The sequence below is a fragment of the Hevea brasiliensis genome, chromosome 7, assembly GCF_030052815.1.
Source record: "Hevea brasiliensis isolate MT/VB/25A 57/8 chromosome 7, ASM3005281v1, whole genome shotgun sequence".
In the NCBI taxonomy this organism is placed as follows: Eukaryota; Viridiplantae; Streptophyta; class Magnoliopsida; order Malpighiales; family Euphorbiaceae; genus Hevea; species Hevea brasiliensis.
This window is the reverse complement of record NC_079499.1, coordinates 12347661-12419749: the sequence shown is the minus strand read 5'-3', so window position 1 is coordinate 12419749 and position 72089 is coordinate 12347661. Positions and strand designations below refer to the sequence as shown.

At 35.5% G+C, this 72089-nt stretch overlaps 3 protein-coding genes and 1 long non-coding RNA gene across 4 annotated transcripts in view; 3 read left to right on the top strand and 1 right to left on the bottom strand.

Moving 5' to 3' along the window:
• The window catches only part of LOC110664162 (RNA-directed DNA methylation 4), a 6435-nt gene extending 6119 nt beyond the window's left edge, over positions 1–316 (top strand). The window contains exon 10 of the mRNA XM_021823726.2: positions 1–316. This exon is cut by the window's left edge and continues 155 nt beyond it. Coding sequence (XP_021679418.2) covers positions 1–123 — 123 coding nt within the window. The 3' untranslated portion in view covers positions 124–316.
• Positions 317–1153: 837 nt separating this feature from the next.
• LOC110664160 (putative BPI/LBP family protein At1g04970) lies at positions 1154–5411 on the bottom strand. The gene is made up of 6 exons (XM_021823723.2): positions 4796–5411; positions 4148–4287; positions 3562–3913; positions 2624–2872; positions 1675–1800; positions 1154–1566 (listed from the first exon to the last, which is right to left on the bottom strand). Exons 1-6 carry the CDS (start codon positions 5210–5212, stop codon positions 1369–1371), a joined length of 1482 nt encoding a protein of 493 aa, XP_021679415.2. The 5' UTR covers positions 5213–5411; the 3' UTR covers positions 1154–1368.
• A 13373-nt stretch (positions 5412–18784) lies between these two features.
• On the top strand, positions 18785–32676 carry LOC110667860 (uncharacterized). The gene is made up of 11 exons (XM_021828825.2): positions 18785–19002; positions 19360–19493; positions 20914–20995; positions 21836–21906; positions 22013–22114; positions 22227–22316; positions 27870–27944; positions 28037–28069; positions 28187–28267; positions 32042–32101; positions 32177–32676. Exons 1-11 carry the CDS (start codon positions 18948–18950, stop codon positions 32357–32359), a joined length of 966 nt encoding a protein of 321 aa, XP_021684517.2. The 5' UTR covers positions 18785–18947; the 3' UTR covers positions 32360–32676.
• On the top strand, positions 23988–27863 carry LOC131181515 (uncharacterized). Its single transcript, XR_009150045.1, has 3 exons — positions 23988–26275; positions 26680–26765; positions 27510–27863. It is a non-coding gene; the product is annotated as an uncharacterized LOC131181515 (long non-coding RNA).
• Positions 32677–72089: the final 39413 nt, after the last annotated feature.

Sequence of the window (72089 nt, the reverse complement as noted above, 5' to 3'; positions counted from 1 at the left end):
TCTGAAGATGCAGGCCAATATGAAGATGGAATTTATGATGACGATGACACTTTTGATTATGAGGATGATGATAACTTTGATTATGATGATGATGATGATGATGATGGCGATGCTTGGAGATGAAAATAGTGGTGAAACAATTTTGCAGACTTACATTTCTTATTGCCTCTCGGTAGCTTGTAAACATCCCTTGAGACTTCTGTTGTCATCTTGAATTTCTAGTGTGAACTTGACGGATTCCTACTTGCATCTACTGTGAAGATTTTTGTCAGTCATTCTAGTCCTTTTCTATTAATGATAGAAGAATTTTACACCAGCGTTTTTTGGGTAACCATTAATGCAAATCGCTTTGGAAGATTACAATTGATGTGTAATTATCCTTGTTTTTGGTGTTTTCACGAACATATATTATACGTGAGAGTAACATTGTTCTTCCTCCTCTCTCCAGTGCTTTTTGCTCCAAAATAGAGAGCATATTTCCCTTGCAAATATATTGTTAACATATTGCATTTCTAGTGAGCGTGTATTTCAAACTCAAAAATGAACCGAATCAAAACTCAACCCAAAACCCACCCTAGCCCAGACTAGAAGCAAACCAGAATGGTTGGGAACTAAAACCCAGTGGTTCGGTTAAGGCCTAGTCAGTTACGACTAGAAATTGTAATTTTGAAGCAGAACAGGACTGAGTTCTTTCTTGAAGATAAAATTATTCATTCTAGGGCATTGAATTTAGCTTTATATTATTTAAAAAAACAACCTAAATAATCTAATACCAATACCAATGAATTTTGAGTTCTTTTTGTTGCTATAAGGCCAGTATTTCAACTCTAAGCACTCATGCATGAAGTTGAGTTCATCGTAGTAACTCTGAGGTTAAGGAGCTCAAATCCGTAGTCAAGAGGTTATGAGTTTGAAGCTGATGTGGATCATCAAAGCAGATGTGTTTAGCCAAATCTCAAGGCCTACAATAATTCACCCTATCTAAGCCTCCAGTCCTGTTGATAGTAGCTTTCGGTGCATAAAACATCAACAAACATCTTACTGTCATGTTGAATCAAGTCATCAAAACTATGGTCCATCTCAGATGTTATTCTTTATTACCCTTTATGTTCAAGAATGAATTTAGTGCTAAATATATTAGTAAGCATCAATGTAGGAAGCAGGAAATCACCATGGTATGCTATTTCACAATTTGTACATTCGTGTGGGGAATGGGTATGGTATGGCACTTCACAATTTGTACATTCGTGTGGGGAATGGGTTTAGCTGTCTGTGCCTTATACACATGAATCAACAAGAGACTCGGACATCTGCCTGCGCTTTCTGGATCTTGGTGTGCATCCCTATCAGACTTCAGACGGTAACATATTAGTTGAACATAATCTGATTCAGACCCTGAGACTCCGTGAATTCCACATCACTGCAAACTGTAATTTTTGATCTTGAACAAATTATTTCAGCATTCTTTAGGGTGAAACCATGAACAATCGGCAATGGGAAACCTTGTGCGAGGTGTACATTTGCATATGGCAAGAAAACAGTTTGGATAAGAGTCCATATCACTGGCTGCAGTAGAGGAAGGATATTGAACATTTTACTAAACATTATTACTTATAAACCTATTTCGCAGGAAAGGAAGGAGGTAAAAAAGAATTGCATTGTGACTCAACGTACCTGAATAAGATACAACCGAAGATTACCAATATGGCTCCATTTCAATGACATTGAAAAGTCCTTTAATTTCAAGCTGCCCCCAAGTGTATTCCCTGAGATCTTAACTGAACCTGAGCCATAAATATCCTGTGTAAACACATATCAATAGAACAAATTAACCATTGAAAGAAATTTAAAATAAATTAACAAAAGAGAACCAAGTTCTGAAGTGAAACAAAAGCAACACACCTGACTTCTTATCTTAATATATGAGTCTAAGCTAAAACTAACTGGAACTAATTTTTTTAGTATATGGACTAAGAAAACAAGCTGCAGTTGCATGCTGACAATTTTATCAACCAGTCGTTCCAAAATTATTTTTGATCATTATATATGATCAACTATTTAATACAAAAGAAAAATTAAGGAATTGATATTTGCAATTCTGATTATGTGTATTAATGCTAGTTGTTACCCAAATCCTACTAATATGTACTGTGATTGACTACTTAATACAATAAAAATGTTTTTCAAGGACAGAGAAGTTGGGGGGAAATGGACAATCTTTGAAGCTAATAACAATCCATATAAAATTTTGGGCGAAGATGAGAAATAGACCAAGGATGACAGAATAATGTGGATAACAAACATTTCTAGTAGTTTCTGAAAACATAGCCCTTAATTGAATAGAGTGGAGGAAATAGTGAATCCTAACTAGATAAGGTTTGAGCCTGGGATAAGTATCCATGGCAAATAAATATCATCCCCATGCCCACAACATCATAATCATGATTATCATCACAGGCCCGATTAATATTCTGCCAACCCTAAACACCATACCTGACAGAGTGCGGATATTAGGAATATCATAATCATATAGATGAATCATGATATTGGAGGAAAAACAATCATTACAACACAAATTATAAAGTAGGTAAGAATGCTTTTATATTTGCTTCAACAAACTTACCAGTGAAATGCATGCAACTGGTATTACAAGGTCTGCTTCCAAAACATCAATTATTAATTCCGCATAAACAGTTGCATCAATATCATTTTCTAAAATCTTTACAATTGGAGGAGAAGATAAAGACAGATTTAAATTCATGTCATCATTCGGATATTTCCTGTACAATTGAGGAATAATAAATCTCCATCCAGCAGTGTTCAAAAGATACTGATCTGGTATTTTATCCACAATCCATTGCATGAATTTTGCCTGATAAGAAAACAAACTGTTCTTCAACACAAAAGGAATCATATTCAAAAGAGCATATATTTGAAAGAAAATTTTAACTTCTGCAATTATAAGAAAGTCAAATAACATGCCCTTCAATCTACCACCAATTCTCCCAGATACTGAGACAAGTTGGGACCTTACTCCTTGGAGCTATAAAGTCAAAATGCCAATTGATTGGATGTGGTACATATGAAAGTATGGTCTAGTACAACCTGATGGGGTAGGTTTAAGCAATTGAACTACCTTTTCAGATCCAATGATTTATTGCTAAAATGCATTCAAATAACCCCTACGGCAAATAAAAACCAACTAGGTGTCCCCAGTGCACAGGACTTCCTACTTTGTTGGGGGTCCAGAGAGGGATGTCCGTTGCATGAAGCCATCCCCTTGGGTTACATACAGGCTGATTCCACCACCCAAATCCAAGGCCTTCTAATCACAGAGGTGCAACCTTAATGCTAGGATAACTTCAATAGTTCAAATTTATTTGAAAAAGGGAAAAAGAGGGGTAATAGCAAGGTTTGCCCTAGAGTAAAACTAACAAGCGGCCAAAGTAGAGAACATCTGACTGAGAATCGAATTGGTCACCGTCAATATGTATTTGACTCAAGAGAAATAACATAAAAGTTTCAGAAACTGCAGTTGAAATTATTGTATTCCAAACTTACATCATAATATAAGGCTGATGCAGAATTAAAAACTGCTTCATCTAGTGAAATTCCAAGCATTTTAGATGAATCTTTACAGAAAACTGAAGGTTGTGAACTCTGGTATTTATTTGCCGGGACTAGAATCTTTTTCCTTGATGTGAATAACCCACTGATGTCAAATCCAATGGAAGAATTACTCAATGAAGGATCCTTCACAAAAGTTACATTTAGAGATGCATTATCATCTACTGGAACTTCTTTGGGAAGAGCTTGCAGAAATGAATCAAGCTTTAAAATTCCTTCTCCAAGTTTCTTGGTAATAGCATTTTCCACTGCAGCCCCTATTTGCCCCTCAAATGCATCTATCATGCTGACACATAGCAAGAAAAATTATTAAGCTTCAGAGTCAAGTGCCAATGAGTTCAAGGAGGATTTCTCCCCACCTGTCCCCACTCAGCAAAAATTATGGTGTACTGTCCCACTACTGACTATAAGCAAAAGGCCCACCCAATAGCCAGCAGAATTTGAAGCAACAAGCAGAATGATGGGGATAGCACACTGCTACAACTCAATCAAATGGAGATTCATATAGAGAATTTCATACCCTTGATAAAGCCAAGATGCTCCTCCATCCAATTTGATGGAGATATCTTTAACATAACAACCACAGTCCATGAGGGACAGCTTCAAAGTCCCATTCTGGTTCTCCAAGCCTAACGTAAGCCCCACTTGCATGCCTTCAACCTTACCCAGAAGTAGCATTAATCAATTTCCCTTGGATAAAGGTACATAAAATATGAGCAGAAAAACATACAGATAAACAAAAAAGAATAAAGAAAAGCAAGTTAAGTTACAGCCATGAATTCAAACATGCAAAACATATGCTGCCAAAACCAATCTCATCTAGTACAAGAATAAGAATTATCCTAATTCATATGTGGATTGCATTCACCACCGCAAACAATATTATATCCCACCATAACCCATCACATAAAATCATATTGAATAATTCTCAATGACAAATCCCAGAATGACACTAATTCATATTCTAATTGCGTACGTTTCCTTAATCACCAGTAACACAACGACGCAACTCAAATCTGAGACCAAAAGACATTTCATAAGCAAAACCTAGTTTCATACACCCAAAAAAACAAGAGAGAGAGAGAGAGGTGGACGAGAAATCTACCCATCAACTACACAACAAAGACTTACCACAAGTCCAAGAAGACAAAAACAAGCATAATTATACCTGAACAGAAGCGTTTCCTCTATCAGCAATCTCGACAGGCAGAAGCCAAGTACTATACTGATAATACCAACTCATGCTTAAATTACAAGTGGCACCCGATGCAACAATTGCAACACCAGTATCTCCAGGCTTAACAAAAGAGGACAAGACATCAATTTCATATATGGTGATGTTAGATAGGCGCATATGAACATTACCAAGAAATGGAATTTTAACCGTCTTTTCAATCCTGGGCAAATTGAGAGGAATTATTGAAGAGATTGCTTTGGTTATGAGCAAATTCTTAAGAAAGTCGAGACCCTGTTGGGATATAACGATTGAAATGAAAGCTTCCTGGTCTGGGGATTGGATATCTTGGGTATAGGAGGGGATGAAGAGAGAAGTTATGAGGAGAAATACGAGTGCTGTTGCTGCCATTTTTTGGGCTTCTGACCTGCAACTTTGGAATGTAATTTGTTTTAGAGCATCGACATATATAAAAAGGGAGAGAGAGAGATTCGAAGCAGGAGCTTGACGGTGATTCGGAGCTGCAGACTGCTGCAAGAGGTAACGTGGTTTGGGATGAAAGATTTCTTAGCTAACTTCGCAATTGGATTGGTTTTCTTGCGCTAAGAATCGAATTATAATTCTCACTTCTATCTTTTTTTTTCTTTTTCTATTTTTATATTAAATATTATTATAAACTTCTTTTATTTTATTTTCTTTATTTTTATTTTTTTTTTACTCTTTTAAATTATATAAATAAATTACTTACCTCATTTTAATTTCAATTGCTTTTAAATTATTTAATTATTATTATTATTATTATTATTATTATTATTTAGTGAAAATTTTTCAAAGAATTTTAGTTTATAATAAGTGTAATTTACTATTTTAATTGCCCATTCCTTATTTTTGGCATTTTTATTTATAAAATTTTTCTTTTATTATTAAAAAATATATATATTTTATTAACTTTTACAAGATATATCTTGAAATCTCTAAACCATTTAAGTATTTTGTGAATTTAAATTATTTTGTTATTTTATTTTTTATTGTCATTTTAATTATCCATTTGATTATTAAATTTGTATTAATTATTTTTTATTAAATTAATTTTAAAATGACTATATTTTATGATTAAATGAATTTTACTTCATATACCAACATCGTGTTAATTAAATATAAAACTTTCATCTCTTTACAAGTGTAACAACAAATTATCCATCTATTTTTAATGATATTTCTTTTGTCTTTTTTAGTTTTTTTTTTTTACTATAAATACTATTTTAAAATAATAAAATTTTGGTTTACATTATTATTCTTTTATTATAATATTGTAATTATTATTATGATTTAAAAATATTAACAAATAATATCAATAGAATATATATATATATATATATATATATATATATATATATATATATAGAGAGAGAGAGAGAGAGAGAGAGAGAGAGAGAGAGAGAGAGAGAGATTAGTCTATTTAATGTTATTCTCCTTTCTGGCGGGTAATGGATGTCAAGTTTAATCTGCAGGAAAATAAGAAGAGCACTGGGTGAGTTAGATGACTACTGCTCCGATGCTTAAGTTAGTAATGAGAACTAGATAATAGGTGAATTAATAACTTGGTCCAACACACATACCTAAGGGCCTTTAGGCCTTTGACGTATTCTTCTGTTGGGATTAGGAGTTCTTGTGATTGAGTATTGATAGGAATCTGTTCGATCAGAATCCTTATATAGATAGGATTCTGATCGAGGCGTATATCTCAGGGTCTTTAGCTTTGAAAGTGGTTCGAGTATATTTGGACGAGTAACTTTCTTATCCGAGTGTCTTAGTTCCTTCTAGTCTGTATTACTCTTTACCCGTATACTCAATTACTCATTACTCGGTTTATAACATTATTTTGGTAATAGTAGTATCATTAGTCCCCCTGCGAGTGTTCGAGTCTTTAGGCTTGATTTGTTTCTTATGTGAATTATTTTCTCCTCTTAGGGCTTAGGTGTCATCATGTGAGAGGACGCTTTGAAAAGTTATGAAAGGATCTTGTCACTTGGAGAGTAGTGCATTAATCATGTCAATGCAGCTGTCCAAGTGCCTTAGTTGTCATTTTGAGGGGTTCTGTAATTTAATTTGTTGGCTATATATGGATGAAAATGATAATTTTTTCATTTTCGTATTATTTTGCTATTTTCTTATCTCTTTTCTTCCTGCTCTACTTCTTCGCTGTCGGAGTTCTGGTTTCTTATTGCCACTGACGGAGTTCTGCTTTTACTATTCTAAGGTAAACTTTTGATTCACCTCTTTCGATTCACCTTTTCCGTCTTATGTTTCCATTTAGTCAATGAATGCCGACATTCCTCGTTGGAACAAGAAACTAATGAAACTTCTTTTGACTTATCTATACCCCTACGGGACGCTTTGATGACTGGGGAAGAAAACTCCTAATAACAAATGGGTGAGGAAGTTATGGTTGACCAGGAGCAAAGGCCATTTGTTGGGGGGTTTGCTGGGGCAGTTGTGGATCCTGATCGCTCCGGTTCCTTCTACCCCTCAGTATAACCATAAGGGGAGGCAATCAGTAAAGGGGGCATCTGGTTTGGTATGTTGGCTAGCCAGCTTGTCGGCGATGAGATTGGTGACATCTTGCTGGAGCACCATGTGCCATCATACCTTCTTGCTTATCGACCGAAGGAGCATATACAAGCTAACGACTTCCTTTCTCATGTTAATGCCATAATGATATATGAGGAGTAACTAAAAGCCAGAGTGAGGTTTCTTTTGGATATTTTTTTTTATGGAGGTTTTACAGTTCTTCAATATTTCTATTTCACAGTTGCATCCCAATAGTCAGAGCACATTGGTTGCATTTATTGTGGTTTGCTGAGAGAACTTGGTTGCTACTGCTAAAGCTTTCCATCACTTTCACAAGTTTTTCGCTCGGGAGAATGCTGATTTCTGTCATTTTACTGTGAAAGCGAATTTCACTCTCTTTACTAGTCTTCCATCTTCTCTGAAATAGTGGAAGATGCACTTTTTTATGTTAGCAATAGAGAAGGGATAGAACTAGGAGGGCTTCTTATTGTATTGGATCCCCATGGTTAGAAAGCATGAGGGGAAGAAACCACTGTTAAATCATAATGACCACACCACCATAAAGGAATTAGAGAAGGCATGTAAAAAGGGAAGTATCGAGTTCCTGTGTTGGAGAGCCATTACATTGATTAGTTTGCCCTTGCTGACCGACACACTCGAGAGAGCCTCGAGTAGGGGAGGCTTCTTGCTTGCGTGTGGAAGATACAACTGTTGCTCCTACTGCCATTCGAGAGGAGGGTAAATTCGAAAAAACTTTTTCTTTTCTTCATTTTTTACTTATTAATTTCTTTATGTCTTTTTAGATATGGCTAGTGGTGGCTACAGCTCTCTTTAGGCTATTTTTGCCAAGAAAGGGAGAGTTAGGGGGCGAGGGCGAGTGCTGAACTGCTAAAAAAGAAATCAAAGAAGAAAAAGGGCTCCGACACTCCCATACTGGTTCTGACAGACCCTGTAGTGGTTGAAGAAGTGCCTCCTTCCGTTCCACCTATTGCGGATACTACCATGGGTCCGAGTGGTAGTGGCCTTGACTTAGTTTTATAAAGGCAAGGTTAGGTTACTATGAATTTGGGCCTAGCCAAGCTAACAGGGAAAAAAATGACTTTGCTTAGGGACCGAGCTAGGCTTAACTCAAAAAGCGACCTCATCCTTCAGTCCATGAGCCCAAACCTTGAGGTGGTAACAATCAATCATTTGGTGCTTGTGCGGCTCCAAGGGCTGCATGATAACTATGGCGAGCTTTAAATGAATTATAACGCCATAGAGTTCACTATGGAAAAGAGGGATGATCAGATAAAGCAGTTATAAACTGACCTAGGCGAGGCTCACAAGCAGGTTGACGAGGCTAACTATGAGTTATCTGCTACCAAGGATCATCTTAGGAAGGCAAAAGATTGAATCCAAGAGTTGGAGGTAGGAGTTAAGTCGTCAAATGAAAGGTTGGTAAACTTGTATATAAGTCTCCAATCGACCATTGTCTCTGAGTTATAAAAGCGATTGTAACGACCCAAACCAGGGGCCATTACTGATACTAGGGATTGGGTCAGCTTAAGGTTGTTAGAACCCATAGTAAGCCTAAAACCTGTAAAGCACACATACATTTCTTTATCTCGCCATTTAACACATACTCCAAACCATTACACTTTAGTCTTTTCATGCATATTTAGACATTTATAACATAAATTTGGTTCAGGATTTAAACCTTAACGTACACAACTCTAAAGTGTAATGGTTTAACATGCTTACTCCCATAAAGGGTTAACATAATGTATATATCATCATCATCACAGTCAAAATAGTTACAGGACTCTAATTTTCTTTAATCACCAGCACAATGCTATCCATTCATATTTACATGTCCATTTATCCAAACATTATACATAAGGAAAAAGCTAAAGCTACCCCTGAAGCTCTCTATTCAAGGAACTCTTCTAGTCCTACAACCCTGCATATGCGGGTTAGGAAAAGGGGGTAAGCTTACTCAAACTCAGTGAGTAAACTAATCATCATTAAAATTATATTATTTAATTCATACACATACATTGCATCATTCACATGGGTTTTCACAACACAAACATTTCATGTAGGATGGACTTGTCACCAATAACTCTCCAAAATTTCCTTTAAAACATGACCTATGTCATGCACACTAGGGCAACTTATAGATCTCCCCTGATGGGATAACTTAAAGATCTCTCCATGGGATTTACTTAGGATCCATAACATATGTAATGTTACATCATCATAAACATGGGGGGAGTCAATGGGTCATCCAATATCCATTAATGCACTATTAGCAAATTATATAATTATGCAACATCTTTGTGTTTTAGATGCATACATCCTAAATAAATATGACATGATGCATTAGGATGATCATTAATTACCTGTAAATAGTTTTCATTTTATTAAGGTTAGAGTTACTCACTTCTTGAAGCCTATCGACCACCTTACTCGAATGGAAGCTATCCTTGGAACCTTAACTTTTTGAGTCCCTCAAGCCCAATCCTATAAAATTGGACCCTATAGTGTTATACAATGTTCCAAAACTCTATACATATCAATAACATCTTATTCTAGATACTTGTGAACTATGAAACCATGTTTTGGAACATTAGAAAAAAAGGGAGAAAAAGTCAGGCAGAACCTACTTCGGCTACTGAAGTCTTAGGCTTCGGACAACCCTTTTATGTAGTGTTGACTTTGACTACCAGAGTCCTGGACTTTGACTGTTGAATCTGAAAATTTTTCAGATTTTTCGAGAAACTACATGCTTCAGTTGTCGAACCTTTGGCATTCGGTAGCCAAACCTGGGAATTTTCAGAATTCCCAATCCAAAAACTTGCAAATTCGTTCTCCCAAAAGCCTTAAAACTCATTTCAAAGTTCCAAACACACAATCCCATCACAAATACACTTCTTTATGGCCTAAAATAACTTGGAATCATGCTTAAAGCCTACATAACATTAATTAAAACTCAAATCCTAGGTTTTTTCCAAACCCAACATAGCATATACATGGATTTCTTTAAATCCATCATGGAAAATTAGCCATTTAAGACCCATAACACTTAAACATAACTATTCTAATAATAAAACATGAGATTTCCTCATAAATCACAAAATCCTAATCTTAACATGCATAAATTCACCCAAAACTCAACTTTTCATGAAATTGAAGTTATAAAAACCTCATCCCTCATTAACTTTCTTATATCTACCCCCTAGATCAAGGAAGAAAGAAAGTTATCTCTTTTCTTAGAGCTTAGAGGTGAGAGAACCAAACTTCCAAGCTTAAATATACTCTTCCACGCTTCTAAATGGAAGAATCCACCTCCAAATCTTTAAAAACTTAAGGAAATCTCTTCCAATAGCTCCTTATATGACCCAAAGTTAAAAGATAGAGAGAGAGAGAGAGAAAGAGAGAAGAAAACCCTAAGTGTTTTGCCAGTAAAATAAACTTTGAATCCCTTTTTATACCCTCTCTGTCGAGAGACTTTTGGCTGCCAAAAGTCTAGTTTTTGACTGTCAGAGTCTATTCTATCCAAAATAGCTTTTGAGCAGAAAAAAAGGCTTTGGCCGCTGAAAGTTCATACTTCGACTATTGAAAATTCTTCTGCCAGAAACACTTATTTAAAAGCTTTTAAGAAATAAAACTTTTAATACATTTTTCATTTTTAAATATATTTTAAATATCTCAAACCCACATACATGAACATACTTTCATATCTTACTGCCACTCCTTTGCTAGTGAAGTTTACTTTTTACTAGAATATTTCATCAAGGACAGATATTCCAACATTGAAAAATGGTGGGTAGTACATTCTCGCCCCTTTAGAATATTCATCCTCGAATGTTTAAAACAAATACATAAAAAGCAAACATAACAAATATAACATACCTAGAAAATGTGAGGATATTATTGTATCATGGAATCACAGGTTTTCCATGTGTACTTTTCCATGTTATGGCGATTTCATAACACCTTGACCATCGATATCTCCTTGTTTCTCAGCTTCCTTACTTAAGTGTCTACAATCTAGATGGGTTATTCAACATAAGAAAGATCTTCCAAAATTTTCATGTCCGGTTCACTTATAACCTTGTTCAGATCTGACGCAAACTTTCTCAACATGGAAACATGAAACACTAAATGGATTCTCTCTATTTCTAGTGGCAAAGCTAACTTATAAGATACATTTCCAACCTTTTGCAATACTTCATATGGTCTAATGTACCTTGGAGCTAGTTTGCATCTTTTTCCAAATCGGATGACACTCTTCAATGGAGATACCTTCAAAAGCACCATGTCCCCCTCCTAAAAAACCACTTCTCTTTTATGGATATCTGCGTAACTCTTCTATTTACTAGCTACTGTCTTTAACCTTACCTGAATTAAAGGCGTGGCTTAATTGGTGACTTTTACCAACTATATTCCTGCTAAGGCTCTTTCATTTACTTCTTCCCAACACATCGGAGACCTATATTTCCTCCCATACAGAGCTTCATATGGTGCCATTCCAATGCTAGAATGATAGTTGTTATTATATACAAACTTAATTAAGGGAAGGTACTTTTTCCACGATCCTCTAAAGTGAAGTACACACATTCTCGGCATATCCTTCAAAGTCTGTATGGTCCTTTCTGACTGTTTATCTATTTGAGAGTGAAAGGCCATGCTGAAGTCTAACTCGATGCCTAACTCATTTTGAAGATAATGCTATAACCTTGATGTGAATTGTAGTCCTCTGTTAGAGACTATTGTCAATGGAGCTCTATACAACTTTATTATTTCTGCCACGTAGACCTAAGCCAACTTATCTATAGAATAGTTAGCTCTCACAAGAATGAAGTGAGCAGTCTTGGTCAACCTATCCACTATAACTCATATTGAGTCATGTCTGTTAAAGGCTACTAGCAACCCCACAACAAAGTCCATAGCTACATTTTCCCATTTCCATTCTAGAATGGGTAATGGATTGAGCATTCATGCTGGCTTTCTAATACTCTAGCCAGCTAATCAAACAAGTCATCAATATGGGACAGAGGGTATTTATTCTTTATAGTGACCTTGTTCAACTGCTTATAGTCAATGCATAGCCTTAAGGATCCATACTTCTTCTTTACAAATAGTATTAGAGCACCCTAAGGGGAGGTACTTGGTCGGATGAATCCCTTATCCACTCATTCTTGCAGTTGCTCTTTCAACTCTGCATGAGCCATCCTGTAAAGAGGAATAGATATGGGTCTAGTACCAGGCACTAGATTAATTTCAAAAATCTATTTCCCTCTCAGGTGGCAGACTAGGTAGTTCCTCATGAAACACATCTGGAAACTCTCTTACCATTGGAACTAATTTCGATCCACTTCTGTTCTCCACAACTTCTCTAACATGGGCTAGAAGCCCTCTATATCCTTTTTAGAGCATCTTACTAGCTTACATCACGGAGATCATCCCCTTCACTGCTAATGTCTGATCTTCCTGAAAGACTACCTCCAACCCATCCTGTCCTTTGAACCTTACTACCTTATTTCTACAGTCTAAGGTGGCATAATTGGATGAGAGCCAAACTATCCCTAGAATGACATCAAAATTCATCAATTCTAGAACCACCAGGTTAGCTAGAAAACATTTATCCTTCACCATCACTGGACAGGCAAAACAGATTATCTTTATCACTGAAGGATCACACTTATGCCTACTAATAAGTAACAGACATTGTAGCCTCGAAACTACTAAACCAAACCTTAGAACCTCTTTGGGGTTAATAAAAGAATGAGATGCATTAGGATCAATTAAAACATGCACATTGAAATTTCCAATGGAAAGGTTACCTGACACCATAGTGTTGGAGGTATTGGCTTTCTATTGTATCATGATAAAGATTCGTGTCAGTGCCATCAAACTCCTCACTTATGAGCCTACCATCGAGGAAGAAGAACCCAGTCCTCTCCCTTATCCCCTTCCTGATGAGGGACCCATAGAAGTCTATCCCACTATCGGTTGAGCCACACTGCCTAACCCAATCTATTGCTATGAAACCACTCTTTCCATGTTAGGACACTCCCTAGATATGTGCCCCCCTTAACCACACTTGTAACATTAAGAGGTTCCAAATCTATAAACTCCTCGATGGGGCTTCCCACATCTGACACAATTAGAGGTGTCCGAACCAAACTAGATCCACCTCCCATCCTAAAGCCTAACTTGATTCTATTAAAAAACTTATTTTTCTTTTGCTTTTTGCCAAACTTCCCTCCTTTATCTTTTTTAGTTCCGAATGAGGAAATAGTCTTGGTTAAATGATCAAACCTCCCTACATCCATAGCTTTAGGAATTATGGAATGCTTGGCTTCTGTACCTTTCAGCTTACTCCCTTCAATGATAGCCCTATCCTCCATCTTTCTTGCTGTATCTACTATGGAATGGAATCTGTGGGTTTCTGCAGCCAAAATCAATGAAGAGTATATGGAGTGCAACCTTTGTGTGTACCTCTTTGCCTTTTTCTTATCCATATCATGCTTCTGCTTCACATACGTGAAAACCGAATAAACTTGTCTGTGTACTCATCAACACTCATATCTGTAGTCTGTCTCAATTACTCAAACTCCACCACCTTAAGTTCTCTAGAACTTTTAAGAAAACCCAATTAGTAAACTCTATCACAAACTAAGACCAAGTCATATTGTCGAATCTATCAACAATACAGGACTTATACCATTCCTTCACCTTCTTACACTTTAGGATAAAGCTAGCCATCTGTATGGCCCTACAATCGCTAGCGTTCAATTCATAAACTATCATTTTGATTGCCCTAACATACACTAAAGTGTTATCTCCTTCCTTGTACTTAGGAGCATCTAGCTTTAAGTAATCTATCATCTTTACTTTACCTCAACTACTTATCCTGGTCTCTTGTGTAGGAACTATAAGAGCTGTCAGAGTTAGTGGTGGTACTTGTTCCCTTGTAACTCCTTCCATGGGATTTTAAGTTTTCATGGTAGTTAAAGAACTTTGGGGGTACTGTTGCGGAGGGTACATGAAATATGGGTTGTACAATAGGAAGTAAGGTGGGTAGGGTATAAAAAGAGGATATTGGGGATAGCCCATAAAGCCAAGGTTTTCAAAACTTCCAGATTGAGGATATTGATACCCAAACTCATGCTTTGGTCTCGACTGTGGAGGAGATACAAACTCTAACTCGTCTCTTCCTTCTTCAAAACTGTCTTCTCCCATACTTCCTACACCATAGAGCTTGGGATTCTCATACTATTGGGAGAAGCCATAAGAACTCTTTAATGCATCTATAGACATTGTGGGTGCCTGTGCAGTCTCCTTGCTCAATTTAAAGGACTTTCTATGACCTCTTGAAGATTCTCCCCTTCCACTTTCACTTCCTCTCTTCCTAATAATAGGGTTTATGAGTAGTGCTCCAATACCCTTATGCTCAGGTGGAACATCGGTCAACCTAGCGAACTGTCTTAAACCTCGCATTTTTAAAAGCAAACAAGAAATGTTAAGCACATAAAAAGTTCATGTGCATTCACATAAATACAAAGCATATAATCAGGCATAACATGAAACCTAACATGCACATAACATTCATCATATAACATACAGGAACTCCACCATCTTGGACATGTATTTTCCTAATGTTACTGGTCAACATACTTCATTTCACCTCGTTTCTATGCTTTTACCAGCATCTAGGTCCACTCATCTAATCTAAAGCTCTGATACCAACTTTATAATAACCCAAACAAGGAGCTATTATCGGGCTAAGGATCAGGCCAGCTTAAGGCTATTGAAACTCGTAGCATGCATAAAACCTGTAAAGCATGCATACATTCCTTTATCTTACTATTTAAACGTACTCCAAACCATTATACTTTAGTCTTTTCATATATATTTAGACATTCATAACATAAATTGGGTTCAGGATTTGAACCTTAACATACATAGCTCTAAAGCGTAATGGTTTAACATGTTTACTCCCATAAAAGGTTAACATAATGTATACATCATCATCACACTCAAAATAATTATAGGACTCCAATTTTCTTTAATCACCAACACAATGCTATCCATTCATAATTTATATGTCTATCTACCCATACATCATACATAAGGAAAAGGCTAAAGCTACCCTTAAAGCTCTCTCTTCAAGGAACTTTTCTAGTCCTACAACCCTGTATCTGAGGGTTAGGGGAAAAGAGTAAGCTTACACAGGCTCAGTGAGAAAACTAACCATCATTAAAATTATATCATTTAATTTATACACTTGCATGGCATCATTCACATGGGTTTTCACAGCACAAACATTTCACATAGGATGGACTTATCACCAATAACTCCTTAAAGTTTTCTTTAAAATATGACCTATGTCATGCACCCTATTTCCTTTCTATCTCTATCACGATCGGACCAAGTGTGGTGAGTAAAATGCCTAAGTGCACCATCCCTAACCAGCCTTTTAATCTTATCCTTCAACTATCTGCATTCATCAGTATTGTGGCCGAAATCATCACAGAATCTACAAAATTTGCTTTGGTCACGTTTGTCTGCTTTTTTGGGATTAATCTTTCTTAGATATTTGATTGATTCCCCATTCTTCTGGATTCACATTAGCACTCTGGATCGAGGCTCATTTAAAGGAGTGCAGTTTCTATATTTATCTTACCTTCTGTCTCTGTCAGTAAAAGAATTGCTTTGTCATTTTGAGATGTTGTTTGGACTAATCTTCTTCTCCTCTATTTTGATTTCCTTCTCTAACCTCAATAGTTGCTTTTCATCATCTAGACAGATGTATTTTTAGGCCTTCTTTATGAGTTAGTGGTAGTTTTTTTGTAGGGTTTTTGATGAGAGAATCTATGAATTTAACATTGGTGGATCCCTTTTTGATAGCCTCACAAGCAGTTTCATGATTGAGTTGCTCGACCTGGATGGCTTTTGCATTGAAACGATCGATGTAGCTTCTCAGTGACTCACCCGAATTCTGCCTAACCTTTTATAAGTTGTTTCTTTGGTGGGATACAAGTGATGAATCTTTGTTTGAACTCCAAGGTTAGGTGGTGCAAGCTCAGGATTGAACTAGGAAGAAAGTGTTGATACCACTTCTGAGCGAGTCCCATTAAGGTTGATGGGAAAACCCTGCATAAGATAAAGTGATTAACACTCTGTAGTTAATTATGGTTCTGAAGTTTGCTAGGTGACTCCTGTGGTTAGATCTACCATCATATTTTTCAAGGGTGGGCAATTTGAACTTTGGGGAAAAAGGTTCAACCAGGATCTCATCCATCAAAGGAGAATAGTCTTCTATACCAAAATCTTCCTCAAGGTCGAAGTTATTCTAGAATTTTAGTTGGGTCTTAATTTTGCCCTAATCAATACCCCTTTTCGTGGAGTTGGCCTCATAATCGTCTACTTTCTCTTTACCCTTTAACTATTGTAGTTTGTGTAGATCTAGGAAAACATAATTCTCAAGGGCTCTTGAACTTTCTAATTGAGAATTATTGTTTTTCAATCCAGTGTTTTTTACTTTTAGTTCTTTGATGCGTTGTGTCATCTGTTCCAAAGTCATAGGGGGGTGGGAGGGGGGGGGGGGGGTGTGGGCGCGTGGGTAACTTTAGCGATATTGGCATCATTGGCAGTGCCATTACAGTTAGAAAGGTTGGTTGGGATAGGTTATGGTTCCATGGGTAGAGGTTTTGGGATGGTAACAATGGGCAAAGAGAAACAATAATCACAGAGATTTATTTTTGTGAGAAAGGATTATTAAGATATTTGCGTTTCCTGCAAAAGGAGCCACTGATGTTTTTCTCCTTTTTAGTAGGTAATAGATGTCGAGTATAATTTATAGAAAAATAAAAAGAGCATCGGGTGGGTTAGATGACCACCGCTCTGATGCTTAAGTTAGTAATAAGAACTAAATGATAGGTGAGTGAATAACTTGGTCCAGCACACATACCTGAGGGCCTTTATATAGGTCTTTGACGTAGTCTCTTATTGGGATTAGGAGTTCTTGTGATTGAGTATTGATAGGAATCTGTTTGATCAAAATCCTTATATAAATAGGATTCAATCGAGGAGGATATCTCGGGATCTTTACCTTTGAAAGTGGTCCGAGTATATTTGGACGAGTAACTTTTTTATCTAGGTGTTTGGGTTCCTTCTAGTCTGTATTGCTCTTTACCCGTATACTCGGTTATTTGTTACTTGGTTTATAACATTATTTTGGCGGTAATAGTATCATTTTAAATGTGTAAATTTGATTTATAAGTAACAAATTAATTAAATTTGCTTTGCTCTTAAATTTTGATGTAATTTACAATATATTTAATTAATTTTTTAATAGTTAAAAAATATTTTAAAAAAATACATATATATTATTTTTATATACTAAATCTATTACGTTATTTTTAAAGAAGTTAGTTAATTTATTTTTTTAACTGATATTACTATTAGCTATTCTATGATTTCTTAGTTTAAAACAAAGTAAAATTATCTTGTTATGGATAATAAGGTGATTTATTGAAATATTATAATTCATCTCATCAAATTTTTGTTAAATGATGTTTTTTTTTTATATAGTAGTTTATGAAAATTTATAACTTAATGAAAAAAAATAATTTTTTTTTACGTAAAAAAACATATATAATTTTTTAATAATGTTAAAAAAATATTATAAATAAAATTTAATAAGGTATACATATTAAGTATTTCATATTTAATATCTATTATTTTAAATAAAATTTTAGATGTGAAAAATATGATAATTTATGATGTAATTTAATAAGTATACATATTTAGCATTTTATATTTTATATTTATTATTTTAATTAAAATTTAAGATATTGTAAAAAATATGATTATTAAGATGTTAAAGAAATTTTATTTTTTTAGTTAAATTAATAAATTTTTCAAAAATAACTACTTTATGAAAAAAAAATTTACATCACTAAACCACCTTTTTTTTTTCATAATAAAATAACTTTATTTTAAATAAAGTAATCATAGAATATACCTTACTATTATCTTTTCTTATAATTAGTCTCCACAATTAAGTACTTTTTATTATTAAATTATATTTTATTCAATATATTATAATTAATAAATAATAAATATTATATTATATTATTATTAATATTAGTATATACAACTAATATGTAATATAGTTAAAAAGCTAAAAAAAAAGTCACAATCCTTTTATGAATTATGAAATTCGATTTTTTTTTTAATTTTATCAATTATATATCTTAAATTTGTATTTAAATTTAATAATTCACTTTAAACTGAAATTAAATTAATAAAACAATTCTTACATATATATATATATATATATATATATATATATATATATATATATATATATATATATATATATATATATATATATTTATTTATTTATTTATTTATTTATTTAGGGAAATCAAAGGGGAGAGCTGGAAGAGAGAACAAAAGAGGAAAGCTTTGGGCTGTGTTTGAGGACAATTGCGCTGCGGTAGACACAGAAGAAGAAGATACGGTAAACAAACGACTAAGCCACAGCAGCCGCCAACGCAACTCACCACAACCAGACATGGCTATGCAAGCCGGTGTCTCCACCTCCAAAGTTCTCATCCTCGCTGGTGCAGGTCTTTCTCTTCCTCTTTGTCTCTTCAATTGCTTTATTTTCACTCTTGATATTACGACTTGGCTATAGAATTCCTTCAATTGCTTAGTTCATCATCTTTTACCTTTTTTGGATCTGTTATTTACCCTTTTCTAATTACCTACGTGATTTTGATTTGGACCCATTTGAATCTCCTATATGATTCTGCTTTCTGTCCTATAATTTGATTGAATTTTTAATTTTTTTTTTCTTTGAGCTTGGTTTTGAGGAGAATATTTATGAATTACATGTCTGTGTATCTTTGATGGTGCTTTATTGTTTCTGTTTTGGCCACTGGCATGCTTTTTAACTCTGTGTTTCGTTGGGGTTTTTTTAAAAGGTTTGACTAGTTCGATTATATTGAGAAATGGGCGATTGTCTGAACTCATTGCCCAGCTTCAAGAATTGCTCAAGGGTGTTGATGAAGTTGAGATCGCATCCTACAAATACGATAGTGCACTTCTTGCTGCTCAGGTAGTTTTCATTGTTTCTTCCTTGGTATTCTTCCTCTTTTTAGCCATTCGGTTGCTCTAATTCTCCTTTTCCTGTTTGAAAAGAAAAGGGGGCCTTTTTATTCACAAGTAGAAAACTATTGTTCGCGTACAGCCAGCGAGTTTAAAGTTCTGAAAATTAAAGACCGTAAAAGATGGATTGTTGAATGCTACGACACAGTTTTAATATGATACAAGTGCTTCTTATGTGGTTTGCTGTTAATGGTTTATAACTCAAATGCAGAACTCTGAAGTCAATTAGGAGGGAGGATTCAGATTTCTGCTTATGTGTGAAATATGTTGAACTCTACAACTTCATTAGAAGTATGATAGCTGTGAGTGCTGAAAGAATTGTATGGGATCATAATTGTGGAATAGTAATTCCAGGAGTGCTCAAATTTTGAACACGTTTCTATTTAGTTGCACAAATAGAAAAATTTTCTAATCTCATGCTTTTCGCCGTTTACCCTCACAAAAATGCTGATGTGAACATCAAACCCCATTTTCTCTGAGATTCATGATGAATTGGAAAAAAAAAAATCCCAATTGGATTGGCATATGAGACTCTCATGTTCGAAAAGAGATGTATTCTTTTATCCTCATTTTTATCTATATGTCACAAAAATGCTGATGTGAACATCAAACCCCATTTTCTCTGAGATTCATGATGAATTGGAAAAAAAAAAAATCCCAATTGGATTGGCATATGAGACTCTCATGTTCCAAAAGAGATGTATTCATTTATCCTCATTTTTATCTATATGTCATGGCTATATGTTTGTATGCTCATAAACTTGACCATCTGGTTATTCCTGCTTAACAAGATTAGAATATAAACTCTAAACAATAAAACCAATACCAGAAATCTCTAAAAATGCATTTGACCCAAAAAAAATCATTGTTTCAATGAGAGCAAAGGTTAAACACACCTGAAAATTTTCTTCATTTCTGTGTTTGAATGTAAAAAGTTCAAATTTCAAAGCATTTAAATTTAATTTCATGGCAACCTTGGTGAAGAATATTCCTTTCTTTCTATATTTAGTCTCAAAGTTCAAGCACTTTTGATGAAAATTGACATCAAATTTGCATATTTTGCTTCCATTATGGTTGCAATGTTAGCATCTATGACCTTTGTCAAGGTTTTTATATTTGCTTAGCTATATTAGTATGCATTTTTATCATTGGCCAGGACTTTTGCTCTAACTGCCCAAACTCACCAAGTTGTTATTTTAAGACAGTATCTTGTTTGAAAGGGATATGACTTTTCATCTTGATTAGGAAAGGCTTAAGCTAAACACTAGTTTTTAATTTAATTACTAAAAGGGCTTGTGATCTATTTTTGTCTTTCTTCACAAAGATTGTATTTATTTTCTGATGGACTCTTATTTGTGCCGCTGCCTTAGATTCGTCAATTGGCACAAGAGATTAAGGAGTTAACACTATCCAATCCTGTGACCATTTTTAATGGGAATGCTTCTTCTAGTGGTGAGTACACCATATTTTTTTCAATATTTTTATAGTCTAAGTAGTTTGCTCATGCTATTTCCTTCAAAATTATCATCTTGTATTCTTTTAAATTGAAAATATCCATTTTCTATTTGGGATCCTTCATTGATACTCACATTCTTATAAATGAACCAATTAGGCCTTTAATTGCTCTTGTGTGTTTACAGTTGATTAAAAGTTCCTATCAAATTTATTACATACTTGTCCACTTCTAGCCTATTTAATTAATTATCTAATGGACCTCACCGGCTAAACCTATGGCTCCAAGAAATATGCATTAATTGATTTTACTCTCCCTTCCTGGTAATTTATTTGCTTAGTTTGAAAGCCATGTTTTGGATAATTGTTTGAATGAAAATAAGTTGGAGTCATGGTATTGGGATACAAAGTAATGCATTAAAGAAGGGTTAAGTGAAGCAATGCATTGAAGAAGGGTAGGAGACATTTCAGGATCCCTTAGTGCCCCTCCCTCTTGAAAGGAGGCAATTCTCTAGCTTGATTTGGAAGAAATAAAGCAAAATATAAATTTTTGTGACCCAGTGATTTGAAAACAGAGCACAAGTCGTAGGATAAGTTTGGATGAGAAATCCAAGTCAACTGTGATTCAGTTTTCTACCTGATCTGTTGATTGAAGGCTTAATGTGACTAGCGAAATTACTTCTTTATAAAGAGAATAGGTTTAGGATTTTAAATGATATTATTATTGCTAAGTTTTAAAATTTTTCGTGATTTATTGTGTGCTGCATCATCCAATATTTTGTGTCTAGATGGCAAAGTAAAAATAAGCAAAGTTGCTTACACATTTTCTTTTGTAAACAGGGAGTTTTGCTTCTTATTTAGTACCAGCTGCTGCACTAGGGGCAATGGGATATTGTTACATGTGGTGGAAGGCAAGATTCTAATGACTCAAAGTGAAATAAATGTTTTTTGGCATTCAACTTAGGATATGACTTCTTCTTGCTCATTATGGGTGTATATATTATCTTTGTAGTGCAGGGCTTGTCGTTTTCTGATGTAATGTTTGTAACGAAGCAAAATATGGCAAGTGCTGTTGCATCTGTGTCTAAACAATTGGAAAATGTCTCTGAAACATTGGCTGTAAGTAAGATGGTTTATCTTTTGGATAATTCTTGCTTTCCTAGATGGCAACTCTTTCTTTTTACGTGTTTTGCTGTATTCTTAGTACTGTATCAACTATTGATTTGTGCAGTCAACAAAGAGACATCTGACAAAGAGGCTGGAAAATTTGGATTGGAAGGTGGTGGAGCAGATAGAAACTTCTAAGCTGATTGCTAATGATGTACATATAACTTTTCTCTCATTTTTCATTTTCCTCTATAAATTCTCTCTCTCTCTCTCTCTCTCTCTCTCTCTCTCTCTCTCTCTCTCTCTCGCAATATATATATATATATATATATATATATATATGTATGGTTTGGGTATGTTATTTTTTGGGTTTTGGAGCAGAAGGGGTGTGTGTGTTTTTATACAAGTGAAATCGAATCTACTAGACATTTGGTATTCCACCAAAGCTGGTAATAATATATAGGAGCAAGAATTTGAGCTCAGCTTGATGCCTATTGGATGAGCTACTGACTGAGATTCTTATCATGTTGCTGTATAGCAAAAAAGTTCCCTGAACATCTACATTGCCTTATTCCAGAACTGTAAAATTTTTAAGGTTATTATAGTGTAAAACATCCAAGCTACTAAGGGTAAGCATTGGCTCAATGGTAAAGTATCTTCTTTGTGACTGGAAAGTCATGATTTCCTTTCATGGAAACCCTTTGCATAAAAAGGGGGAAGGCTGCATAAAACAACCCTCCCTAGACTCTTGCAAAGTGGGAAGCCATGTGCATTGGAGGTGCCATTATTAGTGAAAATCATGTATTCCTTTGAAATTTGGGCAGTGGCTAACAAAAAGCACTAATTACATTGACCACCATAACATCAGCCTATACTTGACTAGACTAGACAAGCAAACTTATTCATAACAGTCGACAACTCTTGCTATTTCATTTCCTTTTGATGTGGGATTTATGAGTTCAAAATCAGTTTAATTGACATTAACAATGCCTTATAGGTATGACATTGATTTGCCTCAAAGAAAGCCATTCTGCATTGAAAGGTTGAATGATTCCAAGATCCTCTGTCAGCATCATATGACCCAACCTATTAGAAGCCTCACTCTTGTGAGCTTGTGGACTCAAATTCATTTTTGGTCTTATTTGTGAGGCTTGAGTTCTGCTTGTTTGACTTTTGAGTCTTTCCTAGTTGAGCAAAGCATGAGGTTAACCTGAGCCTAAACTGTTTGTGGGTAGTGCTGTTCATTTGCTGCCCTGATCACTAGGAATTGTGTTAATACAAGACATTTTACCTTCGTGGTTGGGCAGGCAAAGCTAAAATACTTAACTCAACTCAACTAAGCTTTTATTCCAAATATTTGGGGTTGACTATATGGATTCTCTAAACGATTATGGGTTAAATCATCGAAAATGTGTAATACTTCTAGGTCATGTTGTGTTACTCTCCTCCAAGTCATTTTAAGTCTACCCCTTTTTTTCTTTCTATCCTCTAACCTAATGTGCTCTACTTGTCTGACTGGAGCATCCATATGTCTACGCTTTACATGACCAAACCACCTCAATCTCTCTTCTCTCAACTTATTTTTAATTGGCACCACTCCTACCTTTTCTCTAATACTCTCGTTACGGACTTTATCTAGTCTAGTATGGCCACTCATCCACTTTAACATTCTCATCTCCGCAATTCTTATCTTAGACATGTACAACTCTTTCAGTGCCCAACACTCATTATCATATAACATGGCTAGTCGTAGAGCTGTACGATAAAATTTTCCTTTAAATTTATTGGGAATCTTGCGATCACATAAAACCCCCGTGGCATGTCTCCACTTCAATCATCTGGTTTTAATCCTATGACTAACATCTTCCTCACATCCCCTTACTTAAAGGATTGAGCCGAGATATTTAAAGTGATTACTTTGGGGCAGTATCACTCTATCCAAACTAACTTCTTTTCTATCACTAGTTCGGCCTTCACTGAACTTGCAATGCATATATTCTGTCTTTGTTCTACTTAACTTAAAGTCCTTTGATTCTAAAGTACTTCACAAAAGCTCTAGCTTTCTATTGATTCCTTCTTGCGTCTTATCCATCAGAACTATATCATCCGCAAATATTATGTACCAAGGGATACTCTCTTGTATATGTTTCGTCAATTCATCTAAAACTAATATAAAAAGGTAAGGGCTTAAAGCTGAACCTTGTTGTAATCCAACTGAGTTAGGAAAATCTCTTATGTCCCGTCTCATTGTGCACACAATAGTAGTTGCTCCTTCATACATATCTTTCAACACTTATATGTACCTAATAGATATATTCTTTTGTTCTAACACTCTCAATAAGACATCTCCTGAAACACTATCATAAGCCTTCTCCAAATCAATAAAAATCATGTGTAGATCTTTCTTCACATCTCTATATTTCTCCATCAAGTTTCTAATGAGAAAGATCGCTTCCATGGTTGAACGATTAGGCATGAAACCAAATTGATTGGGTGAGATAGAAGTGTCATGACGTAGTTGATGTTCCACAACTCTCTTCCACAGCTTCATAGTATGGCTCATGACTTTAATTCCCCTACAGTTTGAGCAACTCTGTATGTCTCCCATATTTTTAAAAATAGGTACTAAAACATTCATTCTTTATTCATTAGGCATTTTTTTTGAGTTTAGAATCTTATTAAACAATTTAGTTAACCATGCTACTACCATATCTCTTAAATACTTCTGCACTTTAATTGGTATTCCATCGGGTCCATAGGTTTTACCCACTTTCATTCTTTTAAGTGCTTCCTTTACTTCTAAAAATCTAATCTTTATAGTATAATTTGCATTCTTTTCTATTTCTCTTTTGTCTATATTCACGCTATTACCACTTTGACTATTATTAAAGAGATCATTAAGATAATTTCTCCTTCTTTCTTTAATGTCCTCATCTTTTACCAACATTTTTCCTTCTTTATCTTTAATGTGCCTAACTTGATTGAGATCTTAACATTTCTTTTATTTCCTTCTTGTTAATCTATAAATATTTTTCTCTTCTTCTTTAGTTCCAAGTTTCTCATATGACTTTTCAAAGGCTTGCACTCTTGTTTGATTACTGCCTTTTCAAGTAGAGCTAAAATAGATATGAGAAAATTCACCATGCCTGTACGTGCCCTTTGCCTTGTGTGGACACTATTTCAATCTTTATGTGATGTGGTTGAAGTCTTAGAGGATGTTTGTTTTAACTTTTAAGCTAGTCAAACCAGCTTATAAGCTCTAAAAATAAGTAATTTGTTTGTTTATAACATTTTTTGGACTTATAAATTAGTTTGACCAAGTACTTTACCTTATTACTCTCTTTTAATTTTAGAATTCTACCGCATAACTCATTTAATACCCATTTTTTAATAATTTTAATAATAAATGTGCTTATAAGTTACTTTTTATAAAACATGTCAACTACTTATCGACCACTTATGATCACTTTAATCAAACACGTAATTATTTAAAATTTTAAATGCTTATAAGTTTTAATTAGTTTATAAGTACAAGATACTTATAAGCTAATTTTAATAAGCTAAGTCAAACATCCTCCTAGTCCAATGAGTTTAGTATCTTGCCATTTAAATTTTCTTCTATCACAGTGCGGTTTTTTTTTCCTTTCTAAAGTTATTTAAGTTTCAGTCTAGTGAGCTTAGTGTCTTGCCATTTAAATTGTCATCTATCACAATCCTTTTTCTTCTTGTTTCTCATGCAAAAGTTTTTTACCTCATGCTATTCCTTCATGGTGACATTTATGTAGGGCTGAGCAGAAATTGGTTTTGAGCAGAAATCAGTTTTAACGGAAAAGCTAAAGCAAACCAATCTAATTCAGTTTTTTGGTCTAATTAGTTTGGTTCTGTTACCATTTTACAAAAATTTTGTTTTTTGGTTTGCTTTGCTTAGTTCAGTAAAAAAAATACACGGACCTAAGTTTTCTACATGTGTTATGCTATGCCATATAGCCTACTCATATGTTAAATCTCCAATTTTTTCATAGTTATTGCCTCTCCCTTCCACACATACACAATCTCACCTCTCTTTCTCTCAATCTCGCCAATCCCTTTCTGGGTGGAATCCAAATGCCTGCATTGAAGGAAGAGAGGTTGGAAGAGGGGTTCAATTTGTTCCTAGGTGCCTACAGGTGGAAGGTTAGTTTTTAATTCCTAAAAGGGAATTTTCATTTCTCATTGATTTATAGGCAATGTAGAACAAGGAGGAATAAGCGTAAAGGAAGGAACAAATCCTTAGAAAAAGAAAATAATCATAGTCCAAAGTTACTGAATAATAGAAAATTAGCTCTATTTATAGAGCTTACAACCCTAATTAAATTAGGAATAGAAACCTTAATTCAACTCTAATTAGGAGTACTAAATAAGATAACCTATGAAATAATATACCTAATAATAATAAAATTCCTAAAAAATAAAAAGTTTTTAAATTTCCTAATTATATAGTAATTAAAATTCTAAAATAAAACTTTAAGCTTCCTATATTGCATTTTCAGGGTTCTATACTTCTATTGGTAACTCTGGGTTCTCACTTTGGATTGCAGCTTTCATCAGCCCTTGGCATTATAAGGGGTCTAGCATGCAACCATTTGGATTTCAGGAATTTATTGAAAATATGATGCAAGGCATTGTAAGTGCTCACTGCTTAGTACTAAGTTGCCACCCAACTCCACTAGGTCCATGAATAACTATTGGTATTTTAAATGTCAACCTGATGGCTGATGCATAATGAAGCATGCCACAATTGTTTGAGATCTGGTTGAAAGCTAGGAGAGACTCTGTGTTCATTCCCTCAACAACTGGCCACAAGTTAGTCATGGTGGCAGCACCAATTGTTTCGTGCTCTTTAGCCCATTTACTATTCCATAATAATGATCAAAGATTTGATGAAGATAGGGCCACAAGCGAAAGCAAAACAATCCTATTTGATCCATGTGATTGGTTCTGCAACACACAAGACTAAGTGCAATCTTGCAGCAAGACCCAAAAGAACAAGTCCAAATCGGCCCAAAATTAATCAAACTAATCAAACCAAATTAATCAGTTCAGTTTAGTTTGGTTCTATTTTTTGGGTTTTCATATTTTAGCATGTCAGATCTTCAGTTAATTCGGTTCTGTTCAATTCAGAATTGAACCAACCTAATGCTCAGCCCTCCATTTATGTAAAGCTTGTATTTGTTTTATAGAAAAGGGTGTCATGGCTACTTCTGCTGATTATTGTCATACAATAATTTTGAGTGAGGTATTTCATCAACAGCAAAAAAAAAAAAAATTATTTTAGATGTTAAGAGTTTTAATTGTAATTTTTAATATAATTATAAGAAAATAAAGTATACAGACAAATGCTAAGTTTATAGTGTAAAATATGTCTAAGGTTCTTGGCACATATGATGGGGAAAGTCTCTGACAGCCAAGGACAAATGCATTTACGAATGGGACTGCGTCTAGATTGCTCTCCATGATTTTTTTTCTCCACTAAGACTCTAACTAAGTTATGGCTGTACAATGGTAAGTGTAACTAATCTGCATTCCCTTTTGTTCCTGATGAAATAAAACATACCCAGACAAACCAAATCCTTTTATGCCACTTTCCAATGATCTAAATGCATATGCGCACACCTGCACATCCTTGGATGGGTATATGTGAGGAAGGAGAGATATTTAGCTGGCAAAAATGCATAACTTGATACGCATGCAACTATGATTGAATTTATGCAATATTACTTGCTTGCAGGTTGATGAGATGAAAACAAACCTTTCACAAATCGGATATGATGTGGAGATAATCCATCAAATGATATCTGGGTTGGTAAGTTGCGTCCTTGCATATTTAAGCTTATTCTTATTACAAGATTCATTGTGTTCATTGTGTTTTTTCTGTTATTTCAATAAACTCTACAGGAAGGAAAGCTTGAGCTTCTTGAGAACAAACAGGTTTTTTATACTTCTCTAATCAATAACTTCTTTTAACAATTTGCAGTGGCTTGGAAGTTTTAGAAGTGATTGAATTCCATTAAATTTTTATTTTCTTTTTTGGATTACATCATGCAGGATGCTACAAACTCAGGACTCTGGTATCTTTGCCAGTTTGCTGGAGGCTTTAAAGATGGGCCTGGTGCAAAAATTCAACAGGTCAAGTACTATATCTACCATCTATAAAAATTCACTGTATGAAATTAGTGTATTGTGGGATTTCTTCTTCCCAAGAGTCAAGTTTGATCTGATGATTTCAGCTTATGCATTTGTTTCTTTGGACCATCCATTGCCGCCGCCACCCCCCCTTCCTCAAAAAAAAAAAAAAAAAAAAAAAAAAACCTAGAAAGGAACAGGGGCTACCTAAATTAAAATATAGGTTTTCTCTATATTATGGCCACTTTAGAAAATATTGGAAGTGGCTATGAACTCTAGAATATTGGGGTTATTGAGGGTAGGCACAAATAGTTCAATTGTTGAAGTTTGTGCACACTATTGATAATTATTCTCTTCAAATAGTTCAGTTGATAAACAACCTTAATTTTGTATTTTATTGGTCCTTAGGCCTATCATTTTAAGGGCATGCATGCCTATTGCGAAAGTCAATTTTGCTACAGCCATGTCAACAAAAGATTGATTATTTGCCTCAGTTGCCTCTAAAGTCATTTGAAATTTCAACTTTCAGACTTATCCCTAAGTGAAAAACCATTATTTTTCTCCATCTTTTTTTTGCTCTCTCTCAAGGAAAAAAAGGGTATATGGATTTTGTTTTTCTGTGGTGTATTTCAAAATTGAATACACAAGTTCTCATGGATTAAGAACAACTCAACTAAGCCTTTATCCCAAAAATTTAGGGTCGGCTATATGGATTCGCTTTCTACACTCTAAACGATTTTGGATTAAATCCTCAGAAATGTGTAATGCTTCTAGGTCTTGTTGTACTACTCTCCTTCAAATCAATTTAGGTCTATTCCTTTTTTTCTTTCTATCCTCTAACCTAATGTACTCTACTTGTCTAACTGGAGATTCCGTATGTCTATGCTTCACATGACCAAACCACCTCCACCTCCCTTCTCTCAACTTATTCTCAATTGGCACCACTCGTACCTTTTCTCTAATACTCTCATTACGGACTTTATCTAGTCTAGTATGGCCATCATCCATCTTAACATTCTCATATCTGCAACTCTTATTTTAGACGCATACGACTCCTTCAGTGTCCAACACCCACTACCATATAACATGGCCGGTCGTATGGCTGTACAGTAAAATTTTCCTTTCAACTTATTGGGAATCTTGCGATCACATAAAACTCTTGTGGCATGTCTCCACTTCAACCATCAGGCTTTAATACTATGACTAACATCCTCCTCACATCCCCCATCTACTTGAAGGACTGAGCCGAGTTATTTAAAATGATTACTTTGGAACAGTACCACTCCATTTAAACTAATTCCTTCCCTATCATCAGTTTGGCCTTTACTGAACTTGCAATGCATGTATTGTGTCTTCGTTCTACTTAACTTAAAGCTCTTTGACTCTAGAGTACTTCTCAAAAGCTCTAGCTTTCTATTGACTCCTTTTCGCGTATCATCTATCAGAACAATATCATCCGCAAACATCATGCACCAAGGAATACTCTCTTGTATATGTTTCGTCAATTCATCTAAAACTAATGTGAAAAGGTAAGGGCTTATAGCTGATCCTTGGTGTAATCCAACTGAGATCGGAAAATCTCTTGTCCCCTCCCACTGTGCGCACAATAGTAGTTGCTCATTCATAAATATCTTTCAACACTTGTATGTACCTAATAGATACCCTTTTTTTGTATCATAAGCCTTTTTTTAAATCAATAAAAACCATGTGTAGATATTTCTTCACATCTCTATATTTCTCCATCAAGTTTCTAATGAGAAAGATCGCTTCCATAGTTGAACGACCGGGCATGAAGCCAAATTGATCGAGAGAGATAGAAGTATCATGACGTAGTCGATGCTCCACAACTCTCTCCCACAATTTCATAATATGGCTCATGAGTTTAATTCCCCTAGAGTTTGAGCAACTTTGTATGTCTCCCTTATTTTTAAAAATAGGTACTAAAATACTCCTCCTCCATTCATCAGGCATTTTCTTTGAGTTTAGAATCTTATTAAATAATTTAGTTAATCATGCCACTCCTATATCTCCCAAACACTTTCATACTTCAATTGGTATTCCATCGGGTCTACAGGCTTTTACTCTCTTTCATTCTCTTAAGTGCTTCCTTTACTTCTAAATATCTAATCCTTCTAGTATAATTCACATTCTTTTCTATTGTTCTATAGTCTATGTTCACGTTATTACCATTTTGACTATTATTAAAGAGATCATTAAAATAATTTCTCCATCTTTTTTTAATGTCCTCATCTTTCACCAACACTTTTTCTTCTTTATCTTTAATGCACATAACTTGATTGAGATCTTGACATTTCCTTTCTCTCCTCTTTGCTAATCTATAAATATCTTTCTCCCCTTCTTTAGTTCCAAGTTTCTCATATAACTTTTCAAAGGCCTGTGCTCTTACTTGACTAATTGCCTTTTTTGTCTCTTTCTTTGCTATCTTATACCATATGCCTCATTATTATCACATTTAGGTAATTTCTCATACCATTCCCTTTTTCTCTTCATTGCCTTTTGTACTTCCTCATTCCACTATCATCTCTCTTTTGATGGTGGTCCATGTCCTTTAGACTCTCCAAGTACTTTTCTAGCTACTTCTCTAATCTTTGATACCATATGTATCCACATATCATTAGCCTTCATATCCAGCTTCCATACTTCGGACTCGAGAAGCTCATTTTTGAACTTCGCTTGCTTTACTCCTTTGAACTCCCACCACTTTGTTCGAGCTACACTATTTCTTCTGACCTTACTTGAATTGTTTCTAAACTTGACATCTAAGACCACTAACCGATGCTGACTTGTTAAAGCCTCTCCTGGAATGACCTTGCAATCCTTGCATAGAGCTCTATTTGTCTTCCTGGTTAAGAGGAAGTCGATTTAGCTTCTATGTTGCCCACTTTGAAAGTCACTAAATGTGACTCTCTTCTCATGGATTAAGAACGTATTCTTTTAAATTCTTGAAACAACTATTTGATTATATCAATCGAAGACCCCCGCCATAATCAGTTGTTGAAAAGAATACTCGTAAACACAGACCCTAACCACCACAATCCACCATCAGCTTTTGGATGCCCACAGAATAAAACTAGCCATGAAAATTCAAAAATTGAATGGAAATACAGAAATAAAAGAAGCCTAAAATAGCCACTTCCACAACAAAAGAAACCCTCCAATTTGTTAATAGTTCCTCTTGTGCCATCTGTACTAAAATCCTCTGAAATATCCATATTTGTTGATTGAATTCTTAAAACTAAAATTTCCATCAGGAAACTCTGTTTAAAACAGCCATAGCTCGCTCCCTCCCTCCCTCCCTCCCTCCCTCCCCTCTTGTGGGAACTTGGTTTTTAAAAAAATAAAAAAGAAATGAAGAATTTAGGAGCAATTACCTTGATCTCTATGCCTTTGACAACAATAGGGAGCCTCCCAATTTTGATAGAGAGAGAAAAGCGAATGAAGGTGGGTGATGAATAGTGTTGAGATTTTAGAGAGAAGCAAAGTACCCTCTGGGTGTAAGAAAACACAAAAGTTAAAATGAGGTCATGTAAGGAAATAATTTTAATGTTATTTGCTAGGCTTGGCTGTGGCATTAGCAGCTTATTATTATTAAAACACCATTTCCTCCTGCAATTTTGGCCAAACTACAGGTGGAATGTCATTTACTTGACATGGCTGGGGAGTAGCAACTAATGTGTTCTCTTTTTTTTTTTAATAATTTATTATCTCCTCGTATTGAGTTATTAATTGAGCTACTTTCCTTCTGAATTTTGGCAGGAAGTAGGTGTTAAGCTAGCAAACTATTCAGCAGTGACATATGAGGATATGTCTACCAAGGTATGTTACGAGTCACGTATCCTCCAATGTAATCCTGTCTGTTCTTTTATAACATGGTCCAAGATAATATTTCAGGGCCTTCGATTTATTGCTGAAGCTAAAGAGTTGGATACAAGTGACAAATCAATGGAACACATGAAGAAAAATGATCTTGATATCGTACCTGGTGAAAAAATCAAACCCATTAAAACAAGAATACACAGGTCATATCCAGTTGGGTTATCTTTGGCCCGCGACTTAATAGGTTCTGGTGTATGATTATTTTGGTTCTCTACTGCACGTAAATATTTTGATTTTCCACAGACGCCCTTTGGTGTTTGCATTCACTTGCATGCTATGCGCATGGTTCTTAAGATTGTATTGATTCAACATTCAGAAATGTCTTCTAGATTTAGATTTGCTGTAGGAGATGTTTTCCTTGGCTGCTAAAGAAAGCACTCAGGGAGTGTATGTTGTCATATTGTAGCTACCAGTGTTACACATTTGACAATAAGAAGACAGTCATTTGAATGGCTGGTGATACTCTTCACAATCTTAACTATAAAAATGCGATTTGTTGAATGCTTTCATGAGAATCCGGTATGTCCCAGAACTAAGGATTTTTCATTTCATTTCATTTTTATTATATTTATTTTTGCTTATGATAAGTTGCAATTTGTCAAACCCTTAAAAAGGATGTTTCACCTGGTTTATAAGCTGATGAAATTAGTCAATAAGCTATCATTTTAAACTAGCTTGTTTGCTTGACATATATTTAGAGTTTATAGTAATAATAATAAGAAGTAACATATATTTAGATTTTATAAAGAAGAAGACAAGTTGACAAGAGAGGGGCTTTTCATATCTATAAGTTAATTTGATGAAATATTTTACTGTATTATTCTCACTTAATCATATAATTTCACTATATATTCTTTGCATTTATTCTCATTTATTTTCCTGCAATAATTTAAATAAATTATTTACTTTAATTTTAATAAATTTTAAATTTTTTTATTAATTTTAATAAAATTTTTCTAAAATATTTGTTTATTTAATTTAAAATTAAATTATATTGGAATACAATTAAAATATATTTTGATAATATTACAGGATATTAAGCTAATATAATTAATTATATGAAAAAATAATTTAGTATATTTTTAATTATTTTAATAATAAATATATTTATATTATTTTTTTATCAAACGTGTAAATAGTTTATTAATAATTTATAAGAATTTTAAATAAATATATAATTATTTAAAAATTTAATTGTTCATAAGTTTAAATTAATTTATAAGTTTCTAGTATTTCTTATAAGTTAAATTTTTATAAGCTTGTTAAACACTCTCTTAGTATGGAATGATGGATTGCTAAAGATTTTCATTTTACAGATAACATGTGAATAATATTCTCTTTATTGTTCTCGAATTATAGTTAAAGAATATTCTTGCGTTAGAACATGATGCAGAGGAAAAAAAAGCTGTGGGATTTTCAAATTCCCTCATGGAAAGTAAGGTTATGCATGGTTCTTTGGGTCTCAAATTAAACTGAAGAACTATGTTAAAATGGACAAGAACTATATTGAATTGAAATTATTTTGATATTTTGATCTGATTATGATTCTTCACTAAGAACCGAATTGAAATCATATCAAAACAAAATCGAAACCATAATGAATTAGAACTGAACTGAGAATCGAATTATATTTTTTTATGATATTTAGATGTATTATATATTTTTAATATAATTATATATTTATATACGAATATATAATAATGAATTAAATGCTACCTAATTATATATTTCATTTCTCTATATGTTCTTAATAATTTTAGTTATAAATATATTAAATTACCTTATAATTCTTAATTATAAATGAAATATATATACCTTATAATTAAATATCAAATAATTAATAAATAATTAAAATGTATATTATATAATATAATATTATATTATATAATATATTTAATTCTAAATTATATATACATTTTATAGTTAAAAATTTTATAATTTAGAAATAGTTAAAAGATATATTATTTGATATTATATAGTAATAATCTAATTGAAAATTTAAATGCTAATTCAAATATGATTTTTTTAAAAAATAATTATATAAAATTATTTCAAGAACTGAGAATCGAACCGGGACCTTACCAAATTAAATGAAGTGAGAATTAAATTAGAATATGTTTGTTCTTTTAAAAGTAATTCACAAATTATTAATTATAAAAAATTGCATACCTTAAGAAAAACTTCAGCATAAAAAATGTCATAACCTCATTAAAATTTACAAATTATGTTTAATATAATATTATTTATAATTAATTTTATTTTTTTTACTATCCAATAAATTTTATTTGTGATAAATATGTGCTTTAAAAAAATTATATAATTTTATAAAAAAATAAAACTACATAATAATTATAATATTAAAACAAAATTTAGCTGTAACACCCCTAATTTTTAAATTAATTATTTTATGGGTAGATATTAATATTTTATTTTATTTAAATTTTGAAAAATTATTTGAAATTTTTCGGATTTTAGAAATTGGGTTGGATTTTCAGAAAATATAAAACTTTGATGATTTTTAAAAATTAATTTAAAGATCACGTGACAAAATTAAAAATATATTTGGACTTTACGAATTTTTTTGAGTTTTTTAAAATTTTTTCGAAATTTTTGGGCCTCGTTTTTTATCCTAGGGCAGAGTAAAAATTCAATTTCGGGTATCTTGAATCGAATCGGACCGAAAGAATCGGACCGGCCCATTTTCTTTTTTCTTCTTCTCCTTCGTTCACCCCCGACACCCTCCCTCCCTCTCCCTCATTTTCTCTCTCCTCCCTCCGCCTCTCGTCGCCTCACCGCAACCCCAACCTTCCCAGCTCGCCGGCGCAACACCTCAGCTCTTGCCCCTTGTAGGCCGCCGCCTGTAGCGCCGGAAAAACGCGCCCAAAGGCGCTTAGACATGCAGCGCGCTACTTCCTCTTCCTGGCTAAAATCCGACCGATCTGACCACCGATTGGATCGGGTCTTGTGCCAAAACCCATCTACACCTCGACAGTTTTCCATAGACACCAAAAACACCAAAATCCATTTAGCGGTTTGTCTAATTTTTATTCGGGAAGTTTTAGTTCATTTTGACTTTCGGGCTAGATTTCTCAAAAATCGTAAACCCCACCAAAAATCCGAGAGTACCGAAGTGCTCCACTCATCGAGAGCTTCGCGGCAATACCCATTTCAAATTTTTTCGACACCATTTTTTGATGGGTCCCACGAGACTTCACAATATTTTTCCGAGCATTAAATGAACTTAGAAAATTCTGTAAAAATTATATACTAATGTGACGCCCCTTATCCGTCTATAGTGTAGCCGAGTAAGATATGCCACATAGTGTACCGGAACACCATATTTTATCTCAATTATTGTTATCATTCCTTAACCTTTTTTTTTCATGGTTATGAAGTGCAATTTGTGAAATTTAACTCATTTATTGAAATTATAAATTCATTTGAGGTTCCAAAAATTTTATAGAAAATCCGACAGAGTACCGGCTAAAAATAGAGAAAATAGTTCTTTGGAACCTGTGAAAAACACTTCCAATACTCATTCTATTCCACAACTCTCAATTATCACATCAATTTTCAACAATTTCTCAAACTTCCCAATCATTCCATTCACATCAAATTTATACTCAAATCATAAATAAATACTCAATTTTCATTTATGAACACCATTTATAGATAATTTCATTAATATATAATCACATAAGTTTCAATTTACATGACAAAATAAAAGTTTAATTACAAAATTTACAGAAATACAAAACACAAAATACAAAATGTAGCCTAGCATCCTACCAATGCACTGTAGCTGAGAGGTGACACAGGACACTAGCAGATCTTACTCTCACCCAGACTGGTGTCTACTGGGATCGCGCTCCATATCTCCAGTACTTACGCGTAGCAAAAAGAACGCGCTAAGCAATAATGCTTAGTAGTGCCAGTAATAAAATAAAAAGAACTAAATGAAAATAAATATGCAGTGCGTATATGAATGTCTCATGCAGATAAATTTTTAGTAATTATTTGTAGTCTTATTCATTTGGTACTTGTTATATCCATTATTTCATTAAATTTATCAACTTCCATTTTTTGTTGCCCAAGTAACCTATATTGGATGACTGGACTAGATAAACGGGTAAACTGGCACTGGGTACCAAGTACCTCCAGCCATCACACCATCGGTCACATATGTATCTCCCGGTGTGTAACAGAACAACTAATAAGACGTAATAATTATTAGGCACAAGGCCAAGTATCACCATAATATCAGAATGGCTAAAAGCCATAAAATCACAGAATGACATAATGCTACTGAACCCTATTGGCATGCCAACCTATCCAAACCAATCTTACTAGGTGTACTAGGGCACATTACAAAGTTATTGATTGAATTTTCGTGCTTTACATGTAAGGTTACTATTCATTTTACTATTTAGGTCAAATTATTGACTTTCTAATGCATAATAGCTACATAAGTCCTAATCACATAAATTTACCACATTTTGGTTCTCAAAAGTGTTGGCATTTGTTGCCAATCCATACTTCTAACCAATGGTGAATAAATAAGAAATTTCAGTTTTGGGTGCTAGAGTTCACTATTCTATTAGTCCATTCTACAGTGAGAATTTAGCCAAATGTTCTTCATCAAAGTTATTCCTTATTGTGTCTAGTTACATTTCTTTTTTTGAATCACCCTATTTGGAGTTTTGCAGCTCAAGTTATGGCCTAAATACCATAAGTGGCCGGATTGTAATTTTTCTAGAATTTCTGGGCAGAATCAATTTTGCAGTTTTTTGTACACTGATTGCAGGTCAGTTTTTGAACATGTTATGGTCAAAATTTGGGTTTGTTTTCTTCATAAAAGTTTTAGGGCTATGTCTCAACTTTCTACTGGTAAAATTTCAGGTCAATTGAACTTTTCTACACTGAGTTATGACAATTTGAACAAATACTATTTATTTGGTCATTTTCTAGGGACAACATGTTGGTCACCCGGATTAGGATAGTTTTTAGGTTAACTTGGGTTGGTGTTTTGGGCAGGGTTTCTTCACCAAAGTTGTGCCATTATGGGTCTAGTTTCATGTTCAATTGTCCTTGAACCAATTGCACCTACACCTTTCAATTTACAGCTGCCCAAACCTGCTAGACTCACACCCAGCCCTGCAGGTCACCAAGGGCAGCATACTTAACCTCAATTCCATTGTCCTAAATCACTTCAATTCCTCATCACATATAGACTAATTGACCATTACAATGTTCATATACCATTACATGAGCAAACCCTAATTTTGTTCAAGTCTCAAAGTTCTCAAAGTTCAATTTATGCATTAAACTTACAATTTCAACTTATATCATGTCCTTAAACATGAATTGAGTGAGAGAGAGAATAAATTGGGCACTAACCTTGTTGGAGCTAACTCCCAAGCTTGCAAAACCTTCTTTTTTTCTTCTTCTTTTTGGTGGCTTGAGAGAGTTTAAGGGGTGAGGAAAACTTTTTATGAAGAGAGTGAGGGATTTTGAAGTGAAATGGTGTGGGGTATAAAGCTTGATAAAGCTTTAATGGAGGTTTGGGGTTAGGGACGATTTTGGCAGGGTTGAGAGAGGTAGAGGATGAAGATTTTTATTTTTAATTTTTGCCTACTTAACTCTCTTTAAGTTGACTTATTATAGCTTGGTGAAATTTGATTGGTGGAGGCTTTAATAATGACATCATATGATGTCAAAAGTCCATTTTTCTTCATTTTTCCTTTCTTTTCTTTCTATTCATTTTCAATTCAATTTTTTCAACAATATTTATTCACATTTTATGTCATATAATTTATTTACTTAATTGAACAAGTTGGTCAAAAATCATCTCTGAAGATGAAATGACCAAAATGCCCTCCGTTTGGCTTATCAAGCCAAAATCGTCTATACCGATCTAAAAATTTTTCTAAGCATTTTCTTGGCATTCTAATGCCATCGAAACCTCAATGACTCTTCTCTGGAGTCTCAAAAATTATTTCATGAATTTTTCCTTGGATTTAGGGTTTCTAGCTGCGAAAACCGCAATTTCTCACTGGGTTACCTATCACTAGGGCATCGGCTCATTTAACTTAGTTGTATTTTATTTCTAAAATTTTTCCTACATTTTTCTTGTTAATATTTAAGTTAATTATGGCTCCTTACTTTAGTCTAAATATTTTTCCAGATGTTCTAACTATCCGGACTAATACCGGTCACCAGAATAGTAGAATGTACAAAATTGCTATAGTGAGGGTGTTACAACTAACCCCCGTATTGTGGGCTTCGTGTAAGTACCTTCAATTCGCGGGAATTCAATAGTTGCTCGGGTCTGTAATTTTGGATCGGGCAGACAGGTTACTGAAAAAGTCTCCAAATTGGGTCAAGGTTACAGGCTACCCCACCATTTTCAGACATCTCGGACGCGTCTCCAGGGCCAGAATTGACATAGGTAAACCCAAACCCTCATTGTTCTTAATTATCTAGTGCTTAATTTTGATTAAAAATCTATAAAACATTCGTAATAGGTTAGAAAAATATAATTCTTTTTGCGTTAGCTCTATAATATTGCTAAGGACCGCGAGGCAAAGTTTTAGAATTTTTAGAGTTCATTTGGGTAGTTTTTGCAAAAGGGGTAATTACAGGGACTAAATTGTAATTTTTTAAATTGTGATTGTTGAGCGTTTGGGTGGTCCTAGGAGGGGCCATGTGATGTGAGTGAGTTGTGAATGTGTGGCTTGTGAATACAGAAGTGCAATTTGAACCCTTTTTCATGTTCGATAGGTCCTAGGTACAGGGGAGACTGTCGAATTTTCGACACGACCTAGGATGTCTTTGGTCTTTTTCAAGCTTGTATCAAGGCAAATATATTAAATAATTGCAATGAAATTTGTCAGGTGAGCTAGGACAACCTTCCTCCATCGCCCAACTGCTGCAGTGACCGCAATTATATCTGTGAGTAAAATATTAATTTTAATTATAATTTCGATATTCTTATATGTTCAAACATGCCCATGCATCACTTATAAATATGTATCTATATAGTTAAATACTAGGCACATTTTATATTACATTCATAATTGATGAAGTGCCATGAATGTTGTTTGTGGTAATTTGGAGCAGTGTGCGTGTGTTGGCATACGTGTGGTATGGTATTAGATATGGACAGGACGGGTAGACACGACTTGAGAGACACTGGGACCCCGCACTTAGTTTATTAAGCGAAAGTCCAACTAGAGAGACACTCGCTGGTAGAGGTTGGTTTAAGAGAGCTGTATAGGGGATCAGCTCTCATATATGTACTGTTTGAACTGTGTTGGGTGGATGAGTGCTCCAAATTGCCTTCTTACTACTATGATATAGTTTATATGAAAATTATGATGATGTTGCATTCCATGCCTTAGGATGCATTAGCTTTAGTTAGCTACAAAAATTGTGATTAAAATTAGTATTTTACTCTCTGAGTCGAACGCTCACTCTTGTTCATCTATTTTTCTAGGCTACAGAAGGATTACTTATTATGACTAACCAGCTCTTCTTCTTCGCAGGTCCATTAGTAGTATTTGATGTATTTTGTACAATTGAGTTAAATTTTAGACTCCGCATGTGTTAAGAGTATTTTAATTAATTTGGGTCTGTAATATAATATGGTGTAAAACTTGTAAAATTATTGATTGCATGCATGACTGGATTGGATGAGGGAGCTAAGCTCCCATTGGATTTTATGATATTATGAGCATGTGGAGGGTGAGCTGAGCTCCCCAATTTATTATATATTGTGTTTACAGGTCGGCGAGTTAAAAACTCCTCGTTGAATGGTCCATTTTATGGCCAGACTCTGTCTGATTGAATTCTTGAAATTGGGCCCAAATGGGCCTTAGGATTGGGTTGAGGGATAGTTAGGCTTAATATAGGCATCGGGGGCTTTATGTTGGCCCAAGTCCTAGTGCTAGTCCGGCCCATAGATTGGGTCGTGAAAAATATGGTATCAGAGCTTAGGCTTTAGATTCATAGGGAGTATATGTCTAAAATTTTGGGAAGAGTCTAATAGGAGTCACATGCAGAGAATAAGGTCACCATTCGTCATTACATTGTCATCTTTTCTTCTAGTTTCTGCTTTATATAATTGTGTGTAAATATGAGTCTATAGAGCTGTGTAATATACCATTTTGAATTTTTGCGGGCTAATGCTGTTGAATTTCAAAAAAATGCGTAGAAGTAGAAGAGCTGCCACTACACCAGAACAAGATGTGCCAGACGAGGTGTCGGTACAAGATGAGGCGCCTGCCCCGAGGAGGCGGGGCGGGAGACTTAGAGCTGCTCAAGTAGAAGAGCAGTCGCCACCAGTTCAGGAACAGTTTTTTATGACCCAGGGTCCTGTCGCAAAGTGTTTTGCGGTCGCCTGGACGAACACTCACCGAAGTGGAAAAGTGAGGAGTCACCACTTTAATTTTGAGGGAAATTAAAGAAAACCATTTGTGAAAGCAAGTTAAAATGAAACCACTTCAAAAACAGAGATTCTAGATTCGGGGTCCATGAACGGGTGGGAAAGGTGTTAGGCACCCCACCTCGTCCCTCAACGAGGGTAAGCAGATTTAACTTCACGTTCTTCATAGTTAGGAGGGCTTGAAGGGGAATGTTAATCCTTTTGGCCGAAAGGAATGTTTGATTTTTCACTAATCCGGATTACCCAAATACATAAGTAAATGAGACAACCTTAGTGAGTTGCTGTTGCGTATTAATTTTATTTCAGGGGGATCATTTTACGTATTTGTTAAAATTTGACTTGGAAGTCGGATAAAAACTCTCCTCCGATCTCCTATAAATATTTGTTAAAAATTTTGGGTTGAGAATCGGATAAGAACTCTCCTCCGACCTCTTTTAAATATGTGTTAAAGTTTTTAAGTGAGAATCGGATAAGAACTCTCCTCCGATCTCTTGTAAGTATTAAAATTTTGGCTTGAGGATCGGATAAGAACTCTCCTCCGACCTCCTTATAAATATTAAAATTTTAAGTTTTAGGATCGGATAAGAACTCTCTTCCGATCTCTATTACATATTAAAATTTTAAGTTTGAGGATCGGATAAGAACTCTGTTCCGATATCTATTAAATATTAAAATTTTAAGTTTGAGGATCGGATAAGAACTCTCTTCCGACCTCTATTAAATATTTATTAAAATTCTGGGAGAGGATCGGATAAAAACTCTCCTCCGACCTCTATTAAATATTTATTAAAATTATGGGCGAGGATCGGATAAGAACTCTCCTCCGACCTCTATTGAACATTTAAATGGGGACCGGATAAGGACTTTTCCGATCTCTCAAGGTTTAATTACAGCTACGTATCATAAGAACCTGAAACTAAGAGTTTCGGTATTCAAAGATGCTAAGGGTCGAAAGGAGGCTTCTTCTAACTGGTTGGTACCTTGTGACCAGAAAAAGGATGCCAGACTAAATTTTACCGATCTCCTATGTAATTACCTTACCAATACCTTTTTATACATAATCCGTCCTGTTTATTTACTTGAAATTTAGTTTCATTCTGCTGGATCACCTTCTCGGTTAGCCTAGTGATACAACTCTATTATTTTCTTGACGTATTACTCAGGCTTTCTATTTTAAAGAAGCACTTAAGACACGACTACCTACATTTTACCGAACTACTTATACGCTACTTGAGATGAGGACTTTCGCATTTAGAAGTAGCAAAGCTTAACAAAAGAATGGACCAATTGACAAAGAAAGTAAACTTCGGGAATAACCTTCATTACACCATAGAAACTTGGCGAAGATTACGAACATAAAAGTAAAGGAAATGCGTAAAATAAAAAGAGCTTTTAGTGAAACAGAGATATAAACACTCACCTGTGAGGAGCCGAATCTACTAAACTAATCGCAGAACATAATAGCGGCACAAACTGTTTAGCTTGAAGGCTGAAGCTCTCCTAGAAACGAAAAATGCTTCGCTAAACGGCAGTCAAGTTTATACAAGCAAGTTGAGCTTGGGGAATAAGAATGGAAACAAAGATGACAAAGAACTGAAAATAAGGGCGTCACAGGATAATGAAAGAACTAAAAAATGGAGAGTTCCAGTATTTCAAGAATCCCTTTTGCAAGAAAACACTTCAGAAAACTGGTTTCAAAAGTTTTTCCTTATCAAAAACTTAAAAACAGCAGAGTAACGAACTGAATTAAATTTCAGAGTTCTTCCACTATAGTAACTATTTCTCCTTTTTTTTGCCCCTTTCTTGAACAGTTTTCATGCAGGTATTTATAGGAATCGGGTGCTCCCCATGAAGGGTCAGGATCTATTTTGAGGGAGATGGAGGGTCAGGATTTCGAAGGACATAATATGAGGTTCAGGAATTAAAGAGGATCAGAACGGACGGCTGAGATCCCCTTCAGAATATTTGTCATTTTCTTCTTCTAATCTGACGGTCCTAAATTCTCTTGTCCGGGGCGATCCGAGGGCTGGGAGTGAAAGGCGCTGATCTTGTCGTTTTCTTCTTCGATCCGAGGGCTCGGAGCTCATCCTTACAAGTAAGATCAACGGTGGAGATTAGGATGTACAGCGCTGTCTTGACGTACGCATGTCAGAAAAGCGGGTGATTCTGGGGCGTGCGGTTGAGATTTCTCCTGCAACGCTTTAACTAACTCGGCTTTGATTATAACAACAGCGGCAGGCGCCTTATTCTCTTTGTTTTCTGCTCTCTCTTCCTTTCCGATCTTCTTAACATGATCCTTCTCCGATCTTTTATACCGACCTCCCTTCTTCCGATCTGTATCGTTCCGGTCCTCCCCTTAATCAGGTCCAGTCTGGTCAAAGCATTAATTTCCCTTGATTCCCAAAAGGTCCGCTTCATTTTCTGCTTAGCAATAAATGCTTCATCTCCCCCTATATATACCCCTGACCAAAAAATTTTCTCCATTCGATTTTCCTCTTTTCCTCCTTACTTTCCTGCTCTAGTTGTTCCGGCCATGATTGTGGTTTTTGATCTTTTTCCGATAGACCTTTTTATTCCCCGACTGAAAATTTATAATCCCGGTGATCGAAGAATTGTAATGACCTCATCTGATGATGGTGAGAGAACTGGACTAATTAACCGATCTGGGTCGCGAACCTTGATCGTGCCGATCTCGAATCATTCGACCGATTCAAATGGTGAACTGATTTCGAGCGAGAAGACTGATAATATTCCCCTTAACACCAGTGACTGCCCCTTGGCATTCATCTGGCTCCTCCCCGCACTGGGTGTTCCGACAGCGGCTCGGTTTCGAGCGGTAACATCGATGACGACGTCTCTTATCTTCATGGGAGTCATAATCACCCCATCTGAGCTGTACATCTATCCGATGTCAACAGCTGGTCTCCACATCTTTTGATTCAGCCACGAGACTAGGCTTTGACATAGGCCTTTAGATGGGATGTTCCACCGGTCTCTAGAGATCTCCCAAATGATGTATTTTATTTTCAATGTAATCTGATCTCTAGAGATCGCCCAAATGATGTAATCCGATCTTTTGGAAATAAAGATTTTATTTTGTCAATTATCATCTTATTATTATTGCATTAATTATTTTCCGATCTCTGAAGTATTTACCCGATCTGACGTTTAATTTAAATGACCCTAAACCGATCCGCAATTCAAAAGATTTATCTTAATTTGCCTATCTCTAGTTAGCCGATCTCTTTATGGAATCTTGGGAATATTCGCGATATGTGTTAGAACAGCTGGCGAGTCCCGCTATCCGATGCATTACCTGGAACCTCGCGAGCATTAAATGCTCGGACGAGTATAAATAGGGGTGGGGTTAGCCAGTTACTCTCTTATGTCATTTTCAGTCTCTTGCGAACAACTTCAAAATTCTCTCATTTTCTCAAATTCTTCCGACACCGATTAGACTCCGGTAAGGGCTTTGATCTTTCTTTTAGTTTAAATTCTTTATTTCCTTTGAAAATGAGTGGTGCTGAAGGTCAGAGAGCGACGAGCCCCCCTTCTATTCAGTTCTTGTGGTCGTCTGATGAAGTAGAGGTGGTAGGACCGATCGGGCGACCTGAACCTCCTCCATCGTCTGTTCCCGCCCGTGGCTAAGCAGGATCTTCAAGGAAAACACATTCTTCAGGGAGAGAGAATCTTCCCATGGACAAGCTGCCATCGGTCTTGTAAGAAACCGACCTGCAATCGTTCAGCCAAGAGTACAACATCGAGCCTCTGATTCGTACGAGCTCATCCGGTGTCACGGTGATATACGTGCCGATCACTTCTTCAAAGAGAATGACATGATCATGGTATACGAGGAACAGTTAAAGGCCGGTCTACGGTTTCCTCTGGATGACTTTTTTAAGGAAGTTTTGAAATATCACCAAGTTTGCATCGCCCAAGTTCACCCGAACTCGTGGCGTATCTTAGTAGCCTTCCGAGGCCTATGTCGAGTTAAGGGTCTCCGACCTCTGACTAAAGTGTTATTTGACTGCCGCTAACTCATCGAAAGGACGACGAGTATTGGTTCTTCCAAGCGAAACCACACTGTGGGCTTTTCACCGATCTGCCCTCCTCCTTGAAGAATTGGAAGAACCGATTCTTCATTTTAAGGAGCAAAATTCCGAACGGCTTCGAGGGTTTTCCTCGTAGCTGGCTGCACCAAGGCCCCGTACTTCCGAAGTGCATCACCTTAAATAGAGAAGAAGGCCTGATGGTGATGGAGCTAAAGGATCAGGCGGGCAGAGAGAAGTTTTCTTGTCTGGATGCAGTAACTGCCGAACTGCACCACTGGACAATGGAGTTGATCACCGGAAAAGATCGCAAACTTCGGCTCTCTTACCTCGGCATCGGTATTTTCTACATCTCAGAACTTAGGACCTCAGCGATCTCACTGACCTCTTCTTTGTGCAGGTATGGCAAGCGGCGAAGCCTCTAAGGAGAGCCGGAAGCGAAAGAGGGAGATCTCCCAGAAGGTACGGGAGATGAAGCGAGCTGAGAAAATGCAGACACCCAGGCATGAGCCCGGGGAAATACAGGAAGGCTCATCTCAACCTTCGAGACCGGTGGTCGTAGAAGTGGTCCGATCCCCTCCTCGCCGGGAAGAGCCGCCTCCACCTCCTCCAGTTGCTCCGAGCGCAGAAGAGGGTCCTTCTCAACCTAACGTGAGAACCCTCTCCCGCGGTGCCCAAGTGTTAGTCCACTCACTGGAGAAGAATCGTACGGTTCGAGAGAACCCTGGTTTCGCCAAGGTCTTGGCGTCCTCTATCTGTCTTCGAGAAGATCGGGATAGGCTGTCTCCGGATAACCTTGATGATATCTTGACCCGATCCATGAGCCTGAACGTGGAGTGCACAGTGAACCAAGCACATCATACGGGAGAAGGCGCATCGCCTGGGTAAAGAGGTCGAGAGGATGGGTCATGAAGCAGCTTCCCTCCGATCTCAACTTTCATCCGCTCAGGGCTACATATCTCAAATTGAGGGGCGAATTAAGTTCTATGAGGACAAGCTGGCCGAGCAAGCTCATGTCCTGGCTGAGCGAGATCATGCTCTTGAAGAAGTGCAAGCGCTCCGGGTCGATGAAGCTGCTCAACTTGCTCACCTTGCTGAGGAGCTCAAAGCGAAAGAAGAAGAGATGGTGACCGGAGTGGCCAGCGCTTATGTGAATGCTCACAGAGATCTCCTGGCCGAGCTCAAAAAGCGTTATCCTGAGGAGGACTTCTCTTGGATGGCCAACCTGGCTCCCGAGGATGAAGGTGAGGATAGCGAAGAGGAGGCTGAGGGTGAGAGAGGAGATGGACAAAATGTAGATCAGGCGGGGGGTGATCCCCCAGCCAAATGACTTGTGCAAATTCTAAAATGAAATGAAATGAAATGCCTCTTTTGTTCGGTGAATGGTTGTGATCGGAAAATTTCTAAATTATTTAAACACTTGATTGTCTGAGTATATCGAAGCAACTGGAAGTGATTATTAACCTAAGTGTGAGAGATCGGAAAACACAATGAGCGTGAGATCGGTAGGGAACCAACGCTAAACGGGACTCGATTAAAATTGGAAATTTGACGAACCCACTTAAGATCGAGATCATCATTACACTGGATTGGAATCTTAACTTGATTATTCCTAAACTTAAAATGAGAGATCGGCAATAAGACCGGTGACATAAAGATATAGTGTCGGTTCAATTTTGTTTGACAAGAGAGATCGTGAATGTACTTGACTGGTCAGGAAATTTGACAATTGGCTTGAGAGATCGGTGAGTGACTTGAGAGACCGGTAAGGCTTTAACTGATACGAGGACTTAGCATTGATTCAATTCTCTGTGAAGAGGGATCGGAAATGTGGTTAAATGGCAAGGAGAGGTCGGAAATGTAATTGGCTGGCAAAGGGAGACTTAATGCTGGGGGATCGGTTTCGAAGTTTATTGATTCTGGGGGTCGGCCAAAATATGGTGTCGACAGGTCCCATGGACCCAATGGCAGCTATCTTAGCCGGATTGCAGAGAACCATCGATATGATGGCACAATATATGGTCCACCCTCCTCAACAGCAGTAGCCCACCGCACCAAGAGGGGAACCTTATAAACAAATAATTAATTTTAAGAAGTTGGTGCCTGGTACTTATGATGTGTCAGATGATGCATATCGATTTTTGGATTCCTGTAAACAAGTAGGGATGGAGTTGCTGTTGACTGATAAGAGGCTTATAGAGTGTGTGCAGCATGTATTGGGGCCATTGCCAAGACAGTGGATGACAGACTACGTGCTACCTCGTATTGAGGGATTATCATGGACCCAGTTTGTGGAACTGTTCATTAATAGGTTTGTGCCAGAAAGCTTCAGAGATCAAAAGCAGGGGGCCTTTGAGGCCTTAAGGCAGAATGGCATATCCGTAGATGAATATGCTACATAATTTTTGGAACTGAGTAGATATGCCTCCACAGTAGTGGCTACAGAAAGTATGAAGGTAAAGAGGTTTCTAAAGGGGCTGGACAGAAGGTATGCAAACTTGGCTATGATGTCTGATCAGTCTTTTGATATGGTAGTTGATCAAGCCCGATAGATTGAGATTAGCCATACAGGAGATGACAGTGGAAGGGCAAAGAAGAATAAAGCAGAAGGTTCTTCAGGTGTTCCCTACATGAGTACCACAGATAGCAGAGGCTAAATTCACTACAGAGGTAGGGGTAAAAACAACAAGAAGGGTGGTTTTAAACACAAATCTCAAGGATTCAGACCTAGGTATGGATCCAATGAATCCTGATTCGATTCTGGCGATTAGTGCAGTTCACGATCCTCCTTGGCACCTTACATGCAGTGTGGAAGAGGACATTCAGGACCTTGTATGATGGGTTCAGGAGTATGTTTTCAGTGTGGCCAGCAGGGTCACTTTGCTAGAGAATGTCTAGTGTTCAGCGAGCCACAAATGGGGTCACAGGGTTCTATTACAAATGTTCCTTGTCAATTGTATCCTAGTGCTTCCAGCATGGCAAGCAGTCAGTTCAGTGGCCAACAGGGCTGAGGACAACGAGGACGTGGATTTAGAGGCAGGTCAGGAGGTAGAAGTCAATTTCAGGATTCTGCAATGCAGGGTAGGGGTCAAGCTCGGGTTTTAACCTTGACCCACCAGGATGCTTAGGCTTCCAATGCAGTTGTGGCAGATATTCTTCTAGTCTGTTCCTATAAGGCTGGTGTTTTGATAGAACCGGGTGCTATGCACTCATTTGTCTCCCCTATTTTTGCCATGAGATTGGGTAGGAACCTTACAACTTTAGAATGCCCATTGTCTGTAGCTACCCCACTTAGTGACAACATAGATGTGGATATGGTTTTTGCAGGTAGCCCAGTGGTAGTGGTGGAAGGATCCTCCCAGCAGACTTGGTTCCTTTACCAGTAATGGATTTTGATGTAATTTTAGGAATGGATTGGTTGGCAACTCATTATGCTACTTTAGACTGCAGGAACAAAAAGGTGTATTTTCACATACCTGGTGTGGAAGAGTTTAGCTTTGATGGTGACAGGAGCGTGGCTCCATATAACTTGGTGTCAGCAACTAGTGCTAGAAAAATGTTGATGCGTGGATGTCAAGGGTATTTGGCATTGGTGAGAGATACATCTATAGAAGGTGTTGACATTGAAAATGTTCCTGTTGTCAGAGAATTTATGGATGTCTTCCCTGAGGAGCTTCCAGGGTTGCCACCAGGAGGGAAAATAGAGTTATGCATTGATGTTGTGCTGGGTACAAACCCCATATCAATGTTGCCTTAAAGGATGGCACCAGCAGAATTGAAAGAGCTAAAAGACCAACTACAAGAGCTTTTGGACAAGAGTTTCATACGTCCGAGCACTTCACACTGGGGCACTCCTAGTCTATTTGTGAGAAAGAAAGATGGGTCCTTGAGGTTGTGTATTGATTATAGACAGCTGAACAAGGTGATTGTGAAGAATAAGTATCCACTTCCTCGGATCGATGATCTGTTTGATCAGCTCCAAGGGGCTAAATTCTTTTCCAAAATAGACCTAGGATCAGGCTACCATTAGTTGAGAATCAGGAATGAGGATGTGTCCAAGACAGTATTCAGGACAAGATATGGTCATTATGAGTTCTTGGTGATGTCTTTTGGACTCACTAATGCTCCAGCGGCCTTCATGGACTTGATGAACAGGGTGTTCAGGCCATTCCTGGACCATTTTGTCATCGTATTCATAGATGAAATTTTAGTATACTCTTAAACCGAGGAAGAACATGTGTGGCATTTGAGGATGGTATTGCAGACTTTCAAGGAGCACCAGCTATATGCCAAATTTTCAAAATATGAATTTTGGCTAGAAAGCATCTCATTCTTGGGACACGTGATTTTAAGTGAAGGCATTCAAGTGGATCCTAAGAAAATTGAGGTGGTAACTGATTGGCTCAGGCCTCAATAGTCACTAAAGTGCGAAGTTTTCTAGGCCTAGCTAGTTACTATAGGCGTTTTGTGCAGAATTTCTCTAGGATAGCAGCTCCCCTAACAAAGTTAACTCAGAAGAATGTTTCGTTCATTTGGACAAATGATTGTGAGGAGAGCTTCCAGAAGCTTAAGGAATGTCTAACTACCGCCCCTGTGTTGACATTACCAATGAGTGGTGAACGTTATACCGTGTACTGTGATGCCTCCAGAGTTGGCTTAGGGTGTGTTTTGATGCAGCATGGAAAAGTAGTGGCTTCTACTTTAAGGCAGCTAAAGAGGCATGAGCAGAACTACCCCACCCATGATTTGGAAATGGCAGTTGTAGTCTTTGCACTAAAGATCTGAAGATACTACCTGTATGGTGAAATTTGCGAGATATACATCGACCACAAGAGTTTGAAGTACATCTTTCAATAGAGGGATTTAAATTTGAGACAGAGGAGATGGATGGAGCTTCTGAAGAACTATGATTGTACCATCCAGTACCACCCTGAGAAGGCCAATGTAGTAGCAGATGCTTTGAACAGAAAATGTTCTGGCAGCTTGGCACACATATCAGCAGAGAAAAGACAGTTGATTCAGGAAGTACATGAGTTGATGGATTAAGGTCTGATCTTAGATCTTTCAGATGAGGGGGTATTATTGGCCCATTTTTCAGTAAGACCAGACCTGCGAGACAGAGTCAGAGTTTCCCAGCACAGAGACCCGCAATTGATGAAGATTGTAGAAAGAGTACAGCAGGGTGAAGGTGGTGAGTTTGGATTTGCCAATGATGGCACTCTTATGCAAAGTTCTAGGATATGTGTGCCCGATGTGGACAATCTCAGAAATGAAATCATGCGAGAGGCACACTATACACTGTACAATATCCACTTGGGCTCCACCAAGATGTACCATGATATGAAAGATAACTACTCATGGAATGGCATGAAGAGCGACATAGCAGACTTTGTGTCCAAGTGCTTGACTTGTCAGAAGGTAAAGTTTGAACACCAGAGGCCGTCAGGGAAGCTACAAGAGCTCCCTATCCCAGAATGAAAGTAGGAAATGATCACTATGGATTTTGTAACTGGGTTGCCTCGTACCACGCGGGGATACGATTCGATATGGGAAATTGTAGATTGTCTGACTAAATCAGCTCATTTCTTACCTGTGAAAACCACATATTCTATTGCACAGTACGCCCGGCTCTATGTTCAAGAAATAGTCAGATTGCATGGAGTTCCTGCTTCCAAAATATCTGACAGAGGGCCCCAGTTCACTTCTAGGTTTTAGAGAAAAATGCAAGAGGCACTTGGCACGCAATTAAACTTTAGTACTGCCTTCCACCCTCAGATAGACGAACAGTCCAAAAGGATAATCCAAACACTGGAAGACATGCTTCGCATGTGTGTTTTGGATTTTGGAGGTCAATGGGATGATCAGCTAACCTTGGTGGAGTTTGCCTACAATAATAGTTATCATTCCAGCATCGGAATGGCACCCTATGAGGCGCTATATGGTAGAAAGTGTAGGTCTCCTCTGTGTTGAACGAAAATGGGAGAAGCGAAGGTGCATGATGTAGATTTAGTACAATACACTTCAGAGATGGTTCCTTTAATCAGGGAACGATTGAAAATAGCTTTCAGTAGGCAGAAGAGTTATGCAGATCCCAGACGGAGGGATGTAGAGTTTGTAGTAAGCGATTATGTATTCCTGAAGGTTACTCCGATGAAAAGAGTCATGAGATTTAGAAAGAATGGCAAGTTAGCACCTCGGTATATTGGACCTTTTGAGGTTACTGATAGAGTTGGAGCAGTTGCCTATCGGTTGGAGTTACCACCCAACATTTCTCATGTTCATCCTGTATTTCACATCTCCATGCTCAGGAAATACATACCTAATCCCTTTCATGTGTTACAGCCAGATGTAGTAGAGCTGAAAGAAAACTTGACGTTTGAGTAGCAACCTGTAGCCATAGAGGACTATCAAGTGAGATAGCTAAGATCAAAACAAATCCCTATGGTTAAGGTTTTATGGAAGAGCCAGTCAGTGGAAGAATGCACCTGGAAGTCAGAGCGGGACATGCGTAGCAAGTACCCTTATTTATTCAATGTGTAATTATGTTCTTTTATTCTGCCTTGTGTATAAATTTGAGGACAAATTTTCTATAAGGGGAGAAGAATGTAACACTCCTAATTTTTAAATTAATTATTTTATAGGTAGATATTAATATTTTATTTTATTTAAAATTTGAAAAATTATTTGAAATTTTTCAGATTTTAGAAATTGGGCTCGATTTTCAGAAAATATAAAACTTTGATAATTTTTAAAAATTAATTTAAAGACCATGTGGCAAAACTAAAAATATATCTGGACTCTACGAATTTTTTTGAGTTTTCTAGAATTTTTTTAGAATTTTTGAGCCTCATTTTTTGTCCCAGGGTAGAGTAAAAATTCAATTTCGAGTATCTTGAATCAAACCAGCTGAATCGAACTAGACCGAATCGGACTGGATTAATCAGACCGGCCCATTTTCTTTTTTCTTCTTCTCCTTCGCGCGCCCCCGACACCCTCCCTCTCCTCCCTCCGTCTCTCGCCGCCCCACTGCAATCCGAGCCTGCCTAGCTCGCCGACGCACCACCTCAGCCCTTTCTCCTCGTCGGCCGCAGCCTGTAGCGCCAAAAAAACGCTCAAAGGCTGAAAATTTGGCCGATCCGGCCAAAATTCCTGGAGGTTTTCTCATCTTCCCGGCCAAAATTCGGCCGATTCGACCACCGATTGGATCGGGTCTTGTGCCAAAACCCATCTACACCTCGAGAGCTTTTTATAGACACCAAGAACACCAAAATCTATCGAGCAGTTTGTCCAATTTTTGTTTGGGAAGTTTTAGCCCATTTTGACTTTCGGGCTAGATTTCTCAAAAACTGTAAACCCCACCAAAAATCCGAGAGTACCGGAATACTCCACTCGTCGAGAGCTTCGCGGCAATACCCATTTCAAATTTTTTCGATACCATTTTTCGGTGAGTCCAACGAGACTTCACAGTGTTTTTCTGAGCATTAAATGAGCTTAGAAAATTTCGTAAAAATTATATACTAAACCCCGTGTTGTGAGCTTCGCGTAGGTACCTTCAATTCACAGAAATTCAATAGTTGCTCAGATCTATAATTTTGAGCCGAGCAAACAGGCTACCAAAAAAATCTCCAAATTGGGTTGAGGTTATAGGCTACCCCACCGTTTTCAGACATCCCGAACGTGTCTCCAGGGTCAGAATTGGCATAGGTAAACCCGAACCCTCATTGTTCTTAATTATCTAATGCTTGATTTCGATTAAAAATCTATAAAATATTCGTAGTAGGTTAGAAAAATATAATTCCTTTTGCGTTAGCTCTATAATATTGCTAAGGACTGCGGGGCAAAGTTTTAGAATTTTTAGAGTTCAGTTTTTGCAAAAGGGGTAATTGTAGGGACTAAATTATAATTTTTCAAATTGTGTTTGTTGAGCATTTCAAGAGGGGCCATGTGATGTGATTGAGTTGTGGATGTGTGGCTTTTGAATATAAAAGTGCAATTTAAACCCTTTTTCAGGTTGAGTAGGTTCTAGGTGTAGGGGAGACTCTGTCGAATTTTTGGCACGATCTAAGGTGTCTTTGGTCTTTTCCAAGCTTGTATCAAGTCAAATATATTAAATAATTACAATGAAATTTGTCAGGTGAGCCAAGACAGCCTTCCTCCTCCGCCCAGCCGCCGCAATGACCGTGGTTAAGTCTGTGAGTAAAATATTAATTTTAATTATAATTTTGATATTATTATGTGTTCAAGCATGCCCATGCATCACTTATAAATATGTATCTATGTAGTTAAACACTAGGCACGTTTTATATTGCATTCACAATTAATGAAGTGCCATGGATATTATTTATGGTAATTTAGAGCAGTGTACATGTGTTGGCGTGCGTGTGATATAGTATTGGATATGGATAGGATGGGTAGACACGGCTTGAGAGACACTCACTGAGACCCGGTCCTTTATGGATAAGTTGGGGTAGACACGGCTTGAGAGACACTCGCTTGCACTTGGTTTATTAAGCGAAAGTCCGGCTAGAGAGACACTCGCTGGCAAAGGTTGGTTTAAGAGAGCTGTATAGGGGATCAGCTCCCATATATGTACTGTTTGAACAGTGTTGGGTGGGTGAGTGCTCCAAATTGCCTTTTTACTGCTATGATGTGGTTTGTATGGAAATTATGATGATGTTGCATTCCATGCCTTAGGATGCATTAGCTTTAGCTAGCTATAGAAATTGTGATTAAAATTAGTATTTTACTCTTTGAGTCGAACGCTCACTCCTGTTCACCTTTTTTTCCAGGCTACAGGAGGATTACTTGTTGTGACTAGCCTGCTCTTCTTCTTCGCAGGTCCATTAGTATTATTTGATGTATTTTGTATAATTGAGTTAAATTTTAAACTCCGCATGTGTTAAGAATATTTTAATTAATTTCGGTCTGTAATATAATATGGTGTAAAATTTATAAGATTATTGATTGCATGCATAACTGGATTGGATGAGGGAGCTAAGCTCCCATTGGATTTTATGATATTATGAGCATGTGGAGGGTGAGGTGAGCTCCTCAATTTATTATATATTGTATTTACAGGTCGGCAAGTCAAAAACTCCCCGTTGAATGATCCATTTTATGGCCGAACTCTGTCCGATTGAATTCTTAAAATTGGGCCCAAATGGGACTTAGGATTGAGTTGAGAGATAGTTATGCTTACTACGGGCCTCGGGTGCTTTAGGCTGGCCCAGATCCTAGTGCCGGTCCGGCCCATAGATTGGGTCGTGACGCTTTTATATATATATTTATAAAATTGCTTATTGAATGTATTTTAAATTGCTAATTTATTTTTGAAAAATTATAAAAAAGTACTTTATGATTTCACTCATTTTTCACTTCAAGGTCTGTGGTTCACTTTGTGACAAAGTGGTATCCCAAGATTTCACATCGTTAGCAAACGATAACTTTCTGTCTTCTCTTCATCAAAAGGTGTTGAAGTGAAACAGAAAGGTGCTGACATAGAAGAGAAATTTGCTGATGTAGAATAAAAAAAATGGAAATTATAAAAAAGTATTTTGTGATTTCGCTCATTTTTTGTCACACCTTACCCCTCTGTAAGACATAACATGATCCCGTAGTATACTTAATGAATTACCAACTTCTTCTACTGATAACCCATTAAATACAGTACAAGGGATTTTAAAATAATTTTCTTACGTTTTGAAGGTGGCGAGCAATTTTTGGTAGGAATTAAAAACTTTTAACTGAAGTTTAAAAACTAAGTAAAATGTTTGACAAATTCTATTTTCTGCAATTTTTATAAAAATATCGGCAGAATGTCGGCTGTAATTGAGAAAAACCAGTTCTTCAAACCTGTGAAAACATTCCAAATAATTTCATTTTTCAACTCCAACCGCCAATATATTCTCAAATCAATACAATTCAACCAAATTTACAACTCAAAATTTTTTTCAAAATAATTCAACAAATTCATAAACATTGCATTAAATTAAATTTACTAAATTTACATACACAAGTCTTAATTTATAAAAGGAAAATAAAAAATAATATTATTACAAACTTTAATGTACAACTGCTCATCTAACTATTTAGATGTATATGAAAAAAAAGATTATTTACATTAAGCTAAATTTACAAGGGTATAAATAAATATCTGTACAAAAATCTTCAAACTGTACTCCCCTATTTCTATAGCAGCTCACTCTGCTGCTTTGTCCTTTTCCTTATCTGCGACAGCAAAATTATGCTATCGTCGAGTAAATTTTACTTAGTGGTGCACAATAAAATTTAAAAAGCTAAACCTAAACCATTCATTGCCAAATCATAATTTAAACAGTACACAATCACATTTCATAATTTTCAAATCACATTTATAACAAATCACAATTTAAATATTTCACAATTTTCAAAGCTCAATATAACACAAATTTGATTAAACAATTTAATAAACACAGTGTTACCAATCAATAACACAACTTAGGCCATGACACAAAATTTCCAAACATGCCATATTGTACACCACGACAAGGCAAACTCACTCCACTAATCGAAATCAATGAGGGAGGTGGCTAACTAGCTAATGAGTACTCATCCAAACTCACCTCAGACTAGCAAGCTAGAGAGGGAGGAAAATGATCAAATATCAAACTCAACCCCACAAGTGGAGGAGGCACATAGTAAAGGACTGTCATGCTAAGTGTGAATAAAAAACAATTTAAAACTATAATGTTCAAATATAATTGATACAACAATCAACAAACTTCATTTCAAATCTTCATTTCTAAAGTAGTTAACACACAAATTCTCAAATAAAATTTCCAAGGCCAAAACCAAATTCAAAACCATATTGTTCAAATATTTCATATAAATCAATAAATAATTTTCATTCCAAATTTCCATTGTAAAATAGGTAACACAACATTCTCAAAATTCATAATGAACAAAACACATTCACAATGTATAACAAATCAAATTTCATTGTGAAAACTATAATTTAAAAATTTTTGTGCACAAACCCTGTAATTAGTCTTTCCTTCTTTCACTCCTATCGATTCCTTTCCTCGGAATGCTCTTTTTCCACTGAAGCACACAATTAAGATGTTTCAATATTTATTCAAATTATGTTTAACCATAATTTTAACAATTGAAATTTGTATTTAAACTTTACTTATATACTCCCATAAATTGAATTCTTTATGTTCTTAATTATGGTAGTTACTATTCATTTGACCATTCGGTCAAAATGTTGACTTTTTCACACTAATTAGGTATACCAATTTTCCTAAGAGAAAATTCAATTTTTCAGTTTTGGTGCCCTATTTTGAACTGTTCCATTGGTCTAGTTTCTATGGAAATTTGGCTAAGTGTCCTTCATCAAAGTTGTTCCTTATTGTCTTATCTTTAATTCCCTTTTTGAATTACTCCATTTGGAGTTTTGTAAGCCAAGATATGGTCATTTGAATAAAGCTGGCCGGATTGATGTTACCCAGAATTCTGGGCAGGTTTTGGTTCTGGCAGTTTTGGGCAACTAACTTTGGGTGGCAAAATGACTTTGTTATGTGCTGAATTTGGGTTGGTGGAAAGTTGTAGTGCTATGTCATAGCTTTCCAATACCACAAAAATCAAGTCATTTGGACCTGCCTAGACCAAGTTATGGCCAAATGAACAAACACTATTTATTGGTCATTTTTTGTACAGTAGCAGTGCATAATATCCGGATTTGACCTAATTGTTCACTATCTAAATGTCATTTTTTGGGCATGGTCTCTAAGTGAAAATTGTGTCTTTATGTGTCTAATTTCATTCCCAATTGGCCTTACACCAATTGGATTGGTAAAATTTCAGTTTTGATCCCTGAAAGGGATCTAGGTCAAACTGCCAGATTGGGACCCTTCACAAATCCGAATTGCATTTAGTTTCTACCAAATCAAACACATCACAAATGGTCCCAATTGACCATTTCTAATCTCAATTAAGGTCATTTGCATCAATTGACCATTTTCTATAATTTTTCTCCCAAACTCTAAGTGCCAAGAACCCTAATTATCTAAATTACTCAATTCATGCAATCAAAATGTGGTATTCACACATACATACTCAATTGAACTTAATTGCAAGATTAATTAACATGAAGCACACCATTTCCTCAAGTTCACAAGGCTGGCCAAATTCCATATGGTCCATTTTCTTGTCATTTAATTTCAATTTTTCATCAAATTCCAACTTCACTCAAGTATTTAAATCATAAGATAAAGAGAAATTGAAGACTAAATACTAACCTCACTTGGCACTTTTCAAATCTTCAAATCCTTTCTCTTTTCTTCAAAATTTCTTCTTCAATTCTCCTTCTCAAGTTGCAAGAGAAAGGTTTAATCACTAATTTTAGGGAATTTAGAGAATAAAATCAAGCTTTTAAAAGCTTGAGATGGGTTTTAATGGTGGAAAGAGATGAGAGAGATGAGAGGGATGAGATGAGGCAGCAACTTGAGCAAAGAGAAGACCAAAATTAATTTCTTTTATTTGTTATTTTATGTATTTATCTTTCAAATTTGATGTGGTCAAAAATCCAATTAAATTAATTTTTATTTATTAAGTCATGCTTACCTCATCTTAGAGATGTCATAATTCCTTTATTCTATTTTTTTTCTTTTCCTTTTGTTTTTCCATAACTTCTTCAATTCAATTCTATATTCCAAAATTTTCATTTCTCCGATTTTATTAGACAGTTAGGTCAGAGTCACCTCTAGAGGTGAATTGACCAAATTGCCCCTCGCCGGATTGATCCGGTTGGCAAGTAATTCGATATTTCTTCCAGAGTCCTGACCTAATTATTTGACCTACTTATCAGTTCTTTTCTGTGGTTTTCTCTTTTCCACTAGGTTCGCAATAATCCTTAGGACCGCAGCGTTATAATTTTCCATTCAAAATTAGGGTTAGGACTGATCTCGCAGTCACTTCTCGGGAAGGTCACCCATCACTGTGACCATCGGCTCATTTAATTTTTTTATGCTTTGTTTTTCTTATTTATACTTAATTATCTGGTAATCTCTATTAATTTTCATTCAAGGCTTTTCTAGGTGCCTTAAACATGGTTCTAATCCTCTTAACTGTCCAGACCAACACCGGTCACTGGAACAGTGCAATATACTAGGCTATGCATATAGGGGTGTTACATTTTTACTTCAGGGTTTGAGGTTTACTTTGTGACAAAGTGGTACCTTGTGGTAACGCTCTATTAGCAAACAACATTTTATCTAACGCTGTCAATTTTCATTGATGTGGCATTAAAATAGTATTTTAAATTATTTTTAATAATAAAAAAAGAAAAAATAATTTCCAAACCACTAAGATATTTCATGCAAGAAAGAGATTTTATTCATTTTGGGCATAGTAATTTCAAAAATGAGGTATGCTGATATAGAGTTTTGCATGAAGACTCTGAATTTCGGAATCACTATCAACAGATTTATGAATCTAGAGTTTGCACCTTCACTTTTAGAATCACTATCAAGGATGATTGATGTAGCATAAATTTTGGGATGAGTTACTGGATTAGTATTACTGAGAATTTGGGTAAGAGCAATAGTTCTGTCGTTAGAGCGACTAGATTAAACCGGTGCACTTAGCTGGCTAGCCACATATTCCTCCTTTCTAAGAGGTGGTCGATACCTCTCTTCACCTTAGGCATGACTTTCATCAATATTGCATTGAAGAGTTCATGGTTAAGCTGCCCCCTGAACTCCTTAGCACTTCTAGACATCGTGTTAAACTCTTCTAGCCTAGAGACTTGGTCATCATAAAATATTGGAATTGGTAAATAGAGCTTTTCAAAAAGAACATGCATAAACTTTTTAATGGTATTCCTAAAGTGAAGGATCTCAGATTCTGAATATTTCTGAAAGTTAAATTGTTCACTTGATTTGCTAAAGATACAAAATCTCAAGGTACCACTTTGTCACAAAATAAAACACGGACCCTAAAGTGAAAATGAGCGAAACTACAGAGTACTCTTTTATAATTTCCTTTTTTTTACTCCACGTTAGTAGATTTCTCTTTCACATCAATATCTTTTAATAGAGAGAAGATGGAAAGTCGTCGTTTCCTAACGATGCGAAACCTCAGGATATCACTTTGTCACAATGTGAACCACAGATTCTAAAATGAAAATGAGTGGAACAAAAAAATACTTTCTTTGTAATTTCTCTTTTTGTTTTTGTAATTTCCACAAAATTTTCATATATTTTATTTGCTTTTTGCATTTTGTTATTCACTTTCAATTGTATTTTTTTAATTAGTTTGTATGGGGTAAATTACAAGTTAGTCTTTTAGGTATGCTAAAATTACATGCTAATCCCACAATTTTCAATATGAAATAAGTACGTCCTTGAGATTTGATTTTATTAAGAGAATAGCCATTCCATCTAAATTACTTACTTAGTGAGAGCTAAAATATCCAAAAATAACCCTAAATAATTAATGTCTTTTCCTTTCTCTTCTTTTTTCTCTCTCTCCCTACCCCTCATCTCTCTCTCTCTCTCTCTCTCTCTCTCTCTCTCTCTCTCTCTCTCTCTCCATCCCTATGATCTTTCTCTTTCTCTCCCCTTATCTCTCCACAAGCCTTCTCTCTCTCTCTCTCTCTAACAAAACTTACAAACCCAATGCAATTGAATCAAAATTCTCTATAATCACAAGCCAAGATTCAATTAAAAAAAATGCAAAAACAAAGAAATTGAACCTTTATATGGGATTGTGAAGGATAACATTGAAGTTCAATTAAAATTGAACCCCTAATTAGAACAAATGTTGCTTCAATTTCAAATTTTCAACAAATCAAATGTCCAAAACCTAATTATGAATTCTAACATAATTTCTCTTCTTTTGTTTGGAATAAATCATTTGCAAGAAAAAGAAATTAATTGAATTCTTACATATTCATGCTTAATTTATATTTATTTGAAAATGAATTTTTTAAAAATTAAAAAGAATTTAATTTTTTTTATTCTAAAAATGAGAATTGATAAAAAAGAAATTAATTAAATTGAATTCTTATAAAATTTTAGATATCAAACAAGGAAAATAAATTAAAACATAAAAATTTAATATCTAATCCTTCTTAATTCGGACCTTGAATTTCCACCAAGTTTGCAAATTCACATCCACTTTTGACCAAAAGGCTAATGGTTTCACCTTTAGGTTTGTCAAATCAAGCAGTGGGTCGAGACTATAAGAGCAGCAACAGGGGGAAAATTACCAAGAAGGTGCAGATAAAAAAATAAATTACTAAAAGGGAGTGAGATATAAATTATTTACTAAAAGAGGGTGGGATTTGATGACTTGGCACAGAGAGAGAGGGAGACTCAACAATGACTAGCATCTAGGTATTTGAAAAAAATTAAAAAAGTTTATGTGGATTGAAGTGCAAAAAAAAAAATTAAAAAATACCGTGCTAGCAGGACACTATCTAGGGCAGCGACCAAGTGCTACCCTAACACAAAAAGATTCTCGCGTGGACTGAACTGTAAAAAAGTGGACTAAATTGTAAAAAAATAATTAAAAAATTATGGCCAGCAGGACGCTACCCTAGGTAGCAACCAATAATGTCACAACCCAAATTATGGGCTAGACCGGCACTAGGACTTGGGCCAGCATAAGGCCCCCAAAGCCTGTAGTAAGCCTCATTGTCCAAGCCTAAACTATAAGCCCAATTTCCAAAACCCAATTCAAGAAAATAACTGAACAGAGTCTGACCATAAATAGGACCATCCAACAAAGAGTTTTTAGCTCACTTGACCTGTAATTGCAATACACATATATATGGGGAGCTCAGCTCTCCCTCACAATCATCAACAACTCAATATAAGATCAAATAGGAGTCCAACTCCCTCATTCCATCATGATCATCCATCCACTCATTCCACATTCATAGAATAATAAGTTTATAATTAAAAATAACAAATCTTACAATCCCAAGCAAAGTAAAATGATTCTACACATGTGGAGGTTTACAATTCAAATTTAACAATACAAAATACAAAGATCATGACTAGTGAACCTGTGAGGTAGGAAGCAAGTTAAATACAATAATAAGCTCTCCTGTGTCCTGGAAAAATAGGGTGAACAGGAGCTAGCATTCGACTCACAGAGTAAGATATTGATTTTAAAAATAATTTCTATAACTATCTAATTCTAATATATCCCTAAGGATGAAATGCAATACCGATCAATAATTTTCACCAAATTCAAACAATATTCGCACAAAGAATAATTTGGAGCACTCACACACTCATATATCACATCAAATAAAATACATATGGGAGTTGATCCCCTATACAACTCTCTTAATCCAAGGCCTGCCAACGAGATCAACTCGAGTTGGACTTTCGCTTAATAATCGAAATGCAGGGGTCAGTGAGATCAACTCAAAGCTGTACTCACCACTACTTTCTCAAAAAGGATCGGGCTCCAAGGCAGACTAGCTCAAGCCAATTTTTCCGTCCTACCCAAATCCATCACACCACACCACACCACACGCACGCCGACACAGACACACAACTCCAAATTACCCTAAGGTGACATTCACATCTATTTTTGCAAACAAGAAAATGCAACATAAAATGTGTCTAGTATTTAACTATATACATATATTTATGTGTGATGCATGGGCATGCCTTGAATATATAATAATATTGAAATTGTAAATAAAATCAATATCTACTCACAATACTCCAAAAATTACTGCAGCGACTGGGCGGAAGAGGAAAACTAGTCTGGCTCACCTAAACATTATATCAAAAATTTTTTAATATTTATTCAAATAAAATTTCAAAGAATCAAAGGACAAATCCTAAGTTTGTTAAAAATCCGACAGAGTTTTCCCTATACCTATGACCTACCCAATCTGCAAAATGATCCAAATATCACTTCTAATACTCAAATCCCACATCCACATCTCATCATCATCATATGGCCCCTCTTGGGCTCTCCAAAATAGTCAATATTCATAATTTTGAAAAATAACATTTTAGTCCCTATAACTATCATTTTATTATAACTCATTCAAACGAGCTCTAAAATTTCTAAAATTTTACCCCGCAGTCCTTAACAATATTGTAAAGCTAATACCAAAGGAATTATAATTTTCTAACTACCCACAAATATTTTATGAAATTTTATGAAAAATTGAAGAAACTTAAAGTTCGGGTTTACCTACGCCAATTCTGATGCTTGGAACACATCCAGGGCACCTGGAAACGATAGGGTAGACTATTACTTTGACCCAAATTGAGAGTTGTTCTGGTAGCTTGTCTGTCCGGCTAAAAAATGCAACAGAGCAACAATCAAATTTCCGCGAAATAAAAGTACATACACGAAGCCCATAACACTGGGGGTTAGAATAAAATTGTTGGAAAATTAATTAAGCTCATTTAGAGCTCAAAAAAATACTGCGTAGTTTGATAGACCCATCAAAATTTTGGTATTGAAAAATTTTGAAATTTATATGGTTGCGAAGATCTCATCGAGTAGAGCACGCCGATACTCTAGGAATTTTTGTACGGTTCTTGGTTTGGGAGATATTTAGCCTAAAACTTAAAATAAACTAAAACTTTCCGAGCAAAAATTGGATAAACCGCTCAATGAAATTGGGTGTTTTTAGTATCTATAGAAAGCTTTTGAGGAGTAGAAGAGGTTTGGGATAAGACCCGGTTCGATTGATGGCCGGATCGACCGAATTTTAACCGGGAAATTGAAGCGATGCGCGCGCGAAGGAGGGAAGTTTGGGGTGTTTTTCTGGCACCCTAGGGCAGCGGCCAGCGAGGGGGAGGGGCGGGGGAGGCACGCCGGTGACTGGGGAAGGGAGGAGAGGTGGTCAGTCGACCGGCCGGAGGTGGAGGGAGGAAACAGAATCGGCGGAGGAAGTGAGGGTGTCGAGAGAGGGAGGAGAGAGGAAGAAAAAGGAAAGAAGGCCAGTCTGATTCGATCGGTCCGGTTCGATTCAGCCTGTCCGATTCATGATATTCGAAATTAAATTTTTACTCTATTCTGAGATCCAAAACGAGGCCAAAAAATTTTGAAAAAATTCTAGAAAAATCAAAAAACTTTTGAGTTCAAATATATTTTTGGTTTTATCACGTGGTCTTTAAATTAATTTATAAAAATCAATGAAATTTATTATCTTAAGAAAATCAAACCTGATTTTTAAAATTCAAAAAAATTTCAAATAAATTTTCATAATATTAATACAATAAAATAATAATATTAATATATAAAATAATTATTTAAAAATTAGGAGTGTTACAAACAGCTGCATTAGTGTCGAGTGATTGAGGGTAGACACTACCCTAGATAGCAACCAAATCGGCGTGCCCATGTCTTGTCTTTGTCTCTACTGTCTTGTCTCCCCTACTCGGTCAGCGTGCATGGTTCCCCGTGCGTGTCTTTTTGCAAATGGACACGATTATTGGTAGCGTCTTGCTGCCTCTTCTAATGCTATTCCTCCTCATACAGTGTGCCTAGCAGTACATGAAATTCTCGGGTTTTGTGCACACAACATCTTAAATTCACTCCAAACCTCCTCCATTTACTCTTCATCCATAGAAAAAAAATTTTGAATCTCTTCTCTAAGTTCTCTCTCCCTCTACATTGCTGCAGAGAAATTTTGAAGAAAAATTTCTAGCACATCTTTATTTTATTGTGTCTCTTTGGTTGAAGACACAAAAAGGTACACAAATATATTTGGTGTTATTTTTTTATTATCAATGTTATATAAACATTTTATAATATAAATTGCTATAGTGAAATTTTTTTCACACAGTAACAATCTCTCTCTCTCTCTCTCTCTCTCTCTCTCTCTGCCTGTAGATAAAGTAAGGTGCATTGAATTTTAAGGTAATTTTTATTTTGAAATAATTTTTTTAATTATTGATGTTAAATAAAAATTTTATAATATAAATCGTTGTAGTATATATTTTTTTAATACTCTAACAATCTCTCTCTCTCCCTCTCCCTCCCTATATCTGTATCTCTCTCTCTCTCTACCTGTGAGAAAGTAAAGTGCAGTGCATTTTGAGGTAATTTTATTTTGAGCTAATTTCTTTTATTATTGATATTATATAAAAATTTTATAATACAAATTAATGTAGTATAATTTTTTTAACACTCTAACAATCTCTCTCTCTCTCTCTCTCTCTCTCTCCCTCTCACTTTACCTGTAGATAAAGTAAGGTGTATTGGATTTTGAGGTAATTTTTATTTTGAGATAATTTTTTTAATTATTAATGTTAAATAAAAATGTTATAATACAAATCCCTGTACTATAATTTTTTTTAATACTCTAACAATCTCTCTCTCTCTCTCTACCTGTAAAGAAAATAAGGTGCAATGCATTTTGAGGTAATTTTTATTTTGACCTAATTTTTTTTATTATTGATATTATATAAAAATTTTATAATACAAATTGATGTAGTATAATTTTTTTTAACACTCTAACAATCTCTCCCTCTCCCTCTCTCTCTCTCTCTCTCTCCATCTATAGAAAAAGTAAGGTGTATAGCATTTTAAGGTAATATTTATTTTGACATAATTTTTTTATTATTATTATTCTTATATGACAATTCAAACAGAAATTGATGTAGTATATTTATATACAAAATTTTCATTTTAGAGTTGTAGATATATGGTGTTAGTGTGAAAACCCATATACATTTATTATTTATTATTATTTTATTTTAATTAGCTAACAATAATTTAATATATTTATAAAAATATATATATTTTTTATTAGATGGTCTGCATATTTATTTATAGATATATATATTATTTTGAAATTAAATATATATCTGCAATCTGAACAACCCAGTTCAATAATAACTCTTATCCCATTCTACACCTAATAGAACTCTTGAAATATATATATACCTTAATCATCTCTTCTGCTAAACTTTGCTCTCACAACCTGTTTGTTACCTCCTTTTTCTATCAAATACTCTCAACAGAGAATCCGTAAATTTTTACTTCTTATTCATCACATTCGATTCTGTTTTCAAGGTAAAAATTCTCATTCTTTATTCAATAATGGGTGAATTTGATTTTATTTTCTTTCATTGATTTGTTACAACTACCCTAGAAATTTATTTTCTTGATCATTAGTATTGAATTGAATTGATCATAATTGTTGTTGGATAATAATTGATTATTATTATTATTATTATCATTATTATTATTATTATTATTATATAGCCTCTCGTCCCACGACGTCCCATTCACCTCATCCCGTTCACGTTTATATATATATATATATATATATATATAACTGTTCATCCACATGCACCTCGTCCCGTCCTTCACCACAAATCCAATCCGCAAATATATATACATATATATATAAAAGTTATTATATTTTATTATTATTTGATATTTTCTTTATATTTTGGGTATGTAGGAGATTCAAATATTCATTCTGTCAGCTGAAATTGTCTCTCTTTTATTGAATCTAGCTATTGTTTTGGAGGTTCCAGGTGAGTGGTAATTATAGTACATGACACCATTTTTGTCCATTTTAAAATTTCTTAGCATTAAGTTTGTTATTAAATGAAATTTTAAATCAATATTTTAACAATGATTTTATATGTGATTTTCTATAGTTTTATTTTATTATTGAATTTTATCTCGATTTTGATTAAATAATTGATTTTGCCAACTATCTCTGCATTAGACCCATTAGGATTCCGGGAACAGGCCTTTAATGTATTTATATTGATTGATATTTGACTATAAAATTTACTGATGTATTACTGAATTGATTTGAAATTGATTTGATTTTACTAAATTGATTTGAGATTGATTTGATTTTATTGAATTGATTTGAGATTGATTTGATTTTATTGAATTGATTTGAGATTGATTTGATTTTATTGAGTTGATTTGATTTTATTGAGTTGATTTGATTTTATTGACTCTCTGAAACTATTGAATTACACTATTGGAATTGCACTATCAGTTATTATTTGCTATCTGAAATTTTTTATTGATTTTGATTGATTTGTACAAATTGATTTTCTGTTTTGAATTGGTACCTGTGCGATCTGTTTACATTATCACTGGCCGTGTGGACTATCACGGTATTAGGTTGCATTGTCGAGTCATGCATCATTGCAGTTTATGGTTTGCATTAGTATCATATGCATTGATATCTGTGAAGGAGGAGGAAGGTATCTGATATCAGGTAGCGCGCTTACCATCTGGCCTTTGGTGATGTGGGGTATTATCACCCTGGTGCACTGTACCATAAAATTTTTTATTGAATGAATTTCTTTTATATTTATGTTTTTATGAATTTATTTTATTAATGATTTTTGACAGCATGAGCATGATTTTATTGAATAGAAAAGTTTATTGTGAAATTAATCAAACGTCTGCCTGTTCCTATTCCGTTGTGTGCTATAATTATCATTCACTGAGCATCTAGCTCAAACTACGTTTTCTCATGCATTATCTATTTCAGATCGGTAGAATTCTGCAGTGATCCAAATATTCATCCATTTTACGGAGAGGACAACTTTGATTTGTTCTCATGGTATGCCCGAATTCATGTTTTCTCGGGCTAATAATTAGTTTAGTTTATTGAACAGTTTAAGTTTTTATTAAAATCTGTAGAGACTCCGCAGTTTACTTATGGGATATTTATGATGTTTATTCATCATTTTGTTTAATTGAATTTTGTCTATTTTTGGGATTAGTAAGTGACAATATATTCATTCAAGATACTCTGACAAGGCTTACATGATTTAAGAATACTTAAATTATGCGCCGGTCATGATTTAGAATTTTGGGTCGTGACAAAGTTGGTATCAGAGCCCGGTTGAGGTCTAGTAAACTTGCGGAGCATAGGATCCTTAACGTCTTTTCAGTTTATCATTGCTTTAGATATCTGCGTCATTCGTACTTTTTCACCTGTCTTAATTTGGCTCACATTTTTAGATTTAATACTTGTTTATTAAAATGAATAGGTGCCTGAGTCTGTTAAACGTAAGAGGAGAGCTAGGGCCAAGGGTCTTAATGGTGCAAACCTTGATCCAACAAGGGAGGTACCACCTCAAACTATTAATAAAAAATCTGAACAGACGCCTATGGCTAAGACTGGGGCACAACCATTCCTTTGTTTCTCCATACTTTTCCATGATATTTAGTACACCACCTACTTTGTTAGAGTATCCTTTATCTGTATGAACACCTATGAGGAACGCAATAGACACTGATATGGTGTATAGGGGAAGCATAGTTCACATTGGAGATAGGAAATTAGCTACAGATCCTATTTCTTTAGATATATTTGAGTTTGATGAGATTTTAAGCATGGATTGGTTAGCCACTTATCACGTTTCATTGGATTGTCATAATAAAGTTGTACTCTTTAAAATTCCTGGGGAGGCAGAATTTCAATTTCAGGGAGATGGCAGTACAGCCTCTAGTAATCTTATCTTAGTGCTGAGTGCTAGCCGATTATTGCGAAAGAGGTGTAAGGGGTATCTAGCTTATGTTAGAGACATTCAGGTAGAAGGTGTAGGTTTAGAGAATGTTACAGTGGTTAAGGAGTTTCCTGATATGTTTCCAGAAGATTTATTAGGTTTACCCCCGGAGCGAGAGGTAGAGTTTGGTATAGACTTAGTTCCTGGAACTGAGCCCATATCTATGCCACCTTATCGTATGGCACTCGCAGAACTTAAGGACTTGAAGGAGTAACTACAGGACCTACTAGATAAGGGGTTTATTCGCCCTAGTGTTTCTCCATGGGGTGCTCCTGTGTTATTTGTACGGAAGAATGATGGGTCTTTGAGAATGTGCATTAATTATAGGCAATTGAATAAGGTAACTATGCATAATAAGTATCCTCTTCCACGCATAGATAACCTGTTTGACCAACTTCAAGGTGCAAAGTATTTTTCCAAGATTGATCTTCGATCTGGGTATCATCAATTGAGGGTCAAGAAAGAAGACATACTCAAGACGGCCTTTAGGACTAGGTATGGACACTGTGAATTTCTTGTAATGTCTTTTGGTCTTACCAATGCTCCGGCCACTTTTATGGATCTCATGAATAGAGTTTTCAAGCCTTTCTTAGATCAATTTGTTATAGTGTTCATCGATGACATTCTAGTGTACTCAAAAAGTAAGGAGGAGCATGAACAGCATTTGAGAATTGTCCTTCAGACCTTACGAGAACACAAGCTATATGCCAAGTTCTCAAAATGTGAGTTTTGGCTAGATAGTGTGGCCTTCCTAGGCTATACAGTATCTAAGGATGGGGTGTGCGTTGATAAGAAGAAAGTTAAGGCAGTGCTTCATTGGCCTAGACCCACAACTGTGTCAGAGATTCGTAGTTTCTTGGGTTTAGCAGGGTATTATAGACGGTTTGTTCAAGACTTCTCTCGTATTGCAGCACCTTTAACTAAGTTGACACAGAAGAATGTGAAATTTCAGTGGTCTGAGGCTTGTGGGAAAAAGTTTTCAGGAGCTTAAGACTCGTTTAACTACAGCACCAGTGTTAGCCCTTCCATCTGGATCAGGGGGTTATGTAGTATATTGTGATGCTTCTAGGATTGGTTTAGGATGTGTTTTGATGCAGCATGGACAGGTTATTGCATATGCTTCTCGTCAGTTGAAAAGACACGAACAGAATTATCCAACTCATGATTTGGAAATGGCTGCAGTAATTTTTGCTTTGAAAATCTGGAGGCACTATCTGTATGGTGAGACTTGTGAAATCTTCACTGACCACAAAAGTCTCAAATACATATTTGACCAACGTGATCTTAATCTTAGGCAAAGGAGATGGGTAGAATTGCTGAAGGATTATGATTGCACCATACAGTATCACCCTGGAAAAGCTAATGTAGTGGCTGATGCTCTAAGCAGGAAGTCTTCTAGTAGTTTAGCCCATATATCTACCAAGATGAGGCCTTTGATTGGTGAATTACATGAGTTGTTAGATCAGGGAGTAGAGTTTGAAATCATAGCTGGATCATTCTTAGCACATTTTCAAGTTAGGCCTATCTTGATTGATCGAATTAAGGCTGCTCAAAAAAGGGATTCTCAGCTGTGTGAGATTATAGATAATATTCATCAAGGCCAAGCTCAAGGATTCATATTGAATGATGATGGAGTTCTTCGTTATGGCACTAGACTTTGTGTCCCCAAAATTTATGAGTTGAGAAGAGAAATCATGGAGGAGGCACACCATTCTGCTTACACAGTACACCCAGGTTCAACTAAGATGTACCGTGATTTAAGGGAGCATTATTGGTGGGGTGGCATGAAGAGGGATATTGCCGACTTTGTTGCTAAATGTTTGACTTGTTAGTAGGTTAAGGCAGAACATCAGAGACCATCTGGGTTACTTCAGCCATTGCTTATTCCCGAGTAGAAGTGGGAGCATATTGCCATGGACTTTGTTGTGGGTTTACCTAGTACACGAGGTGGTTACAATGCAATATGGGTGATAGTGGACAGATTGACAAAATCTGCTCATTTTCTTCCTGTGAAGACTACATATGACTTTGCTAAACTTGCACAGTTATATATAAACAAGATTGTTAGTCTTCATAGAGTTCCAGTTTTCATTGTCTCTGATCGTGGTACTCAGTTTACTTCTCGATTTTGGAAGAAATTCCAAGAAGCTTTAGGAACACGAGTAGACTTTAGTACTGCTTTTCACCCTCAGACGGATGGATAGTCAAAAAGGACCATACAGATATTAGAGGACATGTTTCGTGCATGCGTTATGGATTTTGGTGGCTGTTGGGATCATCATTTGCCTTTAGTGGAGTTTGCTTATAATAACAGTTATCAGGCAAGTATAGAGATGGCTCCATATGAGGCATTATATGGTCGAAAGTGTAGGTCACCGGTTTGTTGGGATGAAGTTGGAGAAAGAAGGCTTACTAGACCATAGTTGATACAATTAACTTCAGAGAAGGTTCGACTAATTCGTGATCGACTTTTGACTGCTCAAAATCGACAAAGAAGTTATGCCTACCCTAAGCATAAAGAAGTAGAATTTATGATTGGTGATCATGTATTTCTGAGAGTTTCCCCTATGAAAGGAATCACGAGGTTTGGAAAGAAAGGGAAGCTTAGCCCTCGTTTTGTTGGTCCATTTGAAATTTTGGAGAGAATTGGAGCAGTTGCTTACCGTTTGGCCCTTCCACCTGGTTTTACACATTTACATCCAGTTTTCCATATTTCTATGCTCAGGAAGTATGTACCAGATCCATCTCATGTTTTACAACCTTAAACCATGCAATTTAGGGATGATATGTCATATGAGGAGCAACCAGTAAAGATTTTAGATCGACAAATTAGGAAACTCCGGTCTAAGGAAGTGGCTTTGGTCAAAGTCTTGTGGCATAATCACTCAAGTGGTGAGGCCACATGGGAGGCTGAATCTGAAATGCGAGCTAAATATTCTCACTTATTCGATTCTTCGGGTTAGAATTTTGTCTATTCAAATTCGGGGACCGAATTTTTTTTTAAGGGGGAAAGTATGTGAAAACCCATATACATTTATTATTTATTATTATTTTATTTTAATTAGCTAACAATAATTTAATATATTTATAAAAATATATAAATATTTTATTAGATGGTCTGCATATTTATTTATAGATATATATATTATTTTGAAATTAAATATATATCTGCAATCTGAACAACCCAGTTCAATAATAACTCTTATCCCATTCTACACCTAATAGAACTCTTGAAATATATATATACCTTAATCATCTCTTCTGCTAAACTTTGCTCTCACAACCTGTTTGTCACCTCCTTTTTCTATCAAATACTCTCAACAGAGAATCCCTAAATTTTTACTTCTTATTCATCACATTCGATTCTGTTTTCAAGGTAAAAATTCTCATTCTTTATTCAATAATGGGTGAATTTGATTTTATTTTCTTTCATTGATTTGTTACAACTATCCTAGAAATTTATTTCCTTGATCATTAGTATTGAATTGAATTGATCATAATTGTTGTTGGATAATAATTGATTATTATTATTATTATTATCATTATTATTATTATTATTATTATTATATAGCCTCTCGTCCCACGACGTCCCATTCACCTCGTCCCGTTCACGTTTATATATATATATATATATATATATATATATATATATATATATATATATATATATATATATAACTGTTCATCCACATGCACCTCGTCCCGTCCTTCACCACAAATCCAATCCGCAAATATATATACATATATATATAAAAGTTATTATATTTTATTATTATTTGATATTTTCTTTATATTTTGGGTATGTAGGAGATTCAAATATTCATTCTGTCAGCTGAAATTGTCTCTCTTTTATTGAATCTAGCTATTGTTTTGGAGGTTCCAGGTGAGTGGTAATTATAGTACATGACACCATTTTTGTCCATTTTAAAATTTCTTAGCATTAAGTTTGTTATTAAATGAAATTTTAAATCAATATTTTAACAATGATTTTATATGTGATTTTCTATAGTTTTATTTTATTATTGAATTTTATCTCGATTTTGATTAAATAATTGATTTTGCCAACTATCTCTGCATTAGACCCATTAGGATTCCGGGAACAGGCCTTTAATGTATTTATATTGATTGATATTTGACTATAAAATTTACTGATGTATTACTGAATTGATTTGAAATTGATTTGATTTTACTAAATTGATTTGAGATTGATTTGATTTTATTGAATTGATTTGAGATTGATTTGATTTTATTGAATTGATTTGAGATTGATTTGATTTTATTGAATTGATTTGATTTTATTGACTCTCTGAAACTATTGAATTACACTATTGGAATTGCACTATCAGTTATTATTTGCTATCTGAAATTTTTTATTGATTTTGATTGATTTGTACAAATTGATTTTCTGTTTTGAATTGGTACCTGCCCGATGTCTGTTTCATTATCCGCCCCGTGTGGACTATCACGGTATTAGGTTGCATTGTCGAGTCATGCATCATTGCAGTTTATGGTTTGCATTAGTATCATATGCATTGATATCTGTGAAGGAGGAGGAAGGTATCTGATATCTGGTAGCGCGCTTACCATCTGGCCTTTGGTGATGTGGGGTATCATCACCCTGGTGCACTGTACCATAAAATTTTTTATTGAATGAATTTCTTTTATATTTATGTTTTTATGAATTTATTTTATTAATGATTTTTGACAGCATGAGCATGATTTTATTGAATAGAAAAGTTTATTGTGAAATTAATCAAACGTCTGCCTGTTCCTATTCCGTTGTGTGCTATAATTATCATTCACTGAGCATCTAGCTCAAACTACGTTTTCTCTGCATTATCCATTTGAATCAGTAGAATTCTGCAGCTGATCCAAATATTCAGTCCATTTTCTGGAGAGGGACAACTTTGATT

Coding starts and splice junctions, on each gene's coding strand:
- LOC110667860 (XM_021828825.2), top strand. CDS start 18,948: ATGGCTATGCAAGCCGGTGTCTCCACCTCCAAAGTTCTCATCCTCGCT. Junction 19,494..20,913: donor GTGCACTTCTTGCTGCTCAG/GTAGTTTTCATT, acceptor CCGCTGCCTTAG/ATTCGTCAATTGGCACAAGA. Junction 28,070..28,186: donor AGCTTCTTGAGAACAAACAG/GTTTTTTATACT, acceptor TACATCATGCAG/GATGCTACAAACTCAGGACT.
- LOC110664160 (XM_021823723.2), bottom strand. CDS start 5,212: ATGGCAGCAACAGCACTCGTATTTCTCCTCATAACTTCTCTCTTCATC. Junction 2,873..3,561: donor CATCAGCCTTATATTATGAT/GTAAGTTTGGAA, acceptor TTTTCTTATCAG/GCAAAATTCATGCAATGGAT. Junction 1,567..1,674: donor TTCGGTTGTATCTTATTCAG/GTACGTTGAGTC, acceptor CCTCTACTGCAG/CCAGTGATATGGACTCTTAT.